Below are 72,089 nucleotides of genomic sequence, written 5' to 3'. Positions count from 1 at the left end.
TTCTATGTTTCATTTTCTTCTGTCTCTCTGTTTTCTATGCTTCTTTCCATTGTTGTATCTTTTGAACTTTTTGATTGTTTATCTTACCCACACCAACATACGAAGAGTTAAGCAATCTCACATAAAAAAATGTTTGATACATGAGGAAGAAATATATGTCGCAATGTGTCAGAAAAAATATTGTGGAGGATAGTTAATCTTATAAAAAGGTTGAAACATTTTATATAATCATTTAAATAAAAAATTAAAATATTGAAATTTTAAAACTTTAAGAGATGAATTTGATCATTTAAATTTAGAAAATTTTAAATTATAATTAAATAGTAAGAATTTTGAACTTTTGAATTTTTTTTAATTAATTCATGTATACGTTTTTCATTTTTTTATTTCGTTATCCTTTTGAAATTGAGATACAGATACTTTAACACATTTTACTAACAATAATGAATATTTCTCTCATGTTAACAATCGATTGTGGTTAATTTCCATATTTATTTTGCAATCATTTCTTTACCAACATTAATGATATATGTTTCCATTGATGTCATTTAGAATTTTTTATTAGTGTCAATAAAATTATTTTTTTATTATGTTAGTCATAAAATATTCATTATCATTTGGAACCACTGCACCACCGAATGACCACTACAAACACCCTGCATCGCCGCACCACGAAAGGCCACACCACCGCACCACGAAACCAAACGGATATGGAGACAGGAATATGAAGAAGAACCAAATAGATATGGAGAAGAGAAGTAAGAGTTGGGAGATGAGAAGAAACGGATCCGATGAGAGTTTGAGGGGGTGAGAATCTGAAAAGAGAGAAAGTGAGACTTGGGAGAGTAGGGGGTGGGGGCGAGTGAAAATGGGTGAGTAAAAATAGGTAAGAATTTAGGATTTCATAATAAAGTAAATAAATATGGTTAAAAGTAAAAAAAGGCTACTTTTGTAATTAAAAAAAATTGTAGAGGTTGGGGAGGTGGAGGGAGAAGGGATGGTGGTGGAGGGAGCAACACCCTTGATGTAATTGATAATCTTTTATAAATTGAAATTAATAACATATTTTCACAGAAAATTATTTTTGTTTGACACATAGTGTGTGTATATATATAACTAATGGATGCAAACAAATAGCACGTCCCTCTACTAAAATGGGTTGGAATGTCTGTATACCTAATCTATGCAGAGTAGGTGCTCTATTTAGCAATACAGGATGTCCCTGCACAACTTCTTGAAGTATTTCCCATACAAACGGTTCTTTTTGCCGAATTTTACTATTAGCAATTCCTATGTTGGAAGCAAAATGTTTTCGAATTAGACCACAAATTAGAAATGTTTGAAAAAGTTCTATTGCTTTTTCTCCGGGCAATCCACATCTATGTATGTCTGAAAAAAGTTCTATTGCTTTTTCTCCGGGCAATCCACATCTATGTAATGAAAGTGATGGACCTACAATAATGACAGAAAGACCCGAATAGTCAACCTGTTTCCCAAGTAGGGTCTCGCGAAATCTTCCCTCTTTGCCCTCGCTTATACCAGAAAATGATTTGTAAACCTTATTATGACCGTCCCTCATCGGTTATATATATATATATATATATATATATATATATATATATATATATATATATATATATATATATATATATATATATATATATATATATATATATATATATATATATATATATATATGTGTGTGTGTGTGTGTGTGTGTGTGTGTGTGTGTGTATGTGTGTGTAGGGGGTTTGCTAACGTGCGCACGCCTGTTTTTCAGTTGGTACATTTTAGCAATGTGTACCGAGTTTTAGTAGACAAAAATACCCTTATATATCATGGATTCTAAGTTTTAAGGTTAAGGGTATTTGAATAATTTCATTCTCAAAACTAAAAAAAAAAAAACAAGAAACCCCAAAATCCTTACTCACCTCCCTCATTCCTTTCAACTTGTTCTCTTTCATCTCTCTCACTCTAACATTTTCTCTGTTACCCTACTATAGCTCCAAGTGAAAAAATCAGAAATATTCACCATTAAACAATTTGCCTTTGTAAAGAGTTGAGTCATTAGCATATTCGCCTTTAAGTAAATGTTCATTCAAGATATCTTCAATTTCATTATATATATATATATATATATATAATTTTGTTTTTTCTTCATTGATTTGAATATGGAGAACTCTGAAAATTTTAATAATTAAAAAATGTTAAGTAAAATTTTAAATAAAATATATAAGAGTTTAGTAATTATTTAATTAAAAAGATTTTAGAAATTATTTGAAATTAATAAGTGATAATTAAATATTTTAAAAAGATTTATTCAGTCAAGAGATACAATGGTTTATTAGTTTAAAATATTTATTGTATTTAAAAGATTTTTCAGAAAATAAAATATTTGATGAATAATTATTAAGAAAATATTAACAATTTAAAAATATATAAAAGGGTTATTATAATATAAGTGAGTTATATATTATGGTTATTCTTAAAAAGATTTATTAAAATTATATATATAAGATTTATTATGTGTATGATTACGATTATATATCATAAATTTAAAAATATTTTTTAAAGGATAAAACAAGTGAAAAAGATACGAGATATATACTGTGAAAGACAACTTTTGTTTCTAAAAATGATATAAATATGAGCACAGGGATAACGGTTATGGATTTTTAGAGAAAACATATTGTTAGGTAATTGAAGAGAAGAACTAAATAATAATGAAGATAAATAAAGAACAAGTAAAAACACGGTGAGTCTTACAAGATATAAATATCTCGAAGGTAAGAGTAAAATTAATGAGTGGTCTAATACTGGTCCGAATGAAACATAATGTCTCTGGATAGGATAGGCTCTAAAAGTGGGCCCATAACCCACAGGTCCTAGGTTAGAGCCTATCATAGCGAAATTTATGTGGATATTATGTTTCACCTGTTATCTGTTTACTATCGAACCACCCATTAATTCTAATCTTATGCTCGAGATATCTATACCTCGACGTGAAAGATGTGTGTTGGAAGTCTCACATCGATTAGAGATAAAGTCAAATTATAACATATAGACATCATACAAACCAATTTTGTGGGGTTGAATTAGACTTAAAGCCCACTTTTTAATAATGACAATTATAATTTTGAAAGATCTTCATAATTGTTACTAAATGTATTTTTGTGGTATTAATAATTATTTGATTATCATTGTTATATTATCTTATATTTTTTGTTTGTGGTTATGATTTCTATATGTGACGATAGTATCTTTGATTAGTTATGTAATCCAATGTCATCTGTCTAAGGTTTTTATATAAATATAAACAGGTGCTTCAACCGAAAGAATAAGTGAAATGTTTAAACAGGTTGATTGAGATACACATTCAAGTTAAATCTATTTTATAAAATTACACAAACTCGCTAAATAATTATTACAATTTTTTCTCTTAACAAACTATATTATCATAAGGATACTAGTAAATATTCTCGTTTCAAAGCAGTAAGTAAGTCGCAAAATTGAAGATTAAATTAAAATAATGGATTTTTGAAATTAAATAAAAAGTTGTTTTAATAAGAAGCATAATGAATTGAAAGAGCGGAAGAATATTATTTGGATTTTGAGTTGGCAGAAAAAATTGGGTGATTTGACGCGTGAATTACGGTGGAGAAGTATGTAAATTAGAGCTATGAAAATGGGTCACAATCCGCGGGTTAATTTGGCTCACCATGGATTCGAGTCAGGTTGGGTTTGAAAAAATTTTATATTTTTTATGCAGGTCAGATTTCAACCCGACTCATTTAAACTCGACTCATGCGGGTTGAGCCTGTGGTGGGCCGGGTTGGCCCACCAATCCACCTACCTAATTTTATTTTATTAAAATTTAATTTTAATTTTATAAAAAAATATTTGTTTGAAATTATTTACTTACTGCTTGAAAAAATTACTTACTGCTTGAAAAAATTATTTAAATTCCTTATTTTCAAAATTAATTAAACACTCATGTTAGGAATGAAAGTTGGGAGTGAAATTTGTTTAGATTTGAATTATAGAAAGTTTGTAAATTTTTTTTATTTTAAAAAAATTGTAATTAAGTAAGTCAGTGAGTTAACCGTTTACCCACTAACCCGTAGTGGGACCGGGTTTAAATTTTTTTGACTCGCTAATTAATAAGTCGGGTTAGGTTGACTCACTAAGTGACCAATCCATAGTGGACCGAGCCGGGTCAGACCGAATGACTCGTTTTGACAGTTGTAATGTAAATGATGATTAAGGAATTGTAGTTTGAAAGATACATGCTGCATGGCTAACACAACTTTCTAATTACAAGCCATGATGTCAATCTCTCCAATTTCTTAACTCATTGATTTTTATTTTTTTTCATTATACACAATCAACTAATTTATTTATTTATTCTCATTATAGAGGACTTTTTCATTATAGAGAGAGGCATGACGACACCTGGAAAAGAGAGTTCAGGGAAAAGAAGAAGAAGAAATAGGAAGAGTGTGTGAAGGTATAACAAAATTGTATTAATAAGAAGATATAATATAACCATGATTGTTTGATCAACTGTAAACAAAAAAAAAAAGAACAAAGTTGACTCATTTATATAAGAGTTTAAACCTCCTTTCTCTATAACCCTGTAAAAAAAACTATGATTGATGTTTGTTTTAAAGTTGCTGTTATCTGAAAATTAATATTTTATTATCCAATTTTATTTGTAGAAGAATTGTAATTAATTTTATTTTCAGAATGTAAAAAATAAACAGAGAAAATAAAACTAATTAATTAATATGTTTGGTGATATAATTTGACGACAGAGAAAAGTAAATAAAAAATATCAATTGAGTGCTTCTAATTAAAAAATCAATTGACCCTGTGTTTTCATAAATATTTATAAGAAATATTTAAAAAAAAATTGAATTAATGTATATACAAGTTAATTTTAAAAAAAATTATACTACTTTTTAAATCTAATTTTTTAAAACTTTTTATAAGTTTGTAAAAATATAAAATTTATTTTTTCAGTTTTTAGGGATGATGAAACCCTAAGCCAATGTTTGGCCGTAAAGTAATAGAAAGGGAATGAGAGGTATAAATTGTTGAATATGATGTGAGCAACCTACTGTGTACGTATTTCTAATGATACGAAGATGACAAAATTGAATTAAATAATTTCCATCTTTTGTCCTTGGACAACGCATTTCTAGCCATTTTCTCATCGACTTTTCTCCAATTAAATAACAATCACTCATTGTATCTAAGGCTCTATAATTCATTCATCTTTTTTTTTTGTCATTTTTCATTTTGTCGGTTATACGGTAGATGCTAAGGGAATAGTCTTTTTTTTTTCAATTAATTTAAATAGTATTTGTTCATTAGGTATTTCTATTCTAATGATATTTTAATAAGAGAATTTTAAGTACTTCTCATTTATCTTTTAATATTTGTATGATTTGAAATGATATATTAATTAGTTTCTTCAATTTAAAAAGAAGCTTATAAAAAACAATTTCAATAAATAAAAATTCTTAAATAATATTTATTTGAAATATAATAAATAAAAATATTTATGGTGTTTATATTTGTTTTTCTAATTTTATCTTTTATTTTTTTTTAAAATTAAAATAATTATTTTATTAATATCACCTTTTAAGTCATTATTTATTTAAATTTAACTTTTTTTTTAAAATTTAACTATTTTCTAATTAAAAAATTACCTACAAAATAAATAAAAAAATACTTACAATAAAACCATTTATTTATGTGTTATAATTATAATAATAACAGCAATAATAAATTTATTATTATAAAAAAAAACATAACACATGTGTTCACACATATTTTCACTAGTAAAAATAAACAGAATATGAATTTATTAAATATAATGTAGCCACACAAAAGATATTACAGCAGCTACCAAAAGTGATTTAAGAATATTTTATAAAAATAAATCTGATTAGAGATGGTAATTAACACAGAATATTCACTTAGTATTTGACCAAGAAGGAAACAATTGGTGCAATAGCAGTGGACCATTACATGTGATGCGTATGAATTAGTGGAGAGAATGAACTTAGTAGTTTCCACCACTAGGAATGGAGAAATAACGTTTATAATATAATTTATTTACGGATTAATTATGTTTTTCTTTCTTAAATTATTAAGTTATTTAGTTTGTTTTGTTCCAAAATTTGGTTTAGTTAAATTTTTAGTCTTTCAAAATTTATAGAATTAGTTTTCGATTGCTAATGATATTAGTGTTTTCTTTTATGTAACAAACAGTGTTTCGGATTACATTTTGTTTGAAACACATGTTAAATTACTTAATTTAAATAATAAATTAATTTTTCATTTTTTTTTCTTGTTTGTCAGGTCATCTATCCTACACATACAACCTTTATCTTCTTTCTTTTATTTTTCATCCAAAATTTTGGTTTTTTAACAGACAAAAATAAGCACTAAATCCATAGACATTCGCGCATGCATGCAACAGTTTCTTTGAACAAATAAAAACATTAGAGAAATTGAATAAACCCTAAATTACACGAGTTCCACCATAGTAAAAAATGGTAAATTGGACTTGAATACACCAACTGAATTAGATAGTCGAATACTCCATTATCCCCATCTCTAATTCTATAATTGGAGCTCTCGAGTAGCAATTAGCATAGGTAACAGAGCACTAAAAATTATCAATGGAGGATGAGCACTTAGCTTCAACTTGAGTTGTTGAATGGTAAAGAGAATCCTCAAGATTTTGGAAGAGGGAGAAGGAAAAATGTCGACGAAGCTTCTGATTGCATTCGTCGTTGTTGGTGATGTCCTAGTTAAGCAAAAGAGTCGTGAATGAAGAAGTATATGTTATGCCTGTTAGTGCGCAATTGAAGAATAAAAAGGGGAAACGTCTCTCATTATTGCATAGTGATATGTGGCGACACGACGACAACTAGTGACAATAGGATTTCATCCTAGAAGAACCTTCGATCCGGGTTGCGTGGGAGAAGAAACCTCTGTTAGAGATATGGGAGAAAAAACCTTAACTTGAAAAAGAAGACATTAGCACATGGAAAGATAGTAGTTATTTTTGACAATCAATAAAGATATTAAAACAAAGTAAAAAAGAAAAAGGTTTTTGGTCTCGGTTATGAACCAAAGCAAAAGGGTCCACATTTTGCTTCAGTTTAAAAACTGAAACATTAAACCGAAAATAAAAAAAGGTTTATGACAGCGATTGTGAGAAGAACTGCTGACATGTACTCTTTTCTATTTCAGTTCGACAAACAACTGAACTAAGGTAATAGGCTATATCTAATTTAATATAATTATTTAATTTTAAACAGCGGCTGTGAGAAGATTTATTGTCATAGATTTCCCTTTTCTACTTTAGTTTATGAAATAACCGAGACCAAAAGTTTTTTTTTTCAAATAATATTTTAAAAGATTTTTATATTGAATATCAAGCATAAAGCGTTTGAACCAATCTTGCCTTTCCCAATGGTCGAGGGTTGCATAGTCCAAAAATGAAGGAGTACATGGGGAGTACATTTTGTTCATCTCTTGTTTGCATGCTATTATCCAACACCACGTAGCTCCCAAAATCTGCTCTTACCATAACATTTCAAAATATAAACAAAAGTATTAAGCTTTATCTTTATTACAAAGAAAAAAATCTGAAATAACCTAGGAATGAACTAAATGAGCATAATTAAACACAGAGTGTGGTTTACATGAGCCACCGTATAATTTTTCATTATCAGAATCACGAACTAAACCATTATCTACAGTTGCATACAAGAACCAAAGTATATAACGCAAGTTAATATGTCAAATCTGCACTATTGTGCAAACACAACAACGTAAAAAAAATGATAATCATGCTCACCACAACAACAACGAGGTGCGAAGCAGTGATGGCGGTCGAGCAGTGAGGGTAGCTTTTGAGATCAGAGACGAAGTGAGTTGAGCAGTAGACGACGACACTCGTTCGCAAAGGAAGGAAGAAGATAAATGTGAAATAGGAACTTGTGTTTCTTTTGCTAATATAACCCTAGATGAGACATATGACAAGAATTATTTGTAAAATTGCTACAAAAAGTAAATATGATAGTGGTTGTTCAAACAACCGAAGTCATATGTACTTCTTAGAAAAAAAAACAAGTGAAATTTTTGGTTAACCTTTTAGTCTTGATTGTTTAGGGAACTGTTACAGAAAGTAGATAGGATAGTGGTTGTTCAAATAACCGAAATCATATGTCTTACCAGAAAAAAAAAAGACAAGTGACAATTTTGAAATTTTGATAAACTTTAATCTAAATTTAATTATTTTATAATTTAAATTTTTTATTTTACTATTTTATCCTTTTAATACTTATTTTTAAAATTCTAAATAATTACTTATAATAAAAAATGATACAAATTATTTATTTTTATAACAATTTTTAATAAAAATCATTTTATAGTTTCATAAATTTTTACTAAAATAAAAAAAAAATAAACACACATGCACGTCTAATAAATGTGTTTCCACTAATATATATATTAAAAAATATTTAAATTGCCGTCAAAGTATTCAAATCAATTATGCATTGTTTATTTAATTCTTTTAATCTAAATAGTTAATTATATAAAAAGAATAAAAATAGTAGACTATTCATCTTCTCCAACTTTCATACCATAGAAAAATAAACAATCAAAAGGATTTATTATTTATGAACTAAAAAGACAGGAAGTATTTTGGTAAAAAATTAATTAATGCACTAGATTTTTAGAACAAAGTCTTATTACACAAGATATAAAAAAGTATGTGAAAATAAACTAAAAAAGGCATCAGTAATATGTGAAAAGTAACTCAAAGTACAACTAATCTTCTGGTGTTTTGGTGACATATTGGAAAATGGTAAACCAATGGCCCGAAACGAGTGAATCAGTTGATTAGAGTTTATCAAAAGAGGAACGTAGAGTGGAGCCATTTCATCATTTAATAGCCTCTTCCATGTATGTATAAAACGCACTAAACACGTCTCAGTCTAATAACATTCACGGATGTTTGTAATTGAAACTTTTTCTCGCAGACAATAAGACGGAACATTTCAATTTAATTAGACGTGGAAATGCCTGTGTGTCTGATGTTGATTTGAACGCCACTCTGATCCCATGCTAGCTGTACTTGGCATGTGACATGAGACCAAAAGAAATGCTTTTCATTACTGTTATCATTTGTAGTTGATGTTACACAAAGAAACGGTTTTCCTTAACATGATTTATGGTAAACGTGAAGTGTAGAGTACAGTAGATGGAAGTAATCAATAAATTACACTATTTTTGTTGGATAAGTGTCATCTCAATTAGCACAAACTAGCTTCCAAGAACAAGAGCCCCACGGGCCAATGTTCTATTGTTTCCTCTGTGTGTTTGTAGACTTTTCTACATTATGTTTGAACCGTTCAACTGAGGTGCAAACCTTTCATATTTTATCTGAAAACACGTCTTGCTTGATTGGTGGGAGGAGAGAAAAGATAACTCCCAAATGCTGCAAATGAATCAAGCATGGACGATAGTATGTCTCTGTCAATTGACGTCTATATATAAACTGACACGGCACCAACCACTTGGCTGCAACCTTCTCGGTTCTTACTAACTTCACAATGGATACTGCTTGCAGATCCTCTCCCCGTGTGTTCATAGTTCTGTGTTTTGCTTTATTTCTTCAACTATGTCACTCATCATCCGAACTGAAGGCAAAACCTATCTCTCTTCACTCACCATTCTCAATTGATCACGTTATTTTGTTTGCTACTCCCACCCTTCTTTTCTGTGCTTTTCTCTTGGTTTTGAAATTCATATGCTTCTTATTCAGGAGAAGAGTGTGTGTGTGTTATATTTTATATAAATTTGTTCTGAATGCAGAGCTACATTGTCTACACTGGCAATTCCATGAAGGATGAGGATTCTGCGTTGGCTCTTTATTCAAACATACTACAAGAAGTTGCAGACAGGTAATAACATATATCAGAATAAAAACAATTTTAGACCCCACAGATTTTGAATCATACGGTTGGCCGGTTCCGAAACGGTAGCAACCAATCAACTGAGAATTTCAGAGTAATCCCCTTAAACGTTGACGTCCTGATAGATGCACAGATTGAATGCCACAAAAATAAAGTCGCCAAATAATTTATCATGACAAAAATCATTTGTGATAAAGATTCTCTCTCTCTCTCGCTCTCTCTCTCTCTCACTCACTCACTCACTCACTATCTCTATTGAGTACATCGAAATCTTGAATAAAGAGGAAAAAGGAAACTGAGAGTTTCATATACTCAGATTTTGACCCGAATTATTTCCTTACCTGGTCAATTTTTAACAAGATTCCAAGAACTGAAGGAAGCTGTATTGCTTTTGTATTGTGTCTCGTGAAACGGAACCCTATATGATCATATAAAGATTATATTCCTATTTTTGTAATAGCATTAGCACTCTGTCTCACTTATTGGTGACAAATTCAATCAATGCTTTTACTAGAACTGGTAAAATTAAATGTAACTGCGTCATACCATCATCAGTTGGCAGGCCTAGTTTTTCTTAGTAAAGCTTTGTTTGTTAGAAAATAAAAGAATGAGTCTAAAAAGGAAACCACCTATTATTTTTCCTCCTTGTTTTCTGCGTTAAAAGAGGGAAAGTTGAAAAGTAGCTATTTTTGGATAGTTTCATTATTTGAAGAGACTGAGTGAACTAAACAAGCATCATTTATACTCACAATTTCAGCAATGCCGATCCCAAGTCAGTGCAGCAGCACTACAAACGAAGTTTCGGTGGCTTTGTTGCTAAGCTAACGGAAGAGGAAGCCAATAGATTGGCTAGTATGCACAAAAACTACTCTATCTTGTATTCTCTTTAAATCATATTCGTCTTTTCTTCTAGGATTAAAAATTTGCCAACCAAGAATTCTCGAAATGCAGGGCATGAAAGAGTGGTAGCTGTCTTTCCCAATCAAAAGAAGCAACTCCATACAACAAGGTCATGGGATTTCATTGGATTTCCACTAAACGTAGACAGAGCAAATACTGAGAGTGATGTCATCATTGGAGTGCTTGACTCTGGAATCTGGCCAGAATCTAAGAGCTTCAGTGACGAAGGATTCGGTCCACCACCTAGTAAATGGAAGGGCACTTGCCAAAGTTCTAAAAATTTCACGTGCAACAAGTATGCAGTTAAATTTGTAGTCTGGCCCACATAAACCAGATAACATTCAAAATATTCAGAGGCACACAAATTGTACAATATCATTAACACATGTTGCTATGTTCTTGTAGTAAAATCATTGGGGCTAAGATTTACAAAGCTGATGGATTCTTTACCGATGACGACCCAAAATCTCCGTTAGACGTAGATGGTCATGGCACTCATACAGCATCGACAGCAGCAGGGAATCCAGTTAGTCAAGCAAGCATGTTAGGCCTTGCTCAGGGAACGGCAAGAGGTGGCGCGATAAAAGCGCGCATTGCTGTGTATAAAGTGTGTTGGTTAGATGAAGGTTGTTCTGATGCAGACATACTTGCTGCATTTGATGATGCAATTGCGGATGGGGTTGACATAATATCAGTTTCTCTTGGAGGTTTCAGTGACGAAAACTACTTTAGAGATGGAATTGGCATCGGAGCATTTCATGCTGTGAGAAAAGGAGTGTTGACAGTAACTTCAGCAGGGAACAATGGTCCAAAATATTCCTCCCTGTCCAATTTTTTGCCTTGGTCAATTACTGTGGCTGCGACTACCATAGACAGAAAGTTTGTTACCAAGGTTGGATTAGGTAACAACATTACCTATGAGGTAAATTACCTACTCTGTCCTAAATCATGTTTCATAGATTGATAGTGACTTATGCATGTATTACTTACTTTATACATTGTTACATTACATAGAATTCAGTTTCTTCATTCCATGTTTAGGGTACCTCGATAAATACATTTGACCTCAAGGGAGAGTTGTATCCTATAATCTATGGTGGAGATGCACCAAGCAAAGGCTCCGATTCATCGTCATCAAGGTAACAATTCCTGATATTCGTTAAGATGTATAACATTATGGCCAAACAAACAACTATACAAGTACAAAGAATCCTGTGAGTTCCAAACTACATTCTAAAATTAAATAATCTGTTGTTAATGAAATTGTTTCCAAAGTGCAGGTTTTGCTTCAGCGGTTCGTTGGACAAAAAATTAGTGGAGGGTAAAATTGTTCTGTGTGATAGCAGAAGCATAGCGACAGGCCCTTTCAATGCCGGTTCTGTTGGGGCATTGATACAAGGTCAAAGTTCTAGAGATCTTCCTCCTAGTCTTCCATTACCTGGATCTTACCTCGAATTGAAGGATGGTGCCTCTGTACTCGACTACATAAACTCCACGAGGTATCAACCGAAGATGACACTTACTTTAACAAGAGTGTAGAGAGTCATACTTGTCTAATATGGACATTTTTGCAGGACTCCAACTGCAACCATATTTAAGACTGATGTGACAGATGATACAATAGCCCCTGTTGTGGCCTCTTTCTCTTCAAGGGGTCCAAACATTGTTACACCCGAAGTTCTCAAGGTACCTTCATTAGCTTTTCCAATGCCTGACTTAAATTTGTTTGGTTCTAGATCATCATCATCCTATCAATGGTCGTGGTCAATCTCCACATAAAATGTAATCAATTTTTCTTTACATTTTGTAGCCGGATTTAGTGGCTCCTGGAGTAGCCATTTTAGCTAGTTGGTCTCCAGTTTCTCCTCCTTCTGATGTTGACGGTGACAACAGAACATTAAACTTCAACATCATTTCCGGAACTTCAATGTCTTGTCCACATGTTTCTGGGGCAGCGGCATATGTGAAATCATTCCACCCAACATGGTCTCCTGCAGCTATTCGTTCAGCTCTAATGACAACAGGTAATACTAGAAATGAAATGAGTGATGACACATAGTATTGGATTTGGAACAATACTTTCAGCTAACTGTTTCCATTGTGCATCTTGCAGCTAAACAACTTAGTCCAAAGATTAACCTTTACGCAGAACTGTCATATGGGGCAGGCCAAATTGATCCTTCGAAGGCTGTGTGCCCTGGTTTAGTATATGATGCTGGTGAAATAGACTATGTAAGGTTCTTATGTGGACAAGGGTATAGTTCAAGGAATTTACAACTCATAACAGGAGACAACAGTAGCTGCTCCGAAGCAAGTTCAGCAAGGGATCTAAACTATCCCTCATTTGCACTTTTTTCCCCGATCTCCAAGTCGAATGGAGTAAGTGGGAGTTTTAACAGGACTGTTACAAATGTTGGGTCAGCAACGTCGACGTATAAAGCTAAGGTGATCGGTCCTGCAGGACTAAAAATTGAAGCGAACCCGAGTGTTTTGTCATTCAGTTCTCTTAACCAAAAGCTCTCATTTGTGCTCACCATTGAGGGAACTATGAAGGAACCTATAGAATCAGCCTCTTTGACTTGGGATGATGGTGAATTCCAAGTGAGGAGCCCCATTGTTGTGTTTAACACAGTATAATGGCCTAGGCTAATTATGCATTAAATAACTAGAAGCCAATGCATAAGGCATTTCCAGGTTTTTCGTGTATAATAGTAACAAACACCCAAAATGGCTCATCTCATTTGATTGATTATGTAATAATGAAAGCGTTCTAGTGGCAGTAATTGAATGAGAAATTAAACTTGTTACCTGATAGTACAGTTATCTCAACACTTAATTGTCTTATATACAGAGAAGTTCGATTTTGCCAACATTTCCAAACTTTCTTCCTACGTCTATAATTTTCAAAAATAACTGGAAATTACATTTTTTTTTAATGAATTTTGAAATTCATTTAATGATTTTAAAATTTTTAGAAAAATTTTCAACAAAATTTTAAAATTCGTTGAAATTTTTGAAAAATCATTCAATCTTATTTTAAAATCTATTAAAGAAAATTGTTTAACGAATTTCAAAAATGCATTGAAAAAAATAGAGATATAAAACTTTTTGAATTTTAAAAGATAATTTTAGAATTTTAAAAACCTTTGGAGGTGCATATATAAATGGATGGAGGTACAAGGAGAAATGATTTAAAGGAGAAATGCTTTAGAGAAACCAAACTCTCCCTGTTAGTTGTCCACTCAATTTTAAAAGTTTCATTATTTTTTCGAAGAACGTTCTTTTTTCATTTTCTTTAACCACAGTTCTACGCTTTATTGGGCTATGAATAGGCCCAGAATTGATAGACAAATTGGCCTATCCATCTTCAATGTTACTCCCTGCACCTCTCTACTTTTCTTTCTGTAACTCTACATTCCAAATATCGAAATTTATTGAAAAAAAATAAAAGATATAGGATTTTTTTTGAAGGAAAAAGTTTTTTTAACAACATTTTTGAAATACAAGAACAGATTTTGATTTTTTTAAAATACGTGGAGATGTAAGGAGAAACGTAGGTGGTTTAGGAAGTAACACTCATAAGTGATCCAATTTTGTGACCTCAATTTTACATGAGTATTTTTTTTCAAAAAAATTAAGCGATTAAAATAAAATATTTAATAACAAATATTAACTATTTAAAAATTAACTTTATATAATTATTTTTTTATTTAAACTTATAGAATTGAAGTTACTTTTAAAAAGTTAATTTTTTAAAATTTAAATTTGAATTATTGTTTAGAAAAATTAAATTTATTTTTATTAATATTTTAATGAGTAATTTGATTTGAACTGTACTTTAAAATTATTTATTTATTTATTTAATTTGTATTTTAAAGATTTAATTTGTATAAACATATGTAGATATTTGATGATAAAAAACCACGTGGATAAATATCTAATTAATGGAAAACACACTATGGTCTGTCTTTTCTGATTTCTTTACTATAAAGTTTTATTTAGATTTAAGAAGATATTGAATCAATTTGTTTTCTTATCACATTGTGATATCTTTAATTGACTTAAACAAACAAATAAAAAATAACATGTATATATATTATTTACTCCATAGATCTACTCCAAAACGTCCTAACCAAAACTCCGAAGATAGTGTATGATTGAAGATTCTTTCCAATATGAAAAACAAGTGGAAAATGGTGAATCTTTTGTCTGTTATATTTGAAATAAGAAACATCCATTTCATCAAGAAAACCCAACCTACCCCTTCTTTTGGTACTATGTTAATAATAGTTAGTACTCCTGCTATCTTAACCAGTCATTTGAAGTGTTCTCAAGCATTTTCCAGGAATTCAACAAGAGAGAATCCACTAGGAAGAACAGATTCTTTACCCACTTCGTTAATACCAACCTTTTTTTTTCACTCTAAATCTAAAATATAGCACAATTTTTTAATTCAAAGAAGAATTTGATTCTCTAGAAATCAATTAATATATTTTTTACATCATGTTATTCATGTAAAATATTTATTTATAACCTTTTTTGTCAAAAGAAAACTTGTTTAATTATTTTCAATGAAATTTATTTTAATTATAATTTTCTATTTGTAAAACTTAAATCCCAGACTTTATACTTCAAACAAATTCTATATAATATTTACATCAACAATTAGTGTTGTCGAAATGAGTTGAAACCCGTGAATCAACCTGACTCATCACGGGTTTGAACCGGGTTGGGTTAGAAAAAAATGTGAAAATTTTGATGCAAGCTAATTTTGACCCGGCTCACCCGGGTTCAACCCGTGGTGAACTGGGTTAGCTCACCAACCCACTTTTTTTTATTGAAATCAAATTAATTAAATTAATTATTCAAATCCAATTTTTTTTATTGAAATCAAATTAATTATTCAAAACCCACCATAGAGCTTTTCGTACTGAGTTGTGTTGTTGTCTATCCAAAAGTTTCCCTCTACTATATATTTTTGTTAAAAGCTATATGTAATTTCTTGGTCAAACGGTTCTGTATGTATTAAACTAAATTGGCAAAATTTTATGCTTGATAGCTTAGAATATATAACAATAGAGTTATTTTGTTTCATTTTCTTTTATATCAATTGGTTCAATTATTACTGTTTCAATTTGATCGATCAAAGTAACATGTTATAAGAATCTCAGAAAAAGAGGATGAAAAAAAGTTAAGTGAGTCAATCCACCAACCTCTTTAACCCACCAACCCATGGTAGGTCGGGTCGAGTTCAAATTTTTTCGGCTTGTAAATAAATGAGTCGGGTTGAATTGACTCACTAAGTGACCAATCGTAATAGGTCGGGTCGAGTTATCCATTTTGAGAGCTCTACCAACAATCACGTAATCACTTTCTCATATTAATAACCTTGTCTATGTAAGTCTGCAATTAATTTTGGACGTGGAAATTCGGCATTGATAATTATGTTAAACATAAATTAAATTATAACTACATAAATCATTCAAGGATATACATATAATGCATGACATGTTTCTGTCCGATAACGACTTTCTCCACACGTTTTTTTGATTAGTCTACCCCGTTCCTTGGACATAATCCAAAGTTTTGAGGGACAAAATAATATTGCATGGAAAGAATTTCAAGTTCGACTTCGGTAGACATAATGCCAAATTAGACAAAAGAAAAAGAAAAAGACCATTAAATAAGTGCATGCATACCACAATTGTCATACCCGTAGGTGAGTATTTTATAATATTTTTAGTAATTAAAAACGTGAGTATTTTTTTTAAACATTATTCTGCTTTTATTTTGAGATGAAATATTATACATTTAACAACTTTAATAAGAAAAAGAACTGTTATAGAATCCCAAAGAATCATTTTAGCTCAATTCAACGTTCACGTTACATATCATTTCTGTATCCTTTGTGCTTTCACTTCGCGAATTTAGATTTACACACACAAAAACACACATATATATTAGTATAAAAATCATAGTGTCTGTCCACTGTAATATTTAAGTTTCTTTAGAAGAAAAAATATATATTTTTTAATCGAAGATAATTTTCCTTCAAATAGCAATTAGTAAATTAATGACATTATTTTATAGTGATAGAAGTTAGTGGAGTAAAATCAGTTGGTTTAATTTGGTGGAAAGTGTAAAAAAGGAGGTGTGTGATGAATGGAGTCAAGAAAACTTTAAATAAATGTAATAATTGAGACTTAGTTATACATAATTATGACTTGACACTCTTGATTGAATAGGAAAAACAACGACCAAAAGGAAGAAAATATGGCGTTGTTTACGGGGCATTTATCATCTAGAGCAGACTATATATAAAAAAACAAAAACAATAAATACTAAATAGTTTAAATTATTTAAATTAAGAGAAAAATGAAACTCTAACTTCTCTCTAATTCTTTTAAAAGATAAAATAAATAATTTAAAATTTAGCACACTTAAGAAGGGGTGCATGTATAAAATTTACTTTTAATTTCCACCACTATTATGAATTAATCCAACTGAATTACGGATTAGAAGTCTCTAATTACTTAATTTCGTTTAGTCCAGTCTAAAATAAGAATTATTTATTTAATATAATTAAACTATTTTAAATTTAAAATAAAATTTTATAAAAATATTTGTATATATATTTATGCTAGAATAAAACAAATTCATAAATAAGACAAATTTATCAAATAAAGATTAAAAATATTTTTATAATTGATCTACTTATAATAGAATTCAAAATATAATATATTTATAAATAATTTCTTTCTCAGAAATTAATTTATACCTAATATTTTGAACTTTTTTTACATGAGATTGAATCTCTTGCATTTAAACCTCTAACATAATATATATATATATATATATATATATATATATATATATATATATATATATATATGTATATATATATATGGAATAGTAAATCACTCTTTTTTCTTTCAAAAAAGCAGTATATTTAATTATTTGATATGTTACAAAATTTTAAAATTAATTGGCGTTTCTTTATGAAAGGTAGGCTTATGTATATTTACTACATAAAATTTATGTTGCGTCGTATAAATACACTATAAATTTTAAAATTTCATAGACAAAAATTGTAGGAAATTCATTTATTTTTGTGAAATTTTATAAAAATAAATAAATAAGAAACATCTTGCAAAATATATAAAAGTTATAATAATTTTATATTTAATCTGTAATATATATATATATATATATTAATTTATGTTATTTAGCTTCTCACTACTTGAAATGTTAATATATGTTACTTAGATTATATGTGAAGAATGAAACTCTTATTTCTTTAACAAATTCTTGTTCTCACTACTACGACCATTAGATTTATGTTGGTTATAAAATTTTGGTACAATAACTATGAAAAATGAACCAAGATACCATTGTAGTTTTAAGAAATGGTAAGTGATAGTAGTATACCCCATGTAATTACTTTCAATTTTATTATAATTTGTGTTTGAAATAAAAATATAACAGCTGAAACTAACTAATAATATACATGTATATGAACTAAGTCAACTTTAATTATTCACTGGTACAATTAAAAGTAAATCCCATCAAATATTTATGTAACGTGATTATAACACTATTTTGTATTAGCTCCTTGTAAATAAAGTCTAAGAATATTTATGAAAATGGAAAAAAATAACAAATATTTGAACATATGAACATCATGATATAAATAATTAAGGGTTAAATATGTTTTTAGTCCCTCAACTATCAAGCGATTTTGTTTTTCGTCCCTATTTCAAACTTTGTACGATTTAATCCCTCACCTTAAGGAAATCATAATTTTTGGTCCTCAAAAACTAACGCCGTTAAATTTAATCTTACGTGGCTAACAGTATGCCACGTTCTGTCATGGTAGAATTGAAAATCTGTAAAAATAGTCTGAGGTGGCTAACGATCCTCCTCCCTCTCTCGACCTCCACCCCGACACCACCACCTCTGCCTCGGTCTTTCACCTCAGCCCCGCCGCCCTCCACCGCCCTTCGACAACCTTCGCTGGCCTCCGTTTTTTCTATCAGTTTTGCCGAATGAAACTGTCTTTATTTCATGGTATTAATTGGGATGTAATAAAGGAAGTAGAAGAAGATGATAAAAACAAGGTGGTGAGACAGAGATGGTACTGCCTCGGTTTTAAGGTGATCTTTATCATACCTGAGAGAAAAAATCTGGAAAAAAGGGAAATTTATTGCCAGGGGGTTAAGGGAAATTTACTCCGCTCCACCTCTTTGCAGTTCATCAGCACTCGGTCTTTTTAAGGTGATCTTTATCATTCAGTTAGTAATACTTCAATCAATTCATTGTGCAAAATAGGAGAAACTAAAGCTGCCATTGAATTGTTCAGAATGATTGAAGGTCGATCAAGAGTAACGTACAACATAATTATTGACGGTTTATTCAAACATAAATATACAAAAGAAGCTTATGATTTATATTCTGAAATGGTTGTCAATGGAATTTCTCCTGATGTTTTTACCTATAATACTCTATTTTATGGCTTTTGCTTAGTGAATCAAGAAGCTTTTGGTTTCATCAATGAAATGCCATCAAATAGCATGAAATGATATCTAGAGGCTTGTTGTAATATAAAATGTAAAACCTCATTTATTAGAGTGTTATCTTCCTGCAACTTACTCTTTCCATGCTTCATTTTTTGGTTTTATTTTTTTATTTTGTACCCTGCATTTTGATTGCTATAGAACTTCTGTTTTCTTTGACATTGCAATTTTATTGTAGAATTTGTTTAACTTATTAGTACAGGGGTTGAAATGAATGATTTCATTGTCTTTCTAGACCAAAATGGTGACGTCCCTCCCTATGTCTAAAATCTTGATGGCTTTTTTATTTTTAACAGTTTGATATTACCCATTCTTGTTTGTCAGAGCCCAAATATGTTTAACTTATTTTTATTTTTAACAGTTTGATATTACCCATTCTTGTTAGGCAAAAGTTTCAAGTTGATTTTACTTCATACCATATTACCTTATTGATATTTTGATGTAACTCATTACAAGTTTTCTATTATGTAAATAAGCTTCACTCCAGTGAAATGAGGGGCCATTGATAAATCAGTGAAATCCAATAATATGTTCTTTGTTTACAAATAATCAGTCTTGCTGCATAAATACTGCTGCTGTTAAACAGAGAAATGGTAGACACAATATTGATCATTGGCATGTAGGATCAGAAAATCTATCTACTGGGAGATTGAACATAATGAAATGCAAATATTATTTTATTCATAGTAACAAAGATTTTATTTGTAATACATGCCATCTTGCTAAACAGAAGACTTTCTTTCTCTGCTAGTAATTTTCATGCCAAAAATAGTTTTGATCTCATACATGTGGATATTTATAGACAATGTTCTAGCATTTCTATAAATGGATACTGATATTTTTTTTACTCTTGTTGGTGATCATACTTGTTTTACCTTGTTTGATCAATTTTATTGCGTATGAAAAAACTCAGTTTCAGAAAATTGTTAAGTGTGTTAGAAACTGATAGTGATTTGGGATTTAAGACGAGTGATTACTTGGCTCTAAAGGTATTATATATCAAACTACTTCTAATGAAACATCAAAACAAAATGCTTGAACGGAAACACCAACATATTCTAATCGTGTACTTCTGAGACCATGGAAGAGGCTTCCGAGCGGCCACACTCGAGACCCGAAATGCCACCGTTTAGTGCGTTGAGGAACCAGTTCTCGCGTTTGGCTCAGCCGTTCAATAGCGAGCTGATGTTACTGGTTCGAGATTCTTCCCCTTCGGGGAAGAAGAAGAGTCGAAGCCGCGCCGATCGCGGGTTCTGATTCTGTGTCACGCGGTCAATGGCGTTGTGATATGCGTGGATGGGTTTCTTCTTTGGAGCACGATTTAGGGTTGAGTTTTGTCATGGTTGGCGACGGCAGCTTGCGCGAGAGGTTGGTGGTGGCGGCTTGTGTGAGGACGAAGTTGAAGGAGAAGGTGGTGGTGGAAGAGGAGAGAAGGAGAAGAGGGTGGTGAATAGTGGCACACGACACAAGATTACTGTGAAAGCTGGTATCATGTGTGGCAGACCGTTAGCCACGTAAGATTAAATTTAACGGCGTTAGTTTTTGAGGACCAAAAATTATGATTTCCTTAAGGTGAGGGATTAAATCGTACAAAGTTTGAAATAGGGACGAAAAACAAAATCGCTTGATAGTTGAGGGACTAAAAACATATTTAACCCAATAATTAATATCATGTTTTAATATGTTAAAATTCATATAAAGAAATAAATATTTATATTTGTCACACAATTCTTAATGGATTGAGTAATTTAATCTCATCTTATCCTAAAAATTATTTTCGAGACTTCCTTTTAGGATTCTAAAGACTCCCTCTATATATTATTCCATAATTCAAACTTTAAAACACTATGTTTAACCCGTTAGTATATTAATTGTTGATGAGTAAAAAGAAGCAATTAATAGAAAATTGAGGAAATGGGGGTGATGGAAAGAAGGTGGGTGGGAAGAGAATTGTCCTCTCTTGAGTGTGATCAAAAAGAGTAGAAAATAAATAAATATTTTACAACTTTTTTTCTTTACACACAATTATTAGCTTTTTGAAGGTCTAAATTCATTAAAAAATTGTAATTACATAGAATTAAACTATTATATATGTTAATGTCAATTAAGGAACACGTAGACTATAATACTGAAAAACTATTACACATATCTTATAATCGATTATACATAAAAAAAATATAATTAATTATATAATCAAGCATAATCAACTAAAGCTAAAAGCATAATTGACTATAAGACACGTTATTTTCATTTAATTCTTGCTATCGTAATGGACATGGCATATACAGTACGTGTACATTTTAATCGTAATTGATTTAAAAAATATAATTATATATCAGGAACTGGATTGGTATTCAAAATTTATTTATTAAAATGAGCGGAGTGATTCTCAAATATTATTTACAGAGAAAAAGTTAAAAATAATAATTTCAAAAAGAATATTGCTAACGAGTGTTATAAGAATACCGATTAAAAATAACTAATAAATATTAAATTTTATAAAAAATGATAATTAACTCAATAAAATTTCTGATATTAAAAAAACAAACAATATTTTAATATTGGAATTATTAACTATAAAATTGCAATGAGAAAAACATGTTAAAAATAATGTTGTTAATTATTAAAAAAATATTTTTACCTTTAGAATGGATAGGTTCTATAGTTATTATTTTCGTGTGTTTTATTCTCATTTTTTTTGTCTCTCATCTCCTTTCGTTATGACATTAATGAGAAGTTTGACCTTGAATGAAAAATAGAAAAAAGAACGGATAAATTCAATGAAAAAGAAATAGTAAGAAAAAAAGAAAGGGAATGGAAAAGTCATTGTTGAAGTTAATTACAAAGCTTATGGGTCCTATTGAAAATAGCATGGTTTCCCATTTTGACCTAGGAAGACATGACACAAAAAGATTCCAATTTCAATTGTTTCAAATTGATGGAATGCACGCGTGTGCAAATAAATCACCTCTTTCGGTAATTTCCAGTCAAAATTATCAATCACTATCTAAAGTAACCCTCCAATATTCCACCTATTTTTCACCTTTGTCTTCACCCATTTACAATCATTAAAAATTAAATAACACGTCTCTTTATTTCACTAGCTAAATGAACAAGACTATACCAGACCTATTTAAATTAAATATTGAATATAACCCCTAAAAGTAGATCGAATTGGCTATAAGAAATTATTATGTCTCATTCACACAAAGAAGTTGCATCTTCTTCGAAGTTACCTTACTTATTTCCGGCAACTTACTTAAGTATTTGCTCTATTAATAACATTTTGGAATTTTATGTCTCAGTAAAGATTAGGTTAATTTCGTTTTTTAGTTGGAATTGAACACATCATTCGTCTTACTGTTACCCAACCAATACAGTATGACTCTGTTAATAGTATCGTGTGAATTTAACCTCTAACAATTAAGGCTATTAACTTTTGATTAATCTTAAAATTCACAACATATATGCCATCAGATACATGTTATTAGTTAAAAATTTAATATATATTTAGCCCTGCATTTTAGGTTAAAAATCAACAGCTTACAATTATATATTTTTTTTGCCCTTAAAATTTAATAAAGTATTGCTGTGTATTTAATAAACCGATACATGTTTAACGTAGCATAAAGTTTTACATCGTTAATAAAAAATATAATGAGACTTCCAGTTAAATAATTTAATGCAAAATTACACATTCATTACCGAAAACCAAAAAAAATTGTATACTATAGTAAGAAAAATAACATCTTTTATCGGTTAAAAATGAGTCTTTTTTATTGGTTGTATTTTTGACTTATTCAAATAATATATAAAGTGGACATTTTTTATATTGGTGGTGAACTCATGTAAAACTTTTACGTCGTAAAACAGTCCATGTAAAAAGTTTTATGATAATTAGGAAAAGATTGCCATATTTTTTTAAGATGGAATAATATCGATGTAAAACATTGCTATAACATAATTGTTTTTACACATATGATTAAGCTGGTATTCTGGAGACATATGGAATTGGATAAAATAATATATAATACAGTAAAACTTGGACAAAGGTGAAAAATCTTTACAGCAGTTAATTTACGCGTTTGATGTTCTTTTTTACACGTGGATTGAATAATAAAGCATAAAAATTCAAAGAAAGCAAAGCGAGATGAGTTTGATTGTGAATTTCGTAGCAGAAGCAAGACGGTAACGAAGTCTTGATGATACATGATGATGAAACGCGTGGATTTTGACTATCACACCATACGATTCCACTGTTCTAGAAATTCTTTGTAGTTTTGTTCAGTCCAATAGTCCAAAGGAATCAGAATGTGCATTCCCCCATTTTATAAAGAACGTACACTCATTCAAGGGTTCTTTCAATCTTCTTCAACTTTTCACTCCTATCGTGTCTGTTAATCGTGGCTTGTGCTGTTTTTCTCTTTTCTGCTCTTTATAGCGTGTGGCCACCGCAGTTCAGAAAAAATGCTCACCCGAAATTGGTTTATGCTCTTCTTTGCTTGCCTCTTAATAATTCTTCCCATGCTATCTGTCAACCCTAATACCGTGGAAGCAACTCAGGTTCTAACCATCAATAGAAACAGAAGCAACTTTAAAGGTGAATCTATCTCTATATATGCGCACGTGTTTCTGCTCTTTCTCTTTCTTCTTTTCTTATTTCCATTGGTTCTTGCAGAATATATATAAACCTGAAATGAATGTCGATTATTAATATACGTAGGGTACACAAAACGCCAAGTTTATTCCACTCTGGGGATGGTGTGCAGATGCTGTGATGGTAAAGGTGGAGAATGTACAACCACATGGGATGATGCTTGCTCCAATCTCAGCTGCCATCCATGGAAATATTAGGAATTTCGATGCACATACATATTAATTAAGCTCATAAATAATTAAACAAAATCAATCTGCCTCATGCATGCACTCTCATCATCATATACAGTAAAACTATATATCAGCAAAAGCTCCTGCGGTTCAGGTTCTGATTAGGTTAATTATAACAAAATTCGATTAATAATTGTTATCATTGATATTGTATTTCTATATGAAGTGATTGTTAATTAGAATGACTTTCTTTAACAACTATTGTAAACTTTAAAGTCGTACTTATGATTGAAATGTATCATATTATCCTGTATAATCATTATATAGTTTATGTAAATTTTAAATGCTTTTTTCTATTAGTTTGTTTGCTAATTAACTTAAATATATAACATTTTATTATTAAAATGGAGGTATTAAATGTTCATTATAAAAAGCTGGATATCAAAATATAATTTTGCTGTATCATATAAATGAAGGAGATATTAATTATGTTTTTAATGTCACTCAAAGTTGAGAAGCTTGTAGAAAAAATAATTATATTTTTATATAATAAGATAGATATGAATCGTACCTACCTAATGAAGTTAACACGAGATTAAAGGAGCAGTGAGAAAAGATATATTATTGTTAATAGTCAATTCCCTGGACTTAATAAATTGGAACACTATAACATATATGCAATCTAGCTGTTTTCGTTTAAAATTATAATATTTTTCATGTACATTTAAACTAAACCTAATTAAAGTGAACTAAATAAAACAATATGATTGACAAGTATGATTTCTGCCAATTGCAAATCCTTGAATTTCTTTTGTCGAACCACTTGGATCGAGGCATACTATAATTCAATGCCACAGTTTAAAGGGTTTTTTTTTTCGTCCATTGAAAACAAATGCAGAAAGTAGAAAAAGATGGAACAAAAGTGAAAAGAAAAAGAAAAAAAAAAGAAACTGAAATCATAACAATGAATTACGAGCTAATATAGATTAAATGCACGAAAGGCCTATAAATGGAATATTAAACTTGCAGTGACAGCTGAATTATTAATATATTCTTGAATTTCTTTCATTTTAAATTTAATTATTTCATAACTCAGATACTTCAAAATTCATATTACACTCAATAAATACAATGTTGAATTACATTTTCAAGTCAATAATATAAGACATTCAATTTTAGACAAATAATTCATTGGTTGTTTTATCTTAACCCAAAAACTCAAGTTTTTAACTTCTTACAACTTCAATTAATTTATAACTCATCATGATATAATAAATAATAAACGTAAAGATTAAACATGAATGAAAAAGTAATATATATCATTGTATATAAATATAATCAAGGTTTAAATATTAATCTAGTCTTCATTTTTTTGAGTTATTCAATTCAATTTTAATTTTTTTCAATCTCTAGTGTTTATTTTATTAATTTTGTTTACTTTAGTCCTTTTTCTAGTTATTTAAATAATTAATGAAATGTGTATATCATAACTTAGTTCGTGATTTTTATATTTTTTATTTTAGTTTTTTTAATTTTTTTAATTTAAAAAAGAAGTTCACATGTAAAATTAGCATTGTGTTATGTAACAGTGTATATTTTATATTCAATTTTGTCTTTATTTTTATTATTTTTATTTAATTCAGTTCAATTTTTTTCTAAATATATCAAATTTAATTTGTATATAGACTTTATATTGATATTTTTATTAAAATTATTGTTTTTATGAAATATTTTCAATTTAGGGTTAAAATTATTTAAAATTCGAGAAAATTTTAAAAGTGAAAACTAACACCATTGATTTAAAACTTAAGAAGTTAAAAAAATTTAAATTTTAAAAGTGAGAACTAACACCATTGATTTAAAAATTTAATATTATTATCTTAAAATTTTAGCCAATTTTTTATCTCTTAAAATTAAACAAATAATGTTAGTGTCCATTCTTAAAAATTTTGTTCTAATTTTAAATCAACAATAAAAGTTTTGTTCTAAATAAAAATATTTAATAAAAACATGAATTTTAATAAAAATATCAATATAACATTTATATAAAAATTAAATTTTTTTCAATTTGGAAAGAAACAAATTGATTGATTTTTAAAATAATTGAAATTGAATTGAACAAAAATAATAAATATAGGAATCAAATTGAATATAAGACATTGACACTATACTTGACACGTGACACGATGTTGACTTAATACAAGAATTTTTTTTGAAATATTTAATATCATTGTTGGTTCCTATTTTTAAAATTGATGAAAATAGGAACCAACAATAATATTAAGTCTTTTTTAAATTAAAAATTTTTTTTAAAACAAAAACAAAAACTGACATTAATTATTTAATTGGTATCAGAAAAAAAACTAAATTGAATAAAATTGAGAAAATTAAAAAATGATGTAACAAAAATGTGACTAAATTAAACAAATTCAACTAAAATAGAAATCAAATTAATATTTAAACCTATAATTAAGATATACAAAGAGTTTAATAACTATATCAAACTCCAACATATAATGAAAAAAATAAGGAAATAATACAAGGATATCATTCTGATCGTACATTTAGCTAAGGAAATTGATGTTACACTAAAAAAAATTGTATGAATAAAGGTACGGAATTGATAATTATAAATTACTTTGATAAGATTAAATTCAAGTCTTTATATTATAATTCACGACTCTTAAAAAAAATACTCTCACAAAGAAGAAACAAAACTCATTTTTTCTATAAAAATTCATATATGTCGTCCATGTTACTACAAGTGCATATTTTTATACAGTAAATTAGACAAAATCATCATAATTTTACATTAATTCTTGATGAGGAATATTTAATATTCACTAATATTAAGGACCGTTCTGTCCATCTGTTGCATCAACAATGTTAGATTATCATTGGACCAGCGTTTAAGTTATTGTTGGACCAATAATCCAGCAGACCATAAAGTAATCAAAGATATCTCATTCAAGATATTGATAAGTCGTTTATGACTAATCGAATATAAAGGTAAGTTTGTTTTTATTTTATTGGATTTGTGCTAGTTTAGAATCCTTGAGATAACTTACAAATATAAGGTCAAAGCCAAAAGCCAGGTACGTTCTACGGGATCCAAAATACTTAATTGTGATAAACAATGCTCCTAACTTGAGCGTCAGAATGTCTTTTTTGCAAGTACCTCCCCTGATCAAGAATACAACCAAGCAAAGCAAGCGACAACCGAGCGGAACAGGCGACTCAGGCATTGGAAAGCAGAAAAGGTATGTCTTTCGGTCCTACAAATCCCTACCGAAACACTAATATTTCCTTTAATTGACATTATATACATGAATCATTATTTTTTTTCATATGTAATTAAAAAGATAAAAAAAATACACAAAAAAACTAAAAATTACTTTGATCTCATCATATCATATTATTCAAAGGTTGCTCATTCTCAAATGTTACGAGTATATTTCCTTCGAGAGAAACGTTATTTCAGAATCAAAGATAATCATTTTATAGATTTTCCATTTAAGACTTCGAATTAATCCTTGCAAACACTATTGATAGATTGATATCCAACAATGTGTTGTTGAGATATTTCATAAAAACTCTTCATCAAATTGTTGGACGGACAAAAAATATTTGCATAATTATAACAAATATCTTTATTAAATTTTCCTCTTTTCTCATTAAGCACTTCTTTTTTATTAACCTTTTCTCTTTCTTTATATACCTTTTTCACGAATTTCTTTTTCCTTTAACTCCTTCTCTTTGTCTCTTTTTTTCTTCGAACTCTTTCTCTTCTATTTCTTTTTCAATAAACTTTGTTCTCTCATTTCTTTTCCAACTAAATGTTTTTTTCATTTCATCTTCTTCAGCACTATATTTCTTTTTCAATATCTCTCTTTCTGCCATCAAAATTAGAATTTATCTTTTCCAATATTCATTAAACATTTTCTTTTCATTTCTATATCATTGTTTTGTTATTCTCCTTCTTTCTTTTAAATTATTTTTCAATTTCCTCTCCATTTATGAAACAAAATTATTAACCAATAATTCGTGATTGAATTAAGTTGAAGAAAAACTTTTAACACTAATACTTATAATAAATCCAAAAAATTGAAAATATAAAAAATACCTTACTAAATATTAAGAGTCGAAACTTTAATACTAACCAATAAAAAAATATGAAAAATAAAAGGATAAACCATCAATTATAAGATTGATTATTACTAGTTTATACAATAACTTAGACAAAAACTTTTTAATTTCACATTAATTTTCAATAAATAATATTTAATATTCACTAACAACTAACTGACTTATATAGTCTTCTAATTTTCACTATATGGATTATTCATAGTTAGTTAAAAAAATTAACAATAAAAAAAAACTAAAAGTTAAACTGACCTAAAAGAATAGTACTGATGGAGTTGAATAAAATTTCATTTTATTCAATTTATTAATAAAATATAATAAATATATTTTCTGCATTAACGAGATGGCCATGGATCGATTCTATAAGTAGTTAAAATCCTGTAAACAAAGCGATGTATAAGATTAGTTTGAAAATTGCATCGAAAGTACAGAGACATAATAATAGTAAGCATCAGCAAATTATTAACCGACAGTCAAAAGAAGAAGATGTTTAATGAAGTATGAGGAAAATGGTGGTGTTCCAATTAAGTGTCTCAGGTATTATGTCCTTTCAAACGGGGGGGCTTCCGTGTTAGTCTGTTTGAAAGAGAAGCTTCGAGGGCTTGGTGGCATATTCCAAAATACTAAGCCTTCCGACAATATTTGATGTGAAAAAGTACTTTAACTTTGTTCCAGAATATATTACCCTCCATGAAATTCTCTCATGCACGTCTTTATCCTTAGTTATCCAAAACGAACCTAAGAGAATCAAGCCAATTCTTTAAGTATACCAATCTATATATATACTCTTGTTTAAATTCTCCTACATCCCTTCCATATATATCTTCTTCTCTCCACTATACACCTTCTTTAACACCATTCCTCCTTACAACCTTTATTAACTTACTATATTAATTGCTCTTCATTAATCATAATCTTTTCATTAACTAAGGATATTGAAAACCTTATCCAACCTTCACAAACTAAATAATCTTCTAAAGCTGCATTTAAATACTTCCTTTTTACACTCAAGATTCTGGCCTACAATATCTACTCAACATTATTCACAAACTAGTGGTCTGCACTACATTCCACCATTTACATTCATTCAGCTAATTCCTTCACCTGCTTAACCTAGCCATTAACGTTTCTGCCGTGCCAAATTAGCCACGTGGTTCATTTCAACGCCACAAACACTTCGTTAAAACATTAACTCATATCTTATACATTAACAGATTTTTAGATAAAAACACGCTATTTATAACTATATATATAATTAATTAAAAATATCCCTTGGTATCTTATATCTTATATGTAATCACTTTACCGATCATTGACTTAAATGTTTGAGAAATTCAAAGTATACACATTCGATTGAAAGATATTCTAGCATGTAGCGTTATTAATGAACTTTTATTGAAATGTTTAGTTTGTTTATTGATTTTTTAAACATTCTTCTTGAAGCAATGTCTGCCCATTTTTTTCCATAAATTTATTGATTAAATAGCATTTATTAATTGCTTTCTTTTTTAATATTTGCACGTACAAGGAAGTTTTTTTTTTTTACATGTAATAAGTACTTTTTTCGATAAATGATTTTACTTTTGCTTTTTTTCATTTTTCCTGTAAAATAAATGATAACACTGAAATGATATAAAGATAATTTTATTATTTATCTCTAAGTGCGTAAACAAGGTAGCATGGAATAATTCTACCCAACTAATCAAAAGTTTTGAATTTATTTTCTCAGAATCATGGCACTGAATTTTAAACCTATATCTTATACATGCTATTCAAACTCATAATTTTATTAATAACTCTCCCTCCCTCTCTCACTATACCTACCAAACAGAGGAGTTTTGAACGTGTTAGAAACTGAAAAGAGTTTGCTACCAATTAAATTGTCTAATTATAAATATTTTAGACAAAAAGATAATGAAAATTATTATTTTTATTATTATCTCAATAAATTTTATATTTGTATTAGTTCATCTTTTTAATATTGCAAGGCAAAAAGTCATACATATTTTATTTTATAAATCTTGCTATAATAAATTTTAATAATTTATGATTCTGATATGATCTTTTAAGTCTAACTCAATTAATGAACTTATAAAAATGTGATTTACACTGGGATATATATTCTAAATTAATATTATCTTTAATTAATGTATAACCTTCAACCAACAGGAAGAATATATCTAGTAGCTTTTTATCTCCATTTCATTATTGATAAACAACCAAAACTTGTGGGCCTGATTTGACCATTTCCATATAGAGAATGAAAAAAAAAATGTTTTTTCCATGTTGAGTGTATCTACTAATTTTCTTATAATATCTGGACAAACCTTTTTCTGAAGAATCTGCATACCATGTAGAAGAATGCCAATTTGTGTTTAGGGTATAATAAAAATATACCAGTAACATTATGATGCATATATATGATTCTCGAGTCATTCAGGCCAACATTTATTAGACAATAGAAAATCTGTAACTGCATCCAACCAGAGAAATGGTATCTCTGGCCCAAAAATCACAAAGATTCTTTGAAAGATTTGATAGAACATAACCTAACCATGGGTTGGGGCTTGTTATTCAAAAGTAGGAGAATACACTTTATACAGAACAAGTTAACAAGAGATAATAATTTGGGTTAAAAGATGTGGTTGACCAATAACAATATCTCCTAATACGCGTGTTAAGAATTTAATCTTTAGGTCTACACATATGGCAAAATATCTATGGCAGAGAAACAGTATCTTGAATGAACCAAAGATTAATCTCTGTTTAGTTTGTAAAAAAAATGGTTTATGAAGTTAATATAATATTTAGTTTAAAGTAAAGTTAAATAATGTTTTACTTGTTCTCATATTTAAAATTCTAGCGATAGGATTGGCATTTCCGTTCAAATAAGAGAAAGCCATTTTATGTTTGAATGAAGGAAATATGAATTGACAATAGCAGGTAATCTGTGGGTGGTACGTAAAAAAAACCATGGGAACTGACACCTGAAGACCTTATCCATTTATTTCTCGTTGTGCGTGATTTTACCACTTCACCTTTTGCTTTCAACCAGAGCTGCAAAGTTATCAGATCAATAAGGTCAGAACTCAGAACCCCGATGTGTCTGTTTCCAAGTTAGCATTAACAAAACTCAACCACATAAATATTTAAACATCTTATTTCATAACAAATTTCTAGAAAATATCAGGTCAACAACAAGAGAGTAGTATTTTTCTCTTTTTCCTTTTACACATCTTGAAAAGACGATGTAATAAATAGAAGGAAATATAGTTGAAATAAGAATAAAGAAGTTCTTTATTCTGATGTTGGCATTGGAATAAATGAAGGTGAACGTGCATGTGCATTGCAGTTGCAGACACACAGGATGGATGCAAACATGATCTTCCAACAGTAAAGGTGCAGTTGCGTACTTAAATTTCAACCTCGTGGGCTATAAGATTTCTGAGATAATAATGGAATTACAATGACAGAACAGAAAGGTGCATGTTACTGTGTTAGACAATGCAAACTGTGTTTCTGCTACTGTTGGGGCAACTAAGCTCGTGAATGACAACCAGGAGAATCATACACCATTTTTCTCATAATTAATCACTTTATTTTTCAACATTTTTTTTTTTTGAGGAAGTTTTGATATGATGGATAAAAATAGAAGTTAAAAAGAATAACTTGTCTAAGATAGTTGTTGTTGTTTGGAAGAAGTGAAAGGGTAAGGAAACATAATTCCAAATTTTCATTTTGCGTATAACATAGCTAATTAGGTTTTAATAATCGAAGAGATATAGTTTTGGCTCATAGTTTTCATTCAGGAATATTACCTCTTGTAGACTATATTCGTAATCCGTGATTAACTGTTATCTGTCTCTTATAAAAGAATAAAGAAGGATGATCGAATATTAAAGAACACTTGTATAATTATATAACAAAATTAGATCTTTGTTTCGACTTTTAAATATAAGTATATCTGTTTGCATTCTTGAGGAGCACACTCACATATTTTGATTTGTTCAAAACTTTAGTTGTAGAAGCACCTTCTAAAAGAGTTATATTCTCATCTAAAAAACTGAGAGCATAAAGAGAGAAATCAAGCTATTGGAAACGCAGATGAATGACAACAACGATGGATGAAGAAGAATACGAAAATGTCTATAGATTTTATTCTCATCCATAAAACTTGAGAGCATAAATAAAGAAGGAAGACGGACGGTGATACCCAAAGAATGTAGATGAAGAATGATAGAAGAAGAGTACAGAAGAATAAGAAAATACACCCAAAGAAAAGGGGAAAAAATGTGATCAAAGATTAAAAACAATGTGCAAAAATTCTCTTTTTAAGCCTTTTTATGCCGAAAATTTCACATATTTATTACTTATTATTTCAAAAGTTAAAAAAATCACACATTTTTTAAAATAAGATGGAAAAATTCACTTTTATTTTATAAAATAGAATTGATGAACTTACAAACTTCTCACATTCTCAATTAGCATTATTCATATTATCTATTCTGTCTTGTTCTTTTTAAGGACATTTTCAGATACTCACGAAATTTTAAAATATCCCAAGCATTTAAAATTTTCCTCTATTTTATATTTATAGTTGTCATTTTCTTTCAGTTTATGTTCTTTTATCTCAACTTTCTAATTTAATTTTATATATTTTAATAAGAAATTTTCCATAATTAAAAGTAATTATATATTATAATTAACTTTTATATATATATATATATATATATATATATAGGTTCAAATCTTTCAAATTTTTAATAAAAAAGACAATTTAAATGCACATATATCTTTCAACTTTTTTTTTTTACTTAAGAGTTGAAATTGAAGATAATTTAAATATTTTTTTTCACTTTTTAAGACTTTTTTTAAACTTGTTAAGACATTTTTTTAATATATTATATGTGTTTTAAAAATAACAATTTGCTTCAAATAACTAAAAATAAATTTAATTTATATACACTACAATATAAGCTAAAAGTGAATAAATCCTTAGGGTCTTTTAACCTTTTTCTAATGAATGGTTACTATTCGATACGTCAGTTATCCTAACTCTTGATTAAAAGATAAGAAGAGTGCTTTTTTTATTGATGTTAGGGAATTGTTTATGCAAAATTCCTTCCACGTTATTTTAAGCACTCTAGCATACCCTACTTAGGTTGGCCCTTACATGAAGAGAAATTATTAAATCATTTTAAAAGTTAATTATATATTGTAAAAAGTAAATAAAAAATATGTTTTTTTCTCAATAAATTTTAGTTTTTAGTATTTTATTAATAGAAAATAAATAAAATATGTAAATCTTAAAGAAAATAATCAACTCAAACAAATATTATCGAAAATATAAAAATACACGTCTAGCTTATTTTAAACAATTTAAATTATCAAATACTTTGAGAAAGGAAAAAAATCTTAATAAAATTATTTTCTTAAACAAATTACTTTCACTGATGAAAAAATTATTTGAGGAGAATCTATATAAAATTGAATACTTTTATAATAATTCTAAATTAAATCAATATAGTAAGTCATTTATATTGTTACGATCACAACACTAGCATAAACATATCGTCGCTTTTGGTAACTATTGGTTGCGAAAACAAAAATGCAGAAAAGTGATTTCAAGATGGTGATTTCCAACTTTACAAATCAAACTTAGGAGTATGAAATCATTCTATATAGAAAATCACAATTGTCTTTTCATAAATAATCATTCTATTAGTCATAAATAATATATATAAAAAAATTGCATGGATTCCCACATCTTTTCATATTTATTTTCATTCTAATTGTTATAAAAAATTATCTATAACAATATACAATATAAATTCATACTTTTTGTAAATATATTATATTATATTATATTTTTAATTATATTTTAAAATAATAATAATATTGTATTTAAATTCATTTATTAAATTTTTAAACTATTACAATAAAGACTAATTTAGAAATTAAATTTACTTAAAAAAATAATAATTTAAATTATATTAATGAAGATCGAGCACAATATAAATTAATGTTTTAATATTTTGTTTCAGATAATATTAATAAGATCCATCATTATATATTCAGAATATTCATAATATTGTTAACTTTAAAATTTTTAAAATCTATTACAATTTTATCTTTAAAGAAATCTAATAACATTTTTTTGTCTTATTTACAATAATGATTCAATGTTTATTTTATTTATTTTTTACTTAGCTTTCTACATTTTTTTTAAAAGTAAATGGTCTACTTTATTAATACAATCACTAACTCCTTTTACATATTTAATTTTCAATCTCACATATAAAATAGAAAGAATTACGTTGATATAACAAAAAGGATCATATTAAATTTGAAAAAAAAAACTAGGCAACCACGTCAAGCTAAATAGAGATAATTGAATGTTATTACAAATATAAGACAAAAAAAATTGAAATACCCGATTTCTATTTTCGTTCGATTTTATTAATTAAATTTTAACTTTTTTTCATTTAATAAGATTTTAATTTTGTCAATTTATTTTTTAATTTAATAGTTTTGTTATGTCATATAAATAATTAACTAAAAGCGAATTTAGTTAATAATTTTTTAATTTTTATTAATTAAAAAATGTTCAGGTGTTAAACTAACATCTATCATGTAACTCATGATAATGACAATATGATGTGTTAGGATGAGTGTTATGTCTGAATATCTTATATTCAATTTGATCACTATATTTATTATTTTTGTTCAATTCTTTTAAAAATTTATGACTGAATTAAGAAAATATATATAAAGACCAAATTAAATATAAGATAATGTGAAGTGAGCATTAAAACCACACGTATCACTAACCCTGTCACATGACATTGTTATTATCATTCAACATAATGCTAGCGGGACATTTTTTAAAATTTTAAAATATATAATTAAAAAAATTAAAATTAAAAGAATTATAAACTAACCCATGAAATATATTATTCACTTTTCACTAATTATTTAAATTATGTTAACAAAAATTTGATCTTTATAACAAAGAAAACATATTAAAACTAAATTGACAAAATTAAACAAAAATAGAGTAGTATTTTAAGAAAAAAAAATACTAGTAAACTTTTAAAAAGACACCGATGAACATATTTTTTTAATAATTTTTTGACAATGGACCAATCACAAGTTACCACATAAACCGTTGTTAAAATATTGTCAAAAAAAAAAGTTGTTAAAAGAATAATTTTCTTTTAAAAAATATCTAAAGCTTTAAGAAAATGTATTTGAATTTTTGTTAATTTTAACTATTAAACCTACCAAAACAATTCATATAAAATATATATATCATGCACGTACATATACACAAAATATTAGTGAAACTATTCTAGTGCAACAAGTAATTAAATGTAATGTTGGTTCAACTCAAACCAAGGGGAAAATACCTTATGAAATCAGTTTCTTCCACGTAAAATAACATAAAATCATATTATTTTCTCCAAATCTCGCAATGGTTTTTAATTAAGCTCGTGGAAGGTATAATCATTGAAGAGATGAGGAACATTTATTAGCAAAGCTTGACTAAGAGTGTCAAGGTAAAAAAAAGAGTGAATTTTGAAACTTAAAAGCAAACAAACGTTAAAAATTAAGTAAAATCTAAAGCAAAATCTATAATAGTTATTTGAATTTATATTAGTAAATGTGGTTGTCTAGAAGTAATTGAAATTGAAATTGAATGAAAATGATAGGAATGAATGAGGATAGTTAAGGAGAGAATTATGAGAGTTAATTGTGGGAAAGATGAGTGAAAGAAATGGTTGGTTGAAGAGAAATGAGTAGGTAAAAGAGAAGGGAAAGTCAAAGGAGAAGGTAAGAGAGACATATGAGAAAAGGGTTTTGGATTTGGGTATGAAGTCGAGGTGGGGCCCAAGTGGAAACCCATGTGTCAAAGAAAGAGAAAGAAATTGAAATTGAATGAGGGGCACATGGGCGCAGCATATTTTTTGGCTTATAAATACCTTCTATACGTATCATGTTCTACACATCATCTGCTACCATCACGTGCTCTCCTATCCTTCTCTCACCTTTCTTCTCTTCTTCGATCTTCTTTCTCTTTCTCTCTGCACCCTTTTCCCCATCTTCCATCGTTATCTTTTTTTCGCCTTCTTCCAAACCTCTGCAAATCTTATCCAATCTTTTGGTCGTTAAAGGATAGATATATACTTATCAAACTAGCTAGTAGTTTTGTCCGTTGGTTGACAAAGAAAGAAACCTTTATATTATACCTCTCCAAACACATAAAGCTAGCTAGCTACCTTCCTTCCTTCGTTAATCACTATTAATCGTAAGTCACACTCACCAGACATGGAGAACAACAAAAAGAAAGTGGCAGCAGGTTCTTCCTCATCATCACTCACCAACTTTGATCATCTTTTTGGTCCCAAGGACCCCTCCACCACTTCATCTTCATCCACCAGCATCTTTGGCTCCATTTTCCCACCTCCTTCCACTGTATGCATGTCCCCTTCCTACTTTCTTTTTCTACTTTTTATTGCTCAATCTTCCTTTCATAACATCTCTTGCATGTTTTTCTTTTTTTGAGATCTTCTGTTTTGGCTATATGGCATAGTTATTGTTTCTGACTACTTAACCAACAGGTTTTTTCGGGAATATCATACCTCTAATGTGTTGGTATAATAACAAAAGAATTAACTTCAATGGTTTATGGCTTTAAGCTTTAAGGTCCTTGATTCGTTTGAGCCGGTATGTATGTATCAATAGCACACCTTTTTACAAGGTAGTTATTGAAAGCATTATATATGGTCAAACTCTTCTATCTAGGTAACTAACTATAACTGGATGTCTGCAAAAGAAAAAAAAAAAAGTAATAATTTTTTGCTGGTCTAGTTTTCACCATGATATACAAAAATGGAGTATAGTAGTATGTAGATGGTGATATTTGAGTTGAGAAAGTTGGCAAGCGATTAGTTGTTGAGTATGGATTGTAAATTGTTTTGGTCTGGCTAGCTCTTCTCTGTGCGCATAAAGTTTAGCTTTAATCAGAACTTTAAGCGTGAATGAATATGTTCTTGTATGAGTAGTGTTGGAGTAAAGTTAATATGATCAGCTTTGATCTCTGAGCGATATATATAGCATATACTGGTTTGATGAGAAAAATAATTGACATATATAACATATAGACTTAACCCTGTTACTCTTTATACAACTTTAGGTTGGAGGGAGAGATTCAACAAAACAAGAGATGGGATGCAAAAATTATGGAGCACCAGGTTCGTTATGAGACATATACCACTTTGACCTGAAGTACTAAATATGCCCTCTTTCAGTTCATCTCAAATCTTGTCTATAGACAGGGAACATGTGGCTTTTTCAATCAAATTATAATGTCTGGGCTTATTTAGTAAAGCTTCGGTTGGATTCGTTTCAGGCAATTACGGTTACAAAGGTGAAAACAGCGGTGTCTCCAACAAGAATGCCAGTACCAATTATCAGAATGAGCCAGTGGAGCCCAGTAGTTACTACAGTTCATCAATCTTTTATGGTGGTCAAGAAAATTATTCCCCAAGAACCAGGACCACTGAATCCCACCACATTGTGAGTGCCTCAATTCCCATCCTTTATCATCATGGTCCATGCTGTTGATTGCCAAAGGGATCATTATTTAATATATATAATAATATTTTTAAGTACAACCTCCACTGTTTTTACATTTAGTTACACTTATGCTTTTGCAGCACATATGCTTTATCTTTTATACATTTTCCTCAACCTTGCTTTCATATGATAAGAGAAAGTAAACCACACTTTCTCTTTTCTAGCTTTCCTTTTAATCCCTCAAAGATAAGTGTAAACACACAAGTGAATAAATTCAACTTTAAAATGAGATGCTGCAAGGATCATTGGCTGATATAAATAAAATAGTAACCGTATAATAATAATGCAGTGAATACTTTATAGTAGTAAGTATTTACATGCATAGATATGTGTGTTGTATTTTTTTTTTTTTCCCTTAGTTGAAGCATATTTGGCATCTTTGCAGTTTAAGAAAGACAAGGAAGACGATCATGACCCAAATGGTAACGATTCGAATAGTGCTTCAAGAGGGAACTGGTGGCAAGGTAGGACAATCTTGGCTCCACGTAGCAGAGGAAAAAGAAATAAACAAAAATTCTAAGTGAAGCAAAATTTACTGACTTAATAATACCTACATTATTTTCGATTCCCGCAGGTTCTCTTTATTATTAACCTCTGCGAATGTATGAAAAGCTTCCCATCCTGCGGATCAGGTATTTGAAATTCAAATTTAACTCCAGTATTTTTTTTTCCTTCTATTTTTATAGAGCTGAAATTCACGAGGTTTGAACATGATATTTTTCTTCCTTCCAACAATGTAATATACACAATTCTGTTTCTTCTGTGTTCATAGCCACTGTAGAATAGTGAAATTCTACTGCTAAAACTCCACTGTTTTAAGTTTTATGAGAGAAACATTACAATTGATCAGCTTTGAAAGATGGAGAATTTGTTGATTTTGCAGGATGATATATATGAACGACCACATACGGTGTACGCAGTGGCAGTGCTCTAATTAAGTAGGGAAATAAGACATGGTAGCGGACACTGGAACTCTTCGACATGTGTTGAGTCCTTTTTGTCACAGCTCGCACATATAAGTTTGTAGCACATGATAAGTCAACCCTTATAGTAGTTAGTACGTAGTAGCTTCAAGCCATAATTACTTGCTGTTGTGTTCTTATTTCATGCAAACAGTTTCGAGCTGGTAGCTGACTTTTAGTAGTGTTCTAGAATCATGTGATCTTGTTGCATGTACTTTAACGTTTCCCGTTCTATCCGCTGTGTAGCATGTAGCATTCTGTGACTTATAAATAAGAGCTGCATTTATAAGCTTTTTTTTTCTTTAACATTTTTAATAAGGATAAATTAAAATGCAAAAAAAAAAAAAAAGGACACACACCAACCTACGCCACCAAAGTTAATGCACCTCGAGCAATACAAAAGAAAGGTGCAGTACACCAACATGAAAATGAAAATGAAAATAATAATAATAATAATAATAATAATAATAATAATAATAATAATAAAACTCCCAGTAATTGTAATATAGTCCACTTAAGAGTCAACAATTGAAATAACCAAACTCAATTCTAAAAGCAATTTGACTGAATTAAATCAATGATATAATATAAGTTTGAATTTTAGTTAAAAAATCACTTTAAATTTAAGGAGTTGAAAAAGATACCTATTTATAGTTTTTAGTCAATTGGAATTCGAAATGAATTTTGCTTTTAATTATGGAAAAATAATAAAAACACGATATCCAGTATAAACTGAAAGTTAATTTAGGTAACTAATAAAATTAAAATACACTCATACATTTTCAAACCATCAAATAACTCTACAACCGTTTTAACAAATTAGTTATTCAAATTTCCTTTGAATTATTTAAATTGCTCGAATTACTGTTAAGCTATCTAAATTGAATGAGTTATTTAATTATTCATTTTATTTTATAATATATTTTTAAAATTTTTAAATTTTGAGTTACAATTTAATTTGTTTTAAGTATTTCTTTTTTAAATATAAAGTTTTTATTTTAAAATAATTAATTTTTTTATGTAGATAATTTTCAGATTGATGTAGCTCAAATCTGTTAAACAACCACAAGTCCAGATTCATATACAATAATACTACATGTAAGAGACACAGAAGAAAATAATCACTGACTAGAAATAGTTAATTTTATATTTAAATCAAGATTAATTACATTATGTATTTATTCTTCATATATGGACCAAAAGATCTATATACTAAAACACTTTCTATATTTCTATCTAACCAGATAAGCAAAGATAAAACTTAATTTATGATTTTTCTCTCAACCGAAATTGACCTAAAACAAGCTTATTAATTTTCCTGTTCACTTTTGTCTTTCAGTTTTTGTACTTCCCTCATCCACAAAGTGGAAAAGCTACGTGTTATGTGAGTTATAAACCATTATTATGCCTAACCACGTTCAGTGCAAGATAAACAAAAGTGGTGGAACTAATCATTGTACTGATATAATTAAGGTGGAAGAAAATTGTTTCAATATTATCGATCTGTTTATATAAAATTAGATATGCAGTATTTTAATATGAGAAAAATATATAATTAAAAATGAACTGAAAAATGCAAATTAAAGTCTCTCATTTATCTCCAAATTCACTCTCATTTACCTCCAAATTTATTCAAATAAACAACAAAAAAATTTATCTTCAAATCCCTTTAATTACTCTCCCGTAAATCCACTCAAGAGAACAAGGCGTTAAAAATGAACCACTGAATCCATCCATAAGTATTAAAAGGTGAAGGAATGTATAGTAGCAAAAGATAGAGTTAAGCATTACCTCATATTAACATTATCTTCTTATGAAACTCCCAACCAAAAACTTGCTTCTGAAAATTTAAGGAGATATATATAAAAGTTATCTGATATATTATGTAATTTCTAGGGAGAAAGTTGTAGACACAGATAAATTGTATATAGTTTTTTGGTATTAGATATATATTGTATATATCTAATATGAAAACAAAACCAATCGAGGCTTCTCTTCCTCGTCTTCTTTTTCAACTGTGCTATTCTGTAATTATTCCTTGTGGCTGCTTACTAATAAGATAAAATGAAGGTTCAATCTTCTACTATCACCAGAAGTATTTTTTCTCTGGAGAATTACAAGAAGTCATGGTAAAGGATACACTTAAACTTCTTTAGTTTTAAAATAAATATCCTTTTTTTAATAGTTTTAATATTTTATTTTTAATAATTAAGACACTTTTTTTATATATATTTTAAAATAACGACTCTTCTTTTATTTGAACTAATTTTTTTCATAAACAAAAAATTAAATAATGTAATTATTTTATATTAAAAATATCAGAAAAGTCTTATTATTACTAAATTTTAAAGTATCTTATTAAACTAAAAACAATAATATTTTAAAAAATATATATTATTATGAAATAATATATAGCTGTAAAATATAATTTTTATTTAAAAATTTATGAATATATTATTTTAAATAAAATAAGGGGTATGAGTGTCACCTTATAAAAAATATAAGTAAGATATATTAAAAACACGTAAAAAGATGTATACCCATTTAAAAACTTAAATGAGGATATAAACCTCCTTATTAAAAGTATAATAAAAATGTTGATATTCCATAGTAAATTCAATTTTTTTTAAATATAAGTTTTGTATTTTTTTTTTAAATTTAATTAACCATTTATAAAAACATATAAGTTGTATATTTTATGAAAAAAGTTCAATTTACTATTATTAACAAAACTTCATCGGCTCTGAATGGATTCATCACGAAAATCTAATAATAATGAGATATGTCAAATTACACAAAAAAAAATTTACATAATCTTTAATCTAAAATATGTGATAATAAAATTGTGGATCTTCTTTAAAGTTTAGATCTAAATCCTAAATAGTTTGTGTTGAATATGGAATCATGTCAACAGCGGAGGTTTTAGAGATACATAGCCAATTTGAGTGGAATAGGCAAGATTGACAATGTTCAAACTGTGTGATCTAACTTTTCTCAGACTTTATAGTTCAGAGAGTTTGTTTCTTGATGTAGATAACTTTTGTTGTTGAATGTCAAAATCAACCACATATTTTCGGAAAATGGAGCAAAATCAAAGAGCCAAGAATTGGATAGAACATTACAAGCATGAAAAGAAGCCAAGGAGTGTCCATGGCTGTTGTATTCATAAGCACAGAAGCAAACAAATCAAATGGAGATTCAAGAACAAATATAGTTGACCCTTGGATTTCTTTTTCTCTAATATCTTGCATTGTGATTCAAAATGAAGAACGAATATACCCTGAAAATGGCATTGTGCAATTGATAACTAATTCAAAGACTTGAGATTTTCAATTGATGTTTGTACAGTGGGCCGTACAAACATGCGAAAGAGATATTTAACAAGGTAACTTTTAGAAGTTCAATGAAAATCAAGAAGGTTATTTCCCTAATCCACAGGTTCAAGTTTGGGAGATGGACTATTTCAGTGAAATTCCCCCAAAGAGCTCGCAATGGAAAAGATGGAGTTGTTGTGATCTAAGATTTGTGAAAACGAAAGATAAACATTTGAATTAAGTACTTAATTTTTAGTTGTTATTTTTACCGTTTTCATCTTTCTCTACAAAACAGATACTCTTTCCACTTCAGTTATTATGTGAAACGTCAAGCTATACCAAGATCATCCATGGTTTATGGATAAGAAAAATCTATAAATGTTGTAGATTGTCCGAGAAGTCAAATTACTGATCGATGCTGACTAAATTTATAAATCATGAGAAATGTTGTCTAATAGGATAGTCCTGTTAGAGAAAGAAAAATGTAAGGAAAATATGAACTGTCTCGTTAACCAGTGTCCTAGAAGCACTGATTAAAAATCATTAATAGAATAATTATTAAAAAATTATAAAATATCACTTGTCGAATATAAATAGATGTTTTCTTAATGAATGAAGCTGCTTTTAAACACGAGTAAATGGCTGACGCAAAAGCCCATATGGTAAGGTAGGCCTTATTTACTGTCCAGCCCCGAAACAAATTAATAGAAGTTGGTGAAGTCGTTTCCTTGTAATAAAACAATGGTTTTTGCTTCTGCACCTCCATAATTACTGTCTGTACCCTACAATAACAGAATAATAGTCAAATATCTTTCACCATTGTTGCTGCTGCTGCCACCGTCACCGCTGCTGCTGCTGAAAAGGAAGAGTATAAGAAAACTACAGAGGAAGAAAAGAGAATCCAAAACAAAAGCTCATTTCAAAACACATTTTATATAAAAGTGTACCAAAAAAATCATTCCAAAAGGCATTAGGTACATTTTGGAAGAGTTTGTTCTGGCTATCCCATGCCAAAAAATTATTCTAAAATGTATTTTATGTGTTCTGAAAATTTCAAAAAATAAATTGAAATATGAAATTGAAAAATGTTAGTCATTTTAAAAATTTAAGGGTTGCAGGAAGTAAAAGCCTTCAACAATCCTTTTGAGGCAAGCCAACGGTTAAGTGTTTTCCCATCTATTCATAAACTAAAGAGAAAAATACATTTTTTTTATTTAAGAAAGTACTCTATCCTAATCAAGAATCAAGAATGCCCTTAAAAAACATTTAAAACTCTAAAACAATTCTAAAGAAATTAATAGTGTTGCTATAGATTTAATTGGAGTCGAACTGATTGAATCCAATCAATAGAAAATGACTCAACCTGTAGATTGATTAAAACTTAATATGAACTATGTTTTATCTTGAACTGCTTTCAATTAAAACTATTTGTAATTCAATAAATGTAGTGTTACATTCTTTTTAAATTTATTCATACACAAACAAAATAAGTATAACTCAATTATACACAAAGCAATAAAAAATTATATAAAATTTAAAAATAAACTAAAGATTTTACTAAAGTTTAATTTAATTTTCAAACTAATTTGAAGTTATTCAATTTAAACGGTCTGGTCAGTAATCAGATACAAAAAACGAATAGTGTACCTTAATTCTCATACAATTCAGTGGCAACAATAGAGAGAAACCTTAATTCCAAAGGCTCTGCTAAATATCCAATGAAATTGTACATTGAGTTTGAAATGCAATCGAAACCCCCAATATCACTATCGTTTGGGTTAACTAGAAGTATTCTCTAATTGACAGTAAAAGACTAATTCCTGAAATACCAAAATTCTTTTATAATGTTAAATTTTTCATCAAAAGTTCTTCTCTACACTCTAACATGAAGATCTAACTTATCATCAGGCATCAAACTGCTTGTATTGACAAAGATGAATATCTCAAAGCCTGATTCACAAGGACACACAACGAAAGCAACACTTCCATTTCAGAGCACATTCGTATTAATTTACACTTACTCAGGATCAATTTTCAAATGCGAATCGGAGTTTAGAACATCTCCAAAGGTCCAAAACTCAGTAGAAATATAAACCTCTACAATTTCAACGAAGACACATAAAGTAGCCGCATCAAACATTGTAATCGTGTTAAACGCGATTGCATTCGTTCACAGAAAACCTAGCGAGTGAAAGCGTACAGAACGAGCGAGGCGTAGATGAGGAGCGCAATGGGGACGAGGATGAGAAGCGGAACGACGGCGGCGTAGGTGTGCGAGCTTCCGCAGGCAAGCGTTCCAAGCTTTATCTGCGCGACGTTGACAAGCGCAAGCATGAGAAAGGAGCAGCCAAAGACGGATCCCACAGCAGAGACGAGCATTCCGACGCGGAGGGAGGAGCGGTTGACGTGCGCGACGAGGTGCTCGACGGCGGCGGGGTAGTGGAAAGAGGTGGTGCGGGAGAGGCGAATAGCCTGCTTGAGCGCAAGTGCGACAAGGCTGGAGAAGAGAAAGGAGCTGAAGGAGTAGACGTGGAAGGCGATGAGGTTCTCGGCGATGGCGGCGGTGGGAGCGCACGCCGGATCGGAGTTGAGATTGTTCTCCGGATCGTTAGGGTTCCACGTTAGGCCTACGAAGACAGCGAGAGTGAAAAGGGAGTTCACGTTCACTATCGCGTCTAACGCGGTGATGTGAAGACTCGTGAAGGAAGATGACATTGCTATTATTTTCTTCAGGCAGAAAAAGAGAGAAGACGACGAAAATTTATGGAATGGACTCTTACGGGAAACGGGGTCACTGGTCAGATATATGCCTGCCAGCAACGAAACGCTTTCACCGACCTGTTTTCTGTAAATACAAAGATTTATTTGTAATTATTGGGGTCTTTTTGCGTGTTTAACAGTTTCTTTTTCTTTTTCTCTTAACAGGGAAGAACATGATAATACATAAATATGTTTGTGGCGTTAATTTTGACCAAAATACCTTGAAAAGAGTGTGTCCAAATTCCAAAGAACTAAAGTAGTGAGATAAAAATAAATAAAAAATCTTTGAAATAATTGGACAAGATTTTTAAATATTAAAATTGTGACGATCAGTAAAATCTGATAAAGGTCACATTTCCTGTTCCTTTAACATGTTATTTAATTTGATTCCAAATCTATTTTCAAAGAAAATTGCAGAAGCATCCTGACAAAGAGGAAAAGCGTACACGTTTGGTGCTGTGATGTTTACATATATGGAAACGATCTAGAAATTTTGTATGTTAGAAATTTAATATTTCACTTACAAGTCAATATCATTCAGGGCATTTGGTCTAGTGGTATGATTCTCGCTTAGGGTGCGAGAGGTCCCGAGTTCAATTCTCGGAATGCCCCTCTTTTTAACTTTTGTTTTCCCTTTTCTTTTACTATCAAGTCTCCTTTTGTCAGTGACCACTCCTGCATTTTAGTACTCCAACCAAGAATAAGCAACCTTAGTGTCTTAGGTCCCACTTGTCACAATTACACGAATAACCAAGCTCCATTTTCTTATGTTTGGTACAAAGTGAACTTTATAAATTGAAATAATATCATTAAATGTCAACGTGATTCTCAGCATTTTTAAATTCAAAAGCATTTGATGAATACCAACTGCTTCAGATCTCAATATGAATTTGAATTCTCAATACCAACAAATATATAATGGTCCTGAATGATACAAATGTAGAAGTTAAAAAATATATAATAAATGCTTCTTTATAACAATTTATGCTCCACTAAACTATGTAAACTTTGTGTCACCGAATCTCAACAACCTTATTGACTGGATCTAATAGATAAACCTTTGGTAGTCTCATTTGGTTTTGTTTTTGAGTGTGCATGGTTTCTTCTCACGTTGTTGTTCAGTTTTCTTGCTACTTGGGTTCGAACATTTCACCTCAGTTGAGTTGCTGCATATCTTAGTGGTCTTTGTCTCTACTCCAAGATAATTTGACAGCACTCTCCTCACCGCAAAGCCACGACGATGAGGTTTGATGCTATTGTTGTTATGGAGGAAATGAGTTCTCTCCCCTCTTGCAGGACTAATGAGTGGCACGGAAGCTGGTGAAAAGCTTGGTCTGCCAAATGCTGCTTTGTTTGGAGTAACAGTGCCTGAGACAGACACCGAATGTGGACGCGTAACCTTCTTTTGCTGAGAAACCACCTTAACTGTAGTGGTAGTAATAGTAGTAGGAACTAATGCAAACCTCTCTGACTGTTTGGTCAAGTCATCCACATATAGCAAATCATCAATGCGAGCTACAATGTTAAATGCCATGCTCTCCAAAACTCTTGAGTAGCTCTCTAGCACGGATTTCCCCACATCCTGAAATGTCGGTGTAAAAATGTGTCAATGATATATGCAATTATGAAAGCAAAGATCTTTTTTAAATGCTTCCGTAAAAATGTGTCAATAAGGGTCTGATCAATTTTTAGAGGTTTTCAATTTCTTATTTTCAATAGGCTTTCGAAGATCTACAAGAGATTGAAAAAACCAAAAGTTTATTTTCACTGTTTTTTTCCAAAGTTTTTAAAAATGGAAAATGGCTAAAAAACAAAGTGATATTTTTTTATTAAAAAGGAATACTTTTTCAAAGGGCCTTAATATATGCAATTGAGGAAGTGCAAGGAACATGCAGATGGATTGAGAAAAATGTAATGCAGCAACCTTATTGCACTGGATCTTGCTGGTATCAAGGGTGGTTTGGCTTAAGCCTGGGAACCGCTGCTTCAGGGAAACTAGAATGCTTTCAGCTCTATCTGCTAGCAATTCTCTCTTATCTCCATCAACCATGAAGTCCTTGACTATTTCCCATGATGATTTTGGGGTAGAACGGTTGGGCTTTGGGGATGGTAAGAACCGAGAGTGAACTCTTCGGCGCCATACATAAATTGCTGCTTCCACACGGTTTGCAATCTCTAATGCAACATGTTCAGAGGATATGTCTAAGCAATCAAGAAGGTACTCTTGGGAGAATTGCTCTGATGTTATGTAACGGTAAATAAAATCCCCCAAGCAAGTTCTTCCATTCTGCAGAAACCCATATTCAAGACAATGTCATAACGTGACAGAAAGTTAACTAAACAACATCTTATTGCAGGTACACAGAAACCATTGATCACATTGCTTAAGGAAACATACATCCAAAAGAAAGATTTTATTAGTAGATAAGCAAAGTGAGTGTAAATTGTAATGGTGTAATCAATATTCTTTGTTTGCTCATTGTTCTTAATCGTAGAATGACTCAAGGGGCAAAAGTCTATCAATGATAGAATTTAGATTAGACCTTAGGAAGAACTTCCAAATATGACTCAGGAACTTCCATGTCAGCCAAAGCAATGTTGTTGATAGCCATGGCTGCTTTTAGTATTTGGTTTGCACATTCTCGAGAGTGATTCAACTGTTTTCTTGAGTCTTCACTGAGTCCTGCAGGGGGGACACGAGGTACGGGAAGCCACCACTTTTCTTCTTGCCGCTGAATTGTTTTGCGAAAAGAGGCTGAACAATCTGCTTCTGCGGCTACAATGCCTTGGTCTACATACCAGAACTCTGTAGAAGTGAAACTATCTAAAATTTCCTGTTATAAAAGAAAATGTACATTAAGGCCTCAAACATTGAATGATGTCACAGAAATTTACTAGTGAGCCATGAAAGAACAAGATTCAATACTCACGAGAAGCATGTTGTCAAGTTTGCGAAGAGCTGGAAGGTTTATGAAAATATCTGTCCTAGGCCTGCAAGTCATTACCTAAAGAATGCACTATATTAGAAACATCATAATTATGAATTCCCTTTTGAATAAAAATCAGACTTCAGCAATGAGATCAAGATTCAATCCAATTTTACCTCGAGTTTACTCCCATCAGGAAATGTTTGCCAAGAAGGCATCAACTCAACAATGTAATCACTAACACTAACAAGCCACTCCACCTCTCTCTGCCACATTTCTTTCTTCTCAGAAGGTAAAGGTTCTAGTCTCCATAATTGCCCAAATACAGTTGCTACACGTTCAAATAATCCAAATTTGAACAAGTTACAAAACTCAAATTTACATCAAACGAGAAAATTCAAAATTACATCAAACGAGAAAATTCAAAATTTTGAACTACTTGACCAACAAAGACAAACCAAACAGCTTCTCAATTAAACTGATAGCCAAATGTCTGTGTGCAAGAAAGGAAGCATACCACACAGATTAGTAATGGCATTAGAGATGGCCAAAGCAGTGCAAACCCCTTTACCAGAACCTGACATATCTTCACCAAGCAACAATTTTGCAAACCTCTCCTTCATCATGTCAACTTCTGTTTTAAACAAATTAAAATAAATCTAATAATTAGCTCTAGTTAGAGTTATTACACAAAATAACAAAGGGGCATTAATTAATGACTTAAAAGGGAGTCCAATTATTAACTCCAACGAATTCAACTGAAAAAATAGTCTCTATCAAGTAAAATTCCCACAATACTTTTCTACTTTCCAAACACAGCCACGTCCATCTATCATAACATTCTTTAAAAGATAAACAAAAAAAAAAAAAACTAACCTGACAGCTTCAAACCAATACGAGTAAGCTTAGTGTCTTCCAAGTGAGATTTATGTTCGTTTTCTTTTTCATGTGAATTAGAGCGCTTGGAGAGTGTAGCCTTGAGAATGGGCCAACCAAGAGGAGCGGGTGAAGAAGAGCCTTTTGCCTTTGCTTCTTCAACGGTAACTGAAGAAGTGGATGCACAGAAACTGGTTTCCCTGGAGTCTGCAGTGGAATCGGTGAGACAAGAGGAAACCCCATCTGTTTTGTTTTGAGAAGTTTCGTTCTTGCTGGGAAAAACATCCATCTGGGAGAGAAAGAAAGCGGTTTGAGTCGAAAAAGGGAAATGGGGCAGTTAGCAGGGAGGCAGATAAGAAGATACTGGGAACGTGGGTCGAAACATAACGGTAAGACAAATGTGAGGTGGGTTTTGAGGATATATGAAGGGACCGCTAAGGATGTTTCATGGAAGAAAAGACGATGCAATGATGAAGACGTGTGGCTTTTTCCGAAAAGGATTCCACTCTCTGCACTGCACAGTGCACACAACACACAAACTCACACACACTCTCACATCGACAAATTTGATTTCAAGTTTGAAGGTTTTACATACCAAAATGACAACGTCTCTCTTCTGGCTTTCGCTCTCAGAGTTTGAAGGTACGTTCAAAATATCAATAAAAAATTTGAACCCGGTAGCTGTGGGAGTAAGTAAGCAGAGCCACACTAAACTACAACAACATCACGCTCAGCTCTCATAATTACTTTTTTGGCCTTTCACGTTTGCTCTACGACCAGTAAGATTCAATGGCAGAATTTTCAAATAAAAAATAGTATCTCATTCTGTCAGAATTTTCAGAAATTAAAAAAGAAAACACGCAAGTATACTATTTAAAAATAATTAAGAGTTTTACAAAAAATATTTTTTGACACTAAAATAAAATCTACATGTTCAATATTTTTCTTATTTTTCATAGCATTATGTCTTCATCAAAAAAAATGAAGTTGTGATTTACTGGAAGAAAATATAGTTGTACGAAATGGTAACAGAAGATTTTGTACCCTCCTATGATTACTTACTTATTTGGGGAAAATAGATAGTATTTTAATTCAAATGGAATGCCATTTTAGAAAATATTTTTCGTGGTTGAGTTAGGGTTTGATAGTGTGGGGCTTGGCGAAGTTTGTAGCACTAATTATAGGAAAAAAGATAGACGTATAATAAGATAATAATTTATGTGGATGGATAGATAGTGTTGGTATTTTAAAATTTGAATAGTTTGATGGCATGAAATATTTACGAGCTTGTATTGAAAATGGCACCATAATAAGGCGTAATTGGTCCCTCTTTTATATATCTTCCAACTCCTACTATCAAACTTCTTTATGGTATTTATTGATAATCAATTTTGCTTGATTCCGTAGCGCTAGAAAAAAAAATCCTTAATTATCTCCTATTGCAAATTTGAACGTATAAAATCAGAGACTGCATTATGAAATTTTGCCATAGATTTTTCTTTTTACAGCTACTACTGTAACATCCCAAAATTATACAGTCATCAACTATATACTTAGAATAATCACATATATTAATAATTCAAAACAGTTTTAAACAAAGGGCACGACAACAACGAAAGAGGCCGAACGGCCGTTAAAGTACATAATTTAACGAGCATTCACAAAAAGATAAGGACGAACGGTTTACAAAACAATGACCGAACGTCCAACTATTACAAACAACAAAAGAGCGCTCGCTCACAGCCGCTCACTATTCTAACTACAATAACTAAAAACCGAACGCCCTCACTGTTCGGCCTTCACTTCTACTTCTACGAGGTTGGCGTCCTCCAAATTTTCTTCTTCCAGTGTTTCTCCCAGTAACGCCTCTCCATCTGCTCACATCCACACGGATGATCATTGCATAGACAAGACGGAGGTTCAAGGACGAACGACAACACAAGAAAGAGATACAGGGTAAGCTTATTGAATTTAATTCAAACCAAAACATACAATTTATACATCTCAATTCCAGCAAGTAAGTTCACAACATATACATTCAATTCATACATAAATTTCATCCAAAATCCTGATACTAGACCGACCGTCCGGACTGTATGAATCCTGTGTAGCTAAGGCGTCCGTGCACTCAGGTGGGGTAACTTGAATGCTCATCAGTAGCCACCTAAGGTTAGTCTGTTCTGTCCAAGTTACAGTTATGGACTAGACCTCCTGCCATTCCCACGCATGACATACTCCTCTCTACTTGAGAACGAGCACTCATGGAATATCAGGATGGATCACCATCTAAGCTTACCACGTTCATACTTACAAATCTCAATATCCATTCAAGAGTCGTTCCACCCTGGAACGCTCGTTCAAAATCCAAAATCACAATTTCAGTTCTCATAGTGTTCGCACATCTTAATTTATCCTCTTGAATACATTTTCATTCTATGTTCCACTTTCTTAAAAAGACGAACGTTCACTCCTCTTCGTAACGAGGACGAACGTCGAGGTGAGACCGAGAAAGACTTCTTGAATTAGTTAAATGAACTAACTCCAGTACGATCGGGAAAATACTTAGAATAATTTAAGTTCAATGACTCTGGAACGAATCCAATGGATAGATACCTCACCACTTGGTTGAATAAAATAAACCGAATACAATTTAATTCAGGGGACAAACCGCCAGTCAATGACCGAGCGCGAAAGTAGGTGTTTAATAAATTTTTGGACGAACGTCACCGAAGACTTGGACGAACGTCACTAAATATATTGGACGAACGCTATTTAAATTTAGTACGAACGCTTATGGGAATTCAGGACGAGCGCTATTCTTGCTCGTTGCAATTTACGGAAATGGACGAGCGTTCGGTCTGAGACCGAGCGCCACTTAGGACGAACGTTCAATAGATGACCGAGCACAATTTAGGACGAACGCTCAGTGTAAGACCGAGCGCTACTTAAGACGAACGCTTGGTATAAACCGAGCGCTATTAGGACGAACGCTCAAATAGCATTTCAAAAGGGGACGCTCGTTCTTCAATCGAATCCTTTCCAAATGAAAGAATTTCTACTTTAAATCATTGTCAGGGAAAACCGAACGGTAGAAGACCGTTCGATTGACGAGCGTGCATTATCAAAGTAAGAACTATTATATTTCCCAGATTTTTCATACGATTCATATCTTATAATCTATCTCCACCATAAATCTCATACATTACAGAATTCATATTATCATACTTCAGTTCATACTTTATACCAAATATCAAATTACATACTTTATAAGGTTCTCATAAATCATTCATACCAAGCAACCATCAACATACGAATCAACCAGTGCATACCACATTCATTCAGTGTAACAGCGATCGTTCATAACTAATACATCAGCATACAATTCATGCATACAATCCATACCGAACATGCATACAACACACAGTATAAATTAAATCACAATAAGCTTCCCTTACCCGGATTCAGTAGCGAACGTCCTAAAGGGGTGGATCTTGACTCGTCTACAAGGAGCTCTCTCCACGTTTCTCTTAAACTCTCCAACTAAACTAACCAAAAGAAAAGGAAGGGTTTAGCCTACACCGTTGCATGCAGCTGAAAACAGTTTACAGGAACTCCAGAACCGATCGTCCAAGTGAAACTTACCAGAACCGGAAGTTGTTCGGCTTAAAATGAAGCTCGCGGTGCAGGGAACGTTCCTACGGTGCTGAAACGTGAACGGAGATAATGGTGGTAAGTTGCAGAAGAGAGAAGGAGAAGGGTTCAAGAGAGAAGGAGAAGAAATGGAGATTCTGAGTTTGGAAGGGGAGAAGGTGCGCGTGAGAGAGAGTGGGAGATTTTCCAGAAAATTCATTTTTGTTCAAATCCCACTGTCAGACGGACGAGCGTCCCTCTCGTCGACACCTGCACCCCACTACTGACTTCAGAAGTTTCCATTTTGACAAGTGACGCACATGCACGGCTCGTTGGTAGATTTCCAAACGCTCAGAACACGTGGCACGGCGCATTTATGGGAGTACAGTGGTGACTCAGCACAGACATTAATGGGACGTGACAACTACACTTTAATTATATTATTTTTGTTTTTTCTAATGTATTTTTAGATTTGCTATAAAATATAGGTACACGTTGAGATTGGATATACAATTATGTTTTTCCAACCATACTATCTCTTTAACATTTCATTAATATTTTTTTCGAACAAAAAGTATTAATTTCCTCATTATAACTGAAAGTCAAATCTTAAATTTAAATTAAAGAAACCAAAATCAAATCATATACTGTGTAAGCAACTCCTTCACGCGGACATATTCACTAAAATTCTAAAAACCTGTTAAATTATCGCTAAAACTATACAACTTTTTTAATTTTAGACTAAAATAGGCAACAGATTGTAATTTCATTAACTTTTTTCTTTCAGTTTGTTTACTTTCAGAGATTAAAGGGGACATATTACTTTCGTAAAGACTATTGTACCCATTTTAAATTGGCTTAATACCCTATTTTGTCCCTAGTTTCGTTCGAAAATGTCAAATTAGTCCATCCTTTAAAAAATGCGTCAATTACGTCCTCACTTAATCAAATTTGCATCAATTAAATCCGTTCCGTTAAATCCATACAAGCGTTAATATATAGTTATTTTTTATACATACGCTCCTGGTTTTTTCAAAAACTTATTTAAAATTAATTTTAATATATAGTTATTTTTGTGACCCCGTTTTAAATTATTTTTTGTAGAGAGATATTAAGTTATTACAAAAATTAATTTTAACTGAGTTATCTTTTCATTTATTAATTTTGTATAACTATAAAAAATATAAATATGAAAAGCATATACGTGTGCCGTTATATAATTATAATTATATATTATCTTGAATTGCTTGAGTTATAATTTATAAAAAACAATAAAATAATTATTAAATCATTTATATTTATGTATAACTTAAGAACATTAAACAAAAACTTTGATGTATTTAAAGGGTGTCAGATAATTTTTTACTGGTGTAAATATTTTTACTATGAATTTATTAATTTTGATAAAAATTATCAGTAAACATATTAAGCTTAATTTCTAAGCAATTAACAATTTAAAATTTGTACACTGGTAATATATATTGATTAAACTATTAAAATTATTCCTAAGTACACGCGGCATTTAGTTCTGAATTATTATTGATCAAGGATTATCCAGTAATTTGGTGACCAATTCATGAACGAAAACGTATTTTAGTATTAGTCGATCAAGGGCTATCTTGTAATTTGAGTCAGATAAGTCTGTCTTAAAAGTGTTTAATTAAATCTGAAACCAAAATATGGCCGTTAAATAGCAGTTAGGCCTCCAGAGAAAGTTGCCTTAAGATAATCTTCTATAATCTCCTTTCTTTTATCATCCAATCTAACATCCTTGTCTTTTCCAAAATTAATCAACTATTATTAATTAGTTAAATGAAGAGACAAGTCATTATCAAACTGAACTGGATTCTCTGTAGCCTACATTACTGTCATAGAGAAAATATCTAAATGTGCAATTGATTTAAAAACTGTAATATTTTTCCAAGGATTATTCTAGTTCTATCCTAAAATGATTTATTTCTAGTACTAAACTATTTTCAAGAATAAACAATTACTTGAATTTTGCAAAAGCTCAATTTTAAATGTTATTTAAGTTTGTTTGATTACGAATTTCATTAAAAAGAATTGGTTACCACTGTTGAATTGGTAAAACAAAAAAGATATTTAGAAACTCCAAATTATAAATCTTTATGGTATGTTCTTTTCAATGAAGTTTATTTATAATTGAGTTAACGTTACTACAAAAATCGCATACAACGTCGAATATTTTTGGATTTTTAACGATAAATTCATAAACAATGTCATATCAGAAGACGTTAAATTAACGTCGAAATTTGTCAATATTTGACATTAATAAAATTTTTTAGTTTTTTCTAATTAATTGTGATAATTTTTTACAACTCTAGAAGAAAAAAACAACAGTTTTTTTATTTTATAAAGCATGAACTATGAACGTGTACTAAGAGCAAACAATAATAACCAACAACAAACAAATTCAATCAAACAACACCAAACAAATTCAATCAAACAACACCAAACAAGTTCAACCAAACAACAACAAACAAGTTCAACAAAGTTTTTCAAAACGAAAACGAAAATTAACATTCAAAAGGCGAGTTCGTCGCAATAAAGTTTCGTCACACAGAATGCGCCTATGAAGGATAAGAGCACGAAAATAATCGGTTAAAACAAACAAAAATCATACATAAAATAATTAATTAATATGCATTTGTATCAAATGAAAGAAAGATTACATGTGATGTTCGTCAAACTTCGCTCGAGAAAAGTTTGAGAAAAGAAGAAAGTATCGTGCGCTAAGATAAAATGAATGAATTTTCAATCTCTAACTAAAAATTTTATTGAATTCACTAACCGAATTTAAAAGTCATTCGACGTTTTATATCCTTTTACGTCAAATTACAATTTTAAAAATGTTTAATAATTGTATTTGTTTACAAAAATGTCACCGCTCATTTTTAAAGTTGGTTATTCAATAGTTGGATGTCACGTGTAACGTTATACGCTGTTTTTGTACTTGCGTAAATATTAGTTTGACTTTTATGTTGGTTTAGTTTATTTAATGTGATTTTTTTTATGATAAAATAAAATTTTTATTTTTATTATTTTTGTTTAATTTAGTTGTTTTCTTTTTAAATAGTTAATATCATGGAATAGTGTATATTATATTAATAGTTTTTTTGTTTTATTTTATTTATTTATTTATTTAAATTAAAATTATATGTGTATCAAATGATACTAGTGATAGTGTTAGTGATAGTGTTATGTCTCAATATTTTATATTCAATTCAATTTATATATTTTTTATTTTGGTTTTGATTTATTTCACTTTCAATTTTTTAAAAAAATTGTTTATTTCTAAATTAAAATATTATATTATTTAATTGAATGTATTGATATTTTTATTAAAATTCACATTTTTATTAAAATTTATAAAATTATTTTTAAATTGACCATGATTATATTATTATAATATAATTATTATATTTCTAATTATATTATTATAATATAATTATTATATTTATGTTTATTTTTTGTTACTGAAGAAATTTTCTTTTAAATTTAAACTAACTCTAATCTTGATTTTTTAACCAAGTGTAAATCTTGTAAAATTATTTTATATATAATTTCTTCCTTAGTTTTAATTGCTCTCTAATCTTATTTTATATATATAACCAAAGTGAAACATGAATCTAATGATAAAGTTAATGTTAGTTTAAATAATTTCAAAAATATTTAATAAAAATGTAAATTTTAATAAAGATACAAATAATATTTATATAAAATTTAAATTTAATCTTTATATAAAGAAAAACATTATTCCATTTTTAAAAAATATGAATAAAAATAATAAATATAGGAACTAAACTGAATCAAAATAATAAATATAAATACTAAATTAGATTCAATATAAAACGATGCACGTGATAATCCTACTTTTTCACGACATAATGTTGATTTCATATGTGGATATTTCTTTAAATTAAGAAAAAAAATTTAAAAAAAAACAAAAAATTATAAACACGTGGTGTATACTATTCAATGATGAAAGTTATTTAGACGTTGTTACCAATAAATAATGAAATTGAATAAAATTAATAAAAAGTATTTTTTATTGGCAAAAAAAATGAACGAACATAAATATTTGACAAAATTAGGAACTAAATTAATATCCAATCCTTTATAAATTTAAAAACACTCAATATTGACCCATTTTGAGGATTGAGGATAGTGAATATTGAGTGTTAAGATGTATAGCTTTTGTGGTTGAATTGTAAACTATTTTATGAAGATAGTTTTACTAAGATAATGACATTATATATATATATATATAATAAATCTTACCTAATAAGAAGGAACTGTAGCAATATTCGATTAAAAGTATGAGTTTTAAATGTATAAAAAAGGTCCGCTACGGCATAGGACTGCCAAAAGTGAAAAATTGCAAACCCGAAAATGAAAGTTGAGACATTTTTTTATCAAACTACATTTCTCGTGTCCCTTTTTTCCCTGCATTATTGCTTCCCAAACCAATACATTTCTTCTGTGCATCATATAATTGTTTTAAATAAAAGACACAGTGTCACTAATTTTGTAGTTAACACAACTTTTAATGTGATAATTATTATTGATCTCACTAATCATGTTATACCTACTCCACCCAAAACATTTGGATATTAAGTCACAATATTTTTACTCGACATGTCGGTCCCTCATATTCGAGTCTCCAAATATTCTTATATTGATATGTGATGATGAATATCGTTACAATATTTTAATAATAATATGAGTTTATTATATTTATATTGTTTATTTAAAGATAAAAAACTATAAATACACTATACTAGTCACGTAATTTTTTTCATTTATTTTTATATTCATATTTTTTTAATCTCTTAATTCTTAATGATAATTTTTACAAACTTCATACTCATAAACTTCCCGAGTTACGAGATTGAACCTTGTGCATGTGTTCATTTGAAATTTATGTACGTTGTATCCGTTTCAACCCACAAAACGATGACGAAAAGTTAAAGGCCGACCTTGCACGTTGTTTTTGACAATGGAGTTGTTAAAAGTAAAGTAAAAAAAAAAGGTGACTAACTGTTATTATATCCGTTTATTAATTATGAACCGTTTAACTCTTAACTTTTTGTAGTTCATTGCAGCTACCTTTTCAAAACTTTTTTCTTTTTCTGCCATCCTTTTTAAATTTACTTTCGCCCTTTTCCTTCCCATTGGTGGAACTGTGGATAGTCCTAAAAAATAATTGAATTATTTGTTAATTTAAATTAAGTCCAGTTTGAATTAAATTCATGTTATGGATTTAATGAATTTTATTTAGTATAATAGAGTAGATTCTATTCGTTTATGATGAGTTTTAGTTTTCCTTTTTCTTTTGAAAAATTTTGTTCCGGCGATGCATTGACTTACTCTTTCGGAGCTCCGAATTAATTGTGGGTTTGGAAGGTTGTGATTGTTCTTCCTATATGAACCGGAAACAACTAATAAACATTGAGATAGAGTCCACATATATACGTTATGTCCCTTTCACGTGCAATGTCGACTATATACTACCTCAAAAACCTATTTAACAACTCTTACTTTCGCTCCTAAGTTTAATCAAATCAAATTTAGTATTTTTATTAATATTATTTTAATCTTTTTCAATCAATTAACTCAATAAAAGTATTAAGTGATTTTGCTGGATTGGGACGGGGATAAATCTTTTTCAATCGATAAATAATCTCTTGTCTCATTTATTTTCACTATGTTCTATGTGACTGTTTCACTCTGTTTTGAGTAACTAATAGGTTTGATATATAGAAGATATTATGACGCTAAGTTATAATTTGTCTCTAAATCTAAAGTAATTCAATTATGAAAAAGTTTTTTTTATCTCGAAATTAAACTTCTATTTATAGAGTTTAAAAGAATCTGACAAATTGATTGCATTTTAACTCTGCTTAACTACTGTCGTGATCGATCGACTGTCTTTTCCACCGTTCGATCCATTCAACTTAGCACACAATCATATCCGATCAGTCAGATCTCCTCTCATAGGAACATTAAGAAGGGAGGTCATTAGTGTTTTTTTTTTTCAATGTACTAAATATAGTGTTGATTTATTTATGTAAATGACTTTTAACTTAATTTTCATTTCTTTTTTCAATTTTTAAGTTGTAAGAAAAATCCGTAACTGTATTCTTAATTAATATCTCTAACACTTTTAAAAGAAATTGACTTAAGATTTAACATGCGAAAATTTGAGAGAATAAAAATCCATTTAATAATCATACAAAAGAAGTAAAATGACATCATTTGATAAGAACATTTTGAACAAAACCGATAAAGATAAATATGATTAATAGATGTTGATGTATAAGATAGATCATCGGAATCCTAAAACAAATTAACAAAGATTAACCACATAAATAACCTAAGTTTATCCAAATAAAAATTCACTATAAATAAGTACATACCTAACTTGTCCATCAAAATATCATTTACAGGCACACCTTTATCTTGGATTGGGACAAACAACTGTCCTAAAAAAAACTGACTTATAAAATAGATGAGAATATATTTTGTCAATATATCAGAAAACGCTTATATTTTTCTTAGTCTATAATATATTATTTGCTATTACATACGACTGATTCAATTTATTTTTTCTGTGCTTCTCTTGGCGCTTTGATGAACTTTTTTTTTAACATGAAACATCCTATTAAATTTATCATTTGATGATATTTTTCACAATTTTTCATTTCAATATATTCATGAACAGGATGATAAATAAATTTATCTTTATATATATACATGTATATATATACATGTATATATATATATATGTATATATATATATATATATATATATATATATGTACACACGTTATTTTCACATTAAATTATTAATAATATCATACTTTTTATTAGATTTAATTAATATTTAAAATAATAAATTATACTCTTAAGTATAGATATCTTTTTACACAACAAAAATAAAAATAAAACAAAAAATTAATAGCCATTAAATATAAAAATAACATAAATATCTACTAATTAAAAAAAGAATGAATAATGAATAAAGATTTAAAAAATTGTAAGAAATCATCACACAATAACTTTTATAATGATATTATCAATATAAATATCTACTTAGTTTCGTTAATAGACAAAAAAAAACGTGACTTAAAAGAATATGATAGGAATTTAAGGTAACATATTTTGTTTTATCCAAGATTTAAAAGCAAGAAAAAACGTAAATGTGAAGACTAAGTTGTACCTGACGTTGCCACATGTTTTTCATATAAAGACAGTAAATATAAACAGTTGAAGTTAAATAAAATAAGTAATCCGTTTGACAAAAAATAAAGAAATGATTAAGAAGAAGAAGGAGAAGAAAATCGCATGGGGGAAACAGAGGACAGAGAACTGCGAAGGAGGAAAAGAACAGAAAAGCCACCCACCTGACCTAACATAACCAAACAAACCTCTTACCCCAATTCGAGTTTTCCTCTTCTCTCCTCTCCTCTGGTACGTTCCTTCTCCTCCCAATTCCATCCTCTTTCTATCGTTCTCCCTCCATTTTACATTTCATTTCATGCTCTGTTAATCTTTCTTTTCATCGATGTTACAGACTCCTTCGTTAATTCATTCCTTTATTTACTTTAATCTTGCCTTTGACTGCTTCTTTTGGTGCTTCTGTATCCAATAATAATTTAGTTTTTCAATTATACTTTATCGTCGGTTGGAGCGAAACTACCTACCTACCGTTGAATTTTATCGCCTGTGCTCTTCTTTTTTTATCAACCGTTACCTTTAAGGATGGGAAAAGAATTCCATTGAAGGCGTTTTTGATGTTTTTTTGTTTTGTTTGGATTTTCAGGATTTCCCTCTGAGTTCACCTTCTCTGAATCGGCTTTAGTCTTCTTCATTCACCAGCGCAATTCGTTGTAGCGGATCTGATTTGGTTTTTGGGCGGTCTGCAGACACTGCATGCTTGTGGGGTACGTTTCATGAATGTGACCTAAGATATTTATTTTCCTTTTTAACATTTATTCTATTTTATCACTTTATGGGTTTTGAAGCGAATTATGACTCGGCTGATTTTACTCTGCGGTGAAATCTGAGAATATTCTTTTAGTTTTATCTTTAGTGATTATTGATTTGGTTGTCTTATTAAATAATCAGTGAATCGGTTTATATGTCCTTTTTGTCTCCTTTGACGTGGAAACAGAAGTGAAACAAAACCATAATAATTTAACACTAGTCTTAATTTTCTGAATAGAAGTGGTTGGAATGCTCGCAGTAAGTGGAGGAGCAAAGACAGGGTATTTCTCTTTGCTGAAACCAAGAGTGCACTTAGTGTTTGGAAGTTTGTCAAAATTCTTAACTTCCCAACTTTGGTTTAGATAATAATTCTGCAGATGTGTAACTAATGTTTTAAAGTCATGGTTAAGAACCAAATTATGCAATATATACTTGAAATAGAATACTCCGGTGTTCTATATAATTTTTATTTAGCCTTCGTGAGTGCCTTTCAGAAAAAAACTTTACCATTGATTGAATGTTGTTTGTCTTTTCTTTTCACTATATTTCTCTTTCAATCTTCTGGTATGCACATAATGTTAAGTACGGGATGATTCGCTTTTCAATATAATGGCATATATGAATATGCGCTAATTCACACATAGTGCAGTCAACAAGTTCACAGCATTCGTGAAAATAAATTTCTGGTAGAAGCTGCCAATGTTATTGCATCCAATTATATTATTCCACACTGCAGGGTGCTGTTGTTGATCGTGCATACCTTCAACATATAATATATATATACACACACACACACACTGATAATAATACACAGTGAATATTGTTCGCACACAGAAAACACCTTTGTGGTATGGATGTGTTAGGCCACAATAAAATACCAAAAATATTTTCTAGGGCATATTCTCTCTATAGCTTGCTATGTGACGTTCTACATATACGCAACGGATTTATGGAGTGAGAATAATTGTTATTGTAAAAGTATTAAAGTTTTAAATTTATTTTTATAATCAACTTCTTCACGATAAAAAATGTCCTCATTTGAGACTCTCTTTTATATGTATACATACACAAATCTTATCCAGCTAGAGACAAGTTCTGCCAGCAAAAGCAAAGGAGAACTAAACCAGTAAATTCTAATCTGATGTTTGTAAGACAAGCCATGTATACATGTAAAAGAAACTCAGATGAGAATACCAGCAATTGTACCTTGAAATAGAGAAATTGGAGACTTTGAAGTTTGAACAAAGAGAGATCCAGCCTTAACTATAAAGGAATTGAAATTTTATATGCTTGACTTAAAATATTTTTTTTTGTTGAACCTGCTGCAGGAAGCAATTCTGCCCATTTGGTTGAGACTCCACATACATGACTGGGACACCCTTTTTCCTGCCCTGGATATCTGCTTGGAATTAAACTTATCTCACTCACTTTGGTCATTAATGTGGCCCATATATTTGCTATTCAACAAGATTCTCAAGACTGGAGATGAGAGAGAACTAATAAGAGGAGATCATTTGAATGCGATAGATCCATACCTCTTTCAGCAGCCATCAAGTAACATAGATTCTCATCCTTCCTCCTTGCTCTGTTCTCACTTGCCTGATGTAAGAGCATGTGATTTGCGGCTGAAAACTTATTCTCTACTTTTATACCAGAAAAATATTCTTTACTTAAGGTTTATCTAATTATGCTATAGGTACCGCATGTAAACCAAATATATACATGGGATTGTGGCCTTGCTTGTGTCTTGATGGTTTTGAGAACTATTGGTGTCAACAACTACGATATTCAAGCATTGGCTGAACTATGCTGCACAAATAGGTCTTTTCCCTTATAAAAGCTTAAAATCATAGTTACTCTGTCATGAAATTCCTGAAGATCCTAGACTATATATGCATGGCTGTTTAGAACTCAACTAAGAAGGAAGCATAATTTTCAGTGAGTTAGACTTAGATGTGGATTTTTAAGTCCTATGCTGGAAGATATAGACTTAATTGAGAGCTTTATAATTGGAAAAGATCCTTAGGTCTAATGTTTAATGGTCATGTGTCTGGTCCATTGCGCGATTCCTTGATTAGTTTGTTGAATGTGTAGTTCCCTGGTGCTTTGGGCTTGCATAACCAATAAGTTTTATGATACTTGGGAAGTACATATTTTCTCCTTATGTGAGCGTGTTTTCAGATTAAAATCTTTCAGTTGCCAGTGAACATACTAAACCAGATTCATTGGAATAAAATAATTGAAGTCTTGATAAACAATTCATATCAATAAAACTTTTACTTCATGTGATATTTTGAATTCAAAAGTCAGATCTAAAGTTTGCTTCTGTATTCATGCTGTTGTAAATAAACCATGAAATGGAAAATATTCCTTACCATATCAGGTAGAATTTCAGAAAGCCACTTGGAAAATGGTTATCATGTACTGATAGATTTTCAACTAAATATGAAATGTGGTAGTTCAAAACGAGAATTTATGATGAATTTCTGACTAGACTCACTGTTTACTTCTGTTTGCAGCATTTGGACTGTTGATTTGGCATATTTATTACAGAGATTTTCTGTCACTTTTTCCTACTTCACGGTGACCTTTGGTGCAAACCCAAACTATTGTGTTGAATCATTTTACAAGGTGATTAACTGTCTTACCAAAATAGTTACCATCACTTTATTTTTATTTAGTATTAGTAAACCCTGAATGCGGTCATTAGAATTTGAAACATCAATTTGGTCATGAAATCATGTTTTTTGGTCATCAAATCAGTAACTTGGGTTTTTTATGCTGCAAAACTATGATTTGAAGTCTGAAGAGTATATAGATGTAATAAATTTTTAGAAGAGAAAATTCAGTTTCAATAATGTTGAGGACTAAAATGGGCATTGGACTCTCAAGTCTTTGCTCACGTGTCTAGTTGAAGAAATTGAAGATATAATTTTTTTGTTTGATGTTTGATAAGTAAGTTGGGAATCTATAACTTCTGGGAGACTGGTCAAAATATGGGTTTGAGCTATTGGTATCAGAATATTATTCTAGAGGACATTTTAAATCGCATGGGGTTAGGTGATTCACCAGTGTTAGCAGAAAAGTTTTGCCCAAAATGTACCAAAGCTTTGCACAATGTTTTATTGATAATCATGAATTCATGATGGGATGGGTGCCATTTATAGGTTATGGCATGTCCTTATTATGATTGTCAATTTTTATGCTGGTTTATTGGAGATTTTTAGGGAACCATGCTATATTGATCTTTCTTCTGCGCACATTCAATACCTTGTCTACCAATTGCATAAAGTTGATAGGACTTTGTTGCAAACATTCTGAAGGAGGAGCTGCCTAATGATCTAGTGAGAGTGGATTTACTATTTCAAAAAGCAATGGAAGCTGGGATTGATATACAGGTATGCTGCATGCCTGCACCATTTTTATTGGATCCTTCGAGTATCAATCTGATAGAAGTTATGAGTTTGTCTCCTATTGGAGAGAAAAATGAAAATGTTACAGCATTTCTTTCCATTAGTTTTTTTGTTGTCATGTTTGCCTTGACAATTGAAAGTTTAAACTCAGTTCACTCGGTTGTAATTTTACTATATACTTGAGCAGTGATTGTTAGGAAATCAGCGTTTTATAAGGCTTTTTAAATTGATTTTTTTGGTAGATACGTTGATATTGGAAGAAAATGACAAATAGAAGTTTTGGTTATTATCTTAATAGTTTTATTTCTATGTGGACATTTTATTTGCTTATGGCCTACAAACCTTTTGTTAGGAATCACACAAAAATAGAAACAGAAAAAATAATTATTGAGTTAATTGGAAAAAACAGAAAATAGGAGAGATGCTTCTATTCCAAAGGTTTCCCCCTTCACAAAGGATTTCTCATTTCACAGAGCAAAAGCTCAATCTGCAAATGATTCAAGATAGGGTGCCTCTCTTCCTTTGCATCTTACTGCTACTTATTTACCTTTAAAATCCCCTTTAACTGACTAACCTACTAATAAACTACAATAACTGCCTAACTTCTAAAAAATTTCCAATCCCCTTCTTCTTACAGTGCAGGTCAATTAGTGCAGAAGAGATTTCCATTCTCGTATTGTCTGGGAAATATATTGCTATTGCATTAGTTGACCACAACAAATTGAGGTACAATTTTATTATAATCCCTTCTTTGCTGGCTTTTATACTTTGTTACAACTATATTTACATAATAAGCCAATTACTCACACCAACTTTAGATTAACACCTGAGGTAAACGAAGTTCACTCATTGACAAACTCTTATTTAGAAACCTAGCTACCCGAGGTGTGATGTAAATTCTTTACAGTTTTCATTTTCTTTTCCCCAATAATGTCGTTTTCCTTGGTGGTGAGCAATTCTAGCTGCTTCTGAAAAGGTTCTGTTTCAGTCCTGTTTGGCAAGAAGGTGTTCCTGTGCCTGCTGTCGCCAACAACCCTGGCTATACAGGTGAACATCTATATTTTAGCTTTAGGTTAGTTTGCATCTATTTTTGATGTATTCTTTCCTAGTGGAAATTGGTACCTACAATTGTAGTATGCATGTGAGCAACATTCCTCTTTGATTTACCCCAACTGTGTGATGTTCAAGATAACTTCTTTATATATAAGTTAGGTCAAATAAACATATTTTATGATTTTATCAGGGTAATGGGAAGCAAACATTTTCATGGATTTTCACTGACCTTCCTTCAAGAAGACATCTTAAATGTGATTTTAATTTATTTTCCTTTGTATATCCGACAGTGATGTGGTACTACTTAGAATACACAATTATGTACTCCAGTAAAACCCTTGTGCCAAATTTATGTTGAAGATCTATATTTCAATTTAACTCATAATGTTATACCCGTTGATGTATTTTTGTTTTGTAAACAAAGTTGTTATTTCAAATTGAAGAAAAAAACATAGGTTTTTAGTTCACGAGTAAAACTTTGGACAATGCATCAACATTGTTAAGTTTTCTGGTTGGAGGTCTGCCGCAATCTCTAAGGTTTTTTCTACACTTGTAAGTGTAGTAGGAGGTCATATCCACAATCCTCTTATAGATGCTTTCCATTTGAAACATAGTTATTAAACCAAACCGGACTAGCGTGTGCCCTTCAAACCTGGTAAACTTATTATTGGTCTTGAAGAGCTGATGCAACTTGAGCTGTTTGCTTTGTCTCAAATTCTATAAAAAGCTTAGAATAACCTCTGCATTCAGTAATATGCTGCATGAACTTGAGGTCCTAGCTTCATCATTTTTAGTCACCTCATAAGTTTCAGAACCCAATGGTGTTCCTTTTCTCAATATTTGATATTTCAATTTTCTTTCAAATCCTTCTCAAAAAATAAGTTACTTGTATTTTTATGGAGAAGAAGGCTAATGCAAATTTTGTATATTACACTGTATTGTTGCTAAATTAAGTGCTTTGGCTGAAAATTTATTTCAAAGATCGATTGCTGTTGGTATCCTAAAGTTTTAATTCTTAAACACCAAGATTAGACTTGTTTGCAGCTGCAAATAAGAGCTGATATTTGTCTAATGTGTGAGAAACTAGTCGATATCCTTGCAACAGATTTATAATTCTATTACGATTTATCCTAATAGAATAAATTAATCAATTTACTAAAATTGTTACTAATTGGCAAATTCTATTGACAGGTCATTATGTGTTGATATGTGGCTATGATGCTAGAGCGGATATGTTTGAGATTAGAGATCCTGCCAGCTCTAAGTAATACTCTTTTCCGTCTCTCTACTTCTGGTTTTATATTGAAATTTTCTGTATGATCCTATGTTTTTCCTCATTAATATATTTACCATTATATTTGGATCACAACTTAATATGTAGATCCAAAACTCATTAATGATTGAATTATTCATTTTTTAATTTCTTTTCAAGAAAAAAAAATCTTAGAGCATATTATGGTCATATAAGTTAGGTTAACAATGTACGAAATAATTGTTTATCTGGATGCCATTGTTGGGAAGCCGTCTTAGCTGTGGTCACCCTTAGCCCACCTTACTTGCTGTCTCCTTGAAGGTTTCCTTGCCTCAAGGTTGGTGGTTTAGTTCCACATCCATTAGAGATATGGTTTAATGGAGCTCATAAACAGTTCTCACCTTACAAGTTGATTTGGTGAAGTTGTCTTAGATCATAAAACAATTCTAAGACACTACCGAAGTCTACACTAAATCTATTGTTGGGTCACCTGCACATTTACAGCCCGTTGCCTTGGGCATAAGTGGCACTTATTTGCAGTATCTTAGGGGTCTATCACAGTAGCCACCTTAAGGGTGGTGGTTAGTTACACATTGACTAGACATTGGATTTAAATAGATCTGGTAAAGCTTGAACAATCTTCACCTAACGTGTTAGGCTTGTGGAGTTGAGTCAAGTTTTAAAAACAAATTATAAGTCATCATTTTTCCATTTTCGTCCCTTTTACCATGTTTTCTCACAAATCCGCAGCGTTTTAGTTGTAGTTTTTGTGTTTAAGTCTAGGGATAATTTAATGCATGTTCAAAGTGTCATTCAACGGAATGGCTTATTGGATAAACCGTTTTTCATACATGCCTTAGATGATGAAAACCATTTGAGAATTTTCTTAAAATTGTGTGTTCTGTCTTGTTATCCTAGCTCTATTACTCTTCACAATGGCTGAATTTGCTGATATAGCAAAGGACACATGCAAACGATGAGATGACATTTTCAAATAGCCAATTTTTATATTATTAGTTTTCATAAAAAAATATCTTGGAATATGCCAAGCATATGCATATAATTTGAGTGGATAAATAGTTACCTAGTTCTTTTTCCTGATTTTGATCCTAAAATAAGAGTTGGCTAATCATCTTTATGAATTTACAAATTCAAAATTCTATGAATTATATGCAGGAAACACAAGACGATTTCTTCAAAGTCTTTAGAAGAAGCTCGCAAAGCCTTTGGCACTGATGAGGATCTTCTTTTGGTAAGCATCTTATACGTCAAATCATCTTTCACGAGGCTATTTGATAACTAATATTGGCAAATTATATGCATATGCATGACAATATTTAAAATAAGGCCAATGATATACTGGCAAGCTCATTTACTCGTCTAACCAGATGACAACTTCATTTAATTCATCAATTACATATTCATATTATTATATTAATATAATATAGTGTAAAATGATTGTTTTAGTTATTAAAGTGTTGTTTTTCTTAAAATAGCATACTTTTAGTGCTTGTTTGAGATAGCTGTGGAAATTATATCATTTGCATAAACAATTATAACATCGATTAGTCTTTATTTGGAGCTGAAAAATAATTTTAAGATAATTAATTTCATTTGGATGCAACAACAAAAATAAAAAATCAGTTTTTGCATTGGATGAAAAAGACATTTATGAAGTTGAAAGGAAAAAAATTGTTGAAAAATAATCATAAGTTATAAATGATCAAATTTATAAAATCAGCATATTTTTAGGAAAAAAAAGTTTTTTGCAAATTTCAGCTTTCACAAACATTTAGTTTAAATTGCAGACAACTTATTTATCCCAAAAATTGTTGAAATCTTTAAAACCAAAATTTGTCAAACATGTTTTTATATACTTTTGATTAACTTATCAAAGTATGGAGGACTTCAAGGAGCGGTCCTAGGTGGTACGAACTTGATATGTATTCGGACTCAGCCTGGTCATTAAGTGTGAAACCACCTGAACAAAGGCTTTTCCTTTGATCAATCTAAGACTCTAAGGAGTTGTTTGCATTGAATTAATAATACAAGAATCCATTTCAAGATAGGTAAATTTTAAAGAAATACCAGTAGTTCAAAACTCTATGGCTTGATTCTTTCTGCACATGCACAAGGGGCTAATTTTATTATGCATTGCAGTATTTGATAAGTTTGGGGAATCAGAGCATGAAGTGAGAATTTTCCGAATCTAACTTGAAGATGGAGGAGTTTCCTCGTATTCTAGCCTTGAATTAAATCTTTGTAGTCATTAAAAGAGAGTAACCTTTGTTTAAAAATTAAATATCTTGGGTTCATCATATACCAAATTACAAAAAATAAATGAAACTTTTATTCAAACACCTATCATAATTTTGTCAAACTGATACTTTTCAGGAGTAAAATGCTTAATAGACCCGTGTAGGGATTATATGTTTTGTTGGTAAGATGGTTAATGTGATGTCAGAGTGCAACCATCATCATCTTCACTTTTGACCATCGTTTATGCTTTTTTTAATTTATACAAGTTGTTTATATCATAATTTAGTTGTAGAGAATGTTAAAAATTCATTCTTTATTGTTAGATGAGTTTCATGTGTATATATAGGTTGCACTCTATTTTTTGGAACCTAAGTGATTTAGTATGTTGAAACAAGTTTGTAAAAAGAGCATATTTGTAGCATTTCAATTGGTCTTGTATTCCTACTTACTCTACTCGATTAACAACGTGATAGTAATGTTTTTTTTTCCTTGCGTGGCCAAGCAGATATGTTTGGAGAAGAACAATAACCGTCATCAACCTTCTCTTCAACTGTCCATTGATGTCAATAGTGATTCTTGATTTTCTTGTTTTGCAATAACTTGGCAGTTAGGTTACTGGTTTTTTCTTTTTCTTTTTGCATATATTACTTATCCCTTGTGTATTTTAGTAGCTATAGTCTATTATTTATTTTTATTCCCAGCATAAACCTCTTGGTAGGTTTAGTCTGGGCTCTATGTATCGTGTATGTTTACTCCAAACTGTATAGTAATCATAAATTCATTTTAATGAATATAAACCGTGTCCTTTCTCGGAAACTCGGAGTTCAATGCATTGCTCTTTATCTGCACCAAAATTTAAATTATGTGACCAGGAGTAATTAAAACAGAGTTAATTTCTGATTACATGTCGTATTTTCGATTTGTCTGCTTCTAGTATTATGGTGGGATCATGTGAAATTGTCTTACTTAATTGATCATGCTTCGTTAGGCATATTGTTCAATACGAACATTCATAAGTCATAGTTACAGATCTCCATTATTATAGTAATGGCATTCCTGCACAAAGAAGACAAGATTGCTCCAGATGATGTATTTCCTATATGCAATGCATCTGATGCGATGCGACCATCTTTTCGGTGAACTTCGTATTCAATCACGACTAACCATTACATTAAATGCATCCTTTCTCATTAAGAGTGTCCTGAAAACACACGATCATTGATTCTATCTTTATCAAATCGCAAAAGTACAAAACAATGATCTATTTTTTCAGTCATTTTAAAACATGAGTTTGATTTTTGTCTCTATAAATCAAAGTACATGAATCCGTGTATTATTTATTTATTTATTTTATATTACAGTGTATTACTCTTACGTAGACTACCACGTGCAACACGTAAGCGGAACGCCGTCCTGGTTTTGGGGCTTTTCACACTCGGCGCGGCTTTTCATATTATTATTATTTCCAAAACAATGGATCTACGATCTAATTGTGTTGTGATGGTCTTCTAAAACAAAACCTAAAAGACAATTTTATGAGCAGGCATGTTTAAGATTCAATAATTATATTGTTTTTGGGTCTGTCATTGCCGTGTTTCTCTCAAACAATTTTTGTCATTACTATGATTAAAATTTGTGTGAATGACGGTGGTGGAGTGGAGGCATGGTGTGGTGTATTGGTCAAAACGGAGATAGATTCTGTAATGGAAGTGGAACTCACTTTTCCAAGAATCTTCTAAAAGAGTTCCCCGACACACCGTCTCCTTCCCGCACAACACCCACACATGTTCCTCTATATAAATACTACTCCACTACTTTAAATATTTTACTTTATCCCATTTCCTAATTTTATCTAATTATAACCAAAATCAACTTCCTATATACTCATTAACAATAATACTTAATTTTATTTAATATTTTTTACACATAACGAAGATTTTTTTTCCACTATCAACCAAAAAGAAGAAGGAAAAAACTAAATTAGAAGTATTTTCATTAGCAGTAATGGTTGACATTTGGTGGTGGGATCAGATATCACTCTTGCATGTTCTTAGTTTCTTTCCGGCTGTTGTCGGTGTCATGATGTATCCTTCTGTATGAGATGTAGTAATTCCTGCTTCATTTTTTTTAGTATATCTTCCCTTTATTAGTTATACCTATTCCTTTCTCTTGTACCATCTTCAATATTTATGTACAATCAATACTTATGTAGAACTTTCTTTGCACGTTTTTAAATGTAATCCAATCATAACTTACTTACCTCAGCATTATAGTGTGTTTCATAGCCTAAAAAATACAATAAGAATTAAGCCTATTATAACATGACTAATTTCAACGGTAATATAATATAAAGAAGCAATAAAATAAAGTGATTGCAGCGATTGTTGGAAAGTGTTTGCTTTGGTTTATTGTTTCGATAGTGGTTCTGTATCACATGAGCGTTTGTTTTTGGTGGTAAAAGGGTTAGACATTTGTTCTGTTATTGTCACAAAGCTTAGGATGAAATTCTGAAATTATGATTTAGATAAAAGTAAAAAGAGATGAAGAGACAAACTTCTATTCAAACCATGATTTTTCAAACTAAAAGTGAGACATGCATATTCGTCAAGGATAAAAGCGATTCACTCTTCAAGGTGATGCAAGATAAAAAGCATAAAAATAAATATTATCAAAACACAATATAATTTAGGAAAAAATATTTGTACTATACTTTTTTATGAGAAACAACAATAAGATGAGCAAAGTACAGAACAGACTTTGGTAGGAGTATTTTAAGTGAGTTGTTGCATGTTGAAAACTGGAATTTAATTGATTAAATGAGTAAGTTGATTAGAGATGGTTGGAATGCGTAATAAAAAATGAGCGAAGTGGAGAGGTGGTGGGCATGAGAGAGAGGACTGAATTTTGATTTTGGTTCTGATGCTATTAATAAAGCCAAATTGAGTGAACCCATTATACGGCGGATCTATCACACTGCTCTGCATCTTCTGCTCTATCTCTGTCCTATTCCTTCCTGCCACAACCAAATTCGAATGAAAACGATGCTCAACATCTTTATATATATTTTCTTTTTTTCTCTCTCTGTTATTAAAACTCAAATCTATGCATCTCCAAGAAAATGTTCTTAGATTGGTTAGGAGTGTTTTAATAATTTAATTTTAAGCTTATAGTTTATTTTCTTTAATTTAATTAACCTGTTTTGGTAATATAATTTGTTTCCTATCAAAACTTTCAATTTGAATTAAATCCAAACGAACTTCGCTTGATTTTTAATACGATTTTATCAAAACTACTTCAATTTAAATTGAAGTCTAATTTTGTATGAACTAGTTACTCTAAGTTTAACTTAATTTCAATTTATTTTTATATAAATCTCACAAGCAAAGAACCGAACTTTTTAACTAGGGTATAATCAACTTTCAATTTTAATATTTAATATTCATAAATTTTAAAGGCATTTTGAATTAAACTACGTGTCTTTATTTATCACAACAAAATGAAGTGATGGAGAGAAAAAATAGATATATATTAGAAGTGATCATTTTTC

At 30.2% G+C, this 72,089-nt stretch overlaps 5 protein-coding genes and 1 non-coding gene across 10 annotated transcripts; 4 read left to right on the top strand and 2 right to left on the bottom strand.

Annotated features, from left to right (window-relative positions):
- The first annotated feature begins 9,479 nt into the window (after window positions 1-9,479).
- On the top strand, window positions 9,480-13,718 carry LOC108326866 (cucumisin). The gene is made up of 10 exons (XM_017560458.2): window positions 9,480-9,734; window positions 9,904-9,992; window positions 10,762-10,856; window positions 10,956-11,199; window positions 11,310-11,826; window positions 11,946-12,043; window positions 12,185-12,403; window positions 12,479-12,590; window positions 12,715-12,928; window positions 13,018-13,718. The coding sequence occupies exons 1-10, from the start codon at window positions 9,642-9,644 to the stop codon at window positions 13,539-13,541; spliced, it is 2,205 nt and encodes a 734-aa protein (XP_017415947.2). The 5' UTR covers window positions 9,480-9,641; the 3' UTR covers window positions 13,542-13,718.
- Window positions 13,719-36,458: 22,740 nt separating this feature from the next.
- Window positions 36,459-39,334, top strand: LOC108328318 (uncharacterized). The gene is made up of 6 exons (XM_017562175.2): window positions 36,459-36,922; window positions 37,644-37,701; window positions 37,860-38,026; window positions 38,472-38,550; window positions 38,661-38,718; window positions 38,970-39,334. Exons 1-5 carry the CDS (start codon window positions 36,776-36,778, stop codon window positions 38,675-38,677), a joined length of 468 nt encoding a protein of 155 aa, XP_017417664.1. The 5' UTR covers window positions 36,459-36,775; the 3' UTR covers window positions 38,678-38,718; window positions 38,970-39,334.
- A 3,511-nt stretch (window positions 39,335-42,845) lies between these two features.
- Window positions 42,846-45,276, bottom strand: LOC108327597 (uncharacterized). 4 transcript variants are annotated; one of them, XM_052873718.1, is made up of 2 exons: window positions 44,563-45,273; window positions 42,846-43,144 (listed from the first exon to the last, which is right to left on the bottom strand). In XM_052873718.1, the coding sequence occupies exons 1-2, from the start codon at window positions 45,075-45,077 to the stop codon at window positions 42,883-42,885; spliced, it is 777 nt and encodes a 258-aa protein (XP_052729678.1). In that variant the 5' UTR covers window positions 45,078-45,273; the 3' UTR covers window positions 42,846-42,882. The 4 variants fall into 4 exon arrangements, with proteins under 4 accessions (XP_052729678.1, XP_052729679.1, XP_052729680.1 ...); XM_052873719.1 differs by having other exon boundaries at window positions 43,023-43,217; XM_052873720.1 differs by having other exon boundaries at window positions 43,023-43,214.
- Window positions 45,277-45,662: 386 nt separating this feature from the next.
- Window positions 45,663-45,734, top strand: TRNAP-AGG (transfer RNA proline (anticodon AGG)). The gene has a single exon. It is a non-coding gene; the product is annotated as a tRNA-Pro (tRNA).
- A 263-nt stretch (window positions 45,735-45,997) lies between these two features.
- Window positions 45,998-49,571, bottom strand: LOC108329785 (rop guanine nucleotide exchange factor 5). Its single transcript, XM_017564163.2, has 7 exons — window positions 48,926-49,571; window positions 48,567-48,683; window positions 48,226-48,380; window positions 48,053-48,127; window positions 47,666-47,956; window positions 47,047-47,409; window positions 45,998-46,704 (listed from the first exon to the last, which is right to left on the bottom strand). Exons 1-7 carry the CDS (start codon window positions 49,212-49,214, stop codon window positions 46,192-46,194), a joined length of 1,803 nt encoding a protein of 600 aa, XP_017419652.1. The 5' UTR covers window positions 49,215-49,571; the 3' UTR covers window positions 45,998-46,191.
- Window positions 49,572-59,879: 10,308 nt separating this feature from the next.
- On the top strand, window positions 59,880-69,358 carry LOC108329752 (guanylyl cyclase 1). Of its 2 annotated transcripts, none has more exons than XM_017564113.2 (11): window positions 59,880-60,049; window positions 60,402-60,522; window positions 61,894-62,169; window positions 62,262-62,386; window positions 63,085-63,196; window positions 63,889-63,963; window positions 64,616-64,704; window positions 64,955-65,025; window positions 66,223-66,295; window positions 67,460-67,535; window positions 69,048-69,358. In XM_017564113.2, the coding sequence occupies exons 3-11, from the start codon at window positions 62,005-62,007 to the stop codon at window positions 69,120-69,122; spliced, it is 861 nt and encodes a 286-aa protein (XP_017419602.1). In that variant the 5' UTR covers window positions 59,880-60,049; window positions 60,402-60,522; window positions 61,894-62,004; the 3' UTR covers window positions 69,123-69,358. The 2 variants fall into 2 exon arrangements, with proteins under 2 accessions (XP_017419602.1, XP_017419603.1); XM_017564114.2 differs by having other exon boundaries at window positions 59,881-60,049; window positions 64,967-65,025.
- The last annotated feature ends 2,731 nt before the right edge of the window (window positions 69,359-72,089 follow it).

The sequence above is a fragment of the Vigna angularis genome, chromosome 2 (assembly GCF_016808095.1).
Source record: "Vigna angularis cultivar LongXiaoDou No.4 chromosome 2, ASM1680809v1, whole genome shotgun sequence".
Classification (NCBI taxonomy): Eukaryota; Viridiplantae; Streptophyta; class Magnoliopsida; order Fabales; family Fabaceae; genus Vigna; species Vigna angularis.
The sequence above is the reverse complement of the archived record's forward strand: the minus strand, read 5'-3'. Positions and strand labels throughout refer to the sequence as shown.

Excerpts from the sequence above, each read along its gene's own strand:
- LOC108329785 (XM_017564163.2), bottom strand. The coding sequence starts at position 49,214 with ATGGATGTTTTTCCCAGCAAGAACGAAACTTCTCAAAACAAAACAGAT. Across the intron at positions 48,128-48,225 it reads CTGATGGGAGTAAACTCGAG|GTAATGACTTGCAGGCCTAG; the intron begins GTAAAATTGGAT and ends TGCATTCTTTAG. Across the intron at positions 47,410-47,665 it reads ATTTGGAAGTTCTTCCTAAG|AATGGAAGAACTTGCTTGGG; the intron begins GTCTAATCTAAA and ends GGGTTTCTGCAG.
- LOC108328318 (XM_017562175.2), top strand. The coding sequence starts at position 36,776 with ATGGAGAACAACAAAAAGAAAGTGGCAGCAGGTTCTTCCTCATCATCA. Across the intron at positions 36,923-37,643 it reads TTTTCCCACCTCCTTCCACT|GTTGGAGGGAGAGATTCAAC; the intron begins GTATGCATGTCC and ends ATACAACTTTAG. Across the intron at positions 38,027-38,471 it reads CCACTGAATCCCACCACATT|TTTAAGAAAGACAAGGAAGA; the intron begins GTGAGTGCCTCA and ends GCATCTTTGCAG.
- LOC108327597 (XM_052873718.1), bottom strand. The coding sequence starts at position 45,077 with ATGTCATCTTCCTTCACGAGTCTTCACATCACCGCGTTAGACGCGATA. Across the intron at positions 43,145-44,562 it reads ATCTACGCCTCGCTCGTTCT|GGTACAGACAGTAATTATGG; the intron begins GTACGCTTTCAC and ends CTGTTATTGTAG.
- LOC108326866 (XM_017560458.2), top strand. The coding sequence starts at position 9,642 with ATGGATACTGCTTGCAGATCCTCTCCCCGTGTGTTCATAGTTCTGTGT. Across the intron at positions 10,857-10,955 it reads GGAAGCCAATAGATTGGCTA|GGCATGAAAGAGTGGTAGCT; the intron begins GTATGCACAAAA and ends CTCGAAATGCAG. Across the intron at positions 12,404-12,478 it reads GACTACATAAACTCCACGAG|GACTCCAACTGCAACCATAT; the intron begins GTATCAACCGAA and ends ACATTTTTGCAG.
- LOC108329752 (XM_017564113.2), top strand. The coding sequence starts at position 62,005 with ATGTGGCCCATATATTTGCTATTCAACAAGATTCTCAAGACTGGAGAT. Across the intron at positions 62,387-63,084 it reads GAACTATGCTGCACAAATAG|CATTTGGACTGTTGATTTGG; the intron begins GTCTTTTCCCTT and ends TTCTGTTTGCAG. Across the intron at positions 66,296-67,459 it reads AGAGATCCTGCCAGCTCTAA|GAAACACAAGACGATTTCTT; the intron begins GTAATACTCTTT and ends AATTATATGCAG.